General features: G+C 38.6%; 3 protein-coding genes across 3 annotated transcripts; all 3 read right to left on the reverse strand.

Moving 5' to 3' along the window:
• Positions 1-20,596: 20,596 nt before the first annotated feature.
• LOC145796975 (uncharacterized) lies at positions 20,597-22,136 on the reverse strand. The gene is made up of 5 exons (XM_082882828.1): positions 21,999-22,136; positions 21,649-21,870; positions 21,469-21,561; positions 21,260-21,367; positions 20,597-21,171 (listed from the first exon to the last, which is right to left on the reverse strand). Exons 2-5 carry the CDS (start codon positions 21,856-21,858, stop codon positions 20,728-20,730), a joined length of 855 nt encoding a protein of 284 aa, XP_082738954.1. The 5' UTR covers positions 21,859-21,870; positions 21,999-22,136; the 3' UTR covers positions 20,597-20,727.
• Positions 21,926-41,429, reverse strand: LOC145797825 (uncharacterized). Its single transcript, XM_082885252.1, has 5 exons — positions 41,292-41,429; positions 40,428-40,658; positions 29,452-29,735; positions 28,732-28,900; positions 21,926-22,185 (listed from the first exon to the last, which is right to left on the reverse strand). The coding sequence occupies exons 3-5, from the start codon at positions 29,725-29,727 to the stop codon at positions 21,926-21,928; spliced, it is 705 nt and encodes a 234-aa protein (XP_082741378.1). The 5' UTR covers positions 29,728-29,735; positions 40,428-40,658; positions 41,292-41,429.
• LOC114297230 (uncharacterized) lies at positions 29,736-33,496 on the reverse strand. The gene is made up of 6 exons (XM_082885253.1): positions 31,290-33,496; positions 31,103-31,182; positions 30,899-31,052; positions 30,712-30,799; positions 29,986-30,606; positions 29,736-29,852 (listed from the first exon to the last, which is right to left on the reverse strand). The coding sequence occupies exons 1-6, from the start codon at positions 33,494-33,496 to the stop codon at positions 29,736-29,738; spliced, it is 3,267 nt and encodes a 1,088-aa protein (XP_082741379.1).
• Positions 41,430-72,089: the final 30,660 nt, after the last annotated feature.

Here is a 72,089-nt window from a genome sequence, read left to right on the forward strand (position 1 = left end):
GCTACTTGTGGTCGTTAATCAACAATATCATGGATTCGATGTCAAACTGATCAATTCCGAGACAAAGGCTTGGTGAAAGAGACACGGATTGTTGAATACAATTTTACAGAGGTTGGGTAAATTGCTTAGTGTATTTGTGTTCTTTCTTTCTTCATAGTGGATTGTTTTGTGGCGTTTCTCCCGCGATTTTTTTATCACAATTGGAGGTGCTCCAACTGTGGTTTTTTCCACGTAAAAATCATTTGTGTCGATTTATTATTTGTGAAATAACAATCTAGATCACTTCGTACGTGGTAGATAATTTTGATTGTTAGTTTTAATTGTTTGGGAATTATTGCAATTAAATCTATTACAAATCACGAATCACATAGCTTTTCATGTTGAAAATGGGTAAGAAATTAAAAAACAAGAGGGGTAGCTCATCCAAAATCACTCTTAAAGAATTTCATTCTGGCTTGGTGAAAAAGAAATCGGGCCGTAATAATTTAAATCAAGCCAATCATAAAAACTAGAATAATGTATGCTATATGCAAAGTCAATTAGAACTTGAGTTTGAACATGATGATTTTGACATTAAAGCGACTATTGTGAGTCCCCTGAAGCTTACAATGCAATGGTGGTTCTAATGTTTGCCATGGCTCTTATTCAAAACAAGGCCTGGGCAAAACAACCATCCCTGAGCCAATGGGGGACACTGAGACAGTAACAAAGGGAAGTACCCCAATCACATATATACAGGACTACAATGAGACAAAAGGGCATGCTCAGGTTTGAATGTCACGTGTAGAAGGTTTGGTGGATGCAGCTTCTGTGGACTCATCTGATCAGACTGAAGCAGAAATGGTCCAAAGCCATAGATCCAATGGATTGGGTAAGTCTTCTTCCTGTAATGTTATCTCTATGCCTTGGAGTGGTTTATTTAAATCTAAGAGTGCTAAGAAGAAAGTAGTTAAAAGTCGCAAGAGATACTCGATGGGTTATGAGAACGATCAATCTCAAATCCCATTAGAAATCTCTAAGATTTGATTTAAGCAAAGGGAACATGCCCTCGTTGGTTATTTTATTAATAGAAAATTGTCTTTCTCCCAAGGGAAGACTTGGGCCCACAAGTTGTGAAAAAAAAATCATGAAGAGGTTGTAACCTTAGATAATGGCTACTTTGTATTCAAGATTAAAAATGAAGAAGCATTAAAGTCCATTCTTGATGAGGGGCCATATTATATTGGGAACAAATTGATTGTTATCAAGAAATGGCGCCTCGATATGACCCTTACTAAAAATGTCTTCTCAAGTGTGCCAATATGGGTAAAATTTTTCAATGTGCCACTTAAACTTTGGACTGAGAAGGGATTGAGTTACATAGCAAGTTTTATTGGTAATCCGTTGTACCTTGATGAATTTACTCAAAACCATAGCCAATTAGCATTTCCTAGAATTTGAATTGAGATATAAGCTACTAAGGAGATTCCACCCTCCTTTGTTGTAAGCTTAGGATATGGAGAACTGTTCGCAATCAAAGTGGAAGTTCCTTGGAAACCCCAAGTGTGAGGAGAATGGAAAATATTTGGTCATGCTACAAGTTTGTGTCTAAGTAAATCGACAACTCAAGCTCCTATTAAACTCAAACAAGAGTAGAAGGCCAAAGAAGTAGCTGAGATGAAGGAGGGAGGCAAGCCAAATGAATGGGTTGAAGTGAAAACGAAAAAACACAAGGACGTTGTTGATGCTCCCATAGTTAACTTTATTCCTACACCTCCTCTATCTTCATCGAATGGGTTCGATATTCTCAATACTTATGTAGCCAATCAGGAGGTTTCTTTTTGCGGGAATCTTAAGAGTGTGCTTAATCCTAATGAAGATATTTCAAATGTAGAGGCTTCAAAGGAAGAGAAAGAAATTGTCAAAGATGCAGGTAATATAAATAGGTTAGCCCCTAGATGATCTTCAAGTCCCAAAGGAGCTCCTTAATCACTTTCAGATGGAACATTGTTGTTCCATGGACAAACCCATCTTCAAAAATGGAAAACAAGAAAAAGCTTCTTGAGAGAATCGCCAATCTTAAACTTGCTCAAGAGTTTAACCTCTCTATTAAGTCTAAGAAATCAGCTTATAAGACTCTTTTGAAATCGTAGGTGTGTCCGTTGATTTTTGCTTGGCCTAGCTTTGGTTTCTTGTTGTATGTTAATTTACTTGTTAAGTTTTGTGTAGAAGTTAGACTTGTTTTTTCCCTCATCGAAGGGTGTGTTACCTCTACACGTGTAATGAGTCTCACTGCAATATTTTTTATAAGTATATAACTTATGACTTACCTATAAAAAATAAATAAATAAATAACAAATGAAACATGAGTACATTCATTGATTTTTAATATAGTAATAGGCTCTTGCACACATCAACAAGAACTGACATCGATGCTTCCATGCATTTAGATATTTAAATAAAATAAAAAAACATGCATCTTGTTCCGACAAGTTACTAAAAGAAGACAAGATGCCCTTATTTTTACATAAACTTAAGCCTCGTTTGGGAATAGGTTATTTTAGTAACTTTTTAGCTTTTTGACTAAAATATGAGGTAAAAAAAACTTGTATGTTTGGAATGACTTTTTGATTTTTTACAGAAAAGATGTGCAAAAAGTAGGGAGAAAATGAGATCTTTAACTTTTTGGTATACGTTATAGACTTTTTGGTCTTTTTAGTAAATTTTTGACTTTTAGGTTAAAACTATTACTTCCCAAACAAGGCCTTAATCTTAATAAAAAAAGATCTTGTTGTTGTAGTTGCAGGTCCATCCTTGAGTACTTGTCTTACACTCAGTTTGATTTGGTAGAAAATATTTTTTTATAGAAAATGTTTCCTATATTTAGTTGTAATATTGAAGTTAATGCACTAATAGTTGCATTAGTGGTAGTAACGGTGGTGGTGGCAATGGGGTGGAGAAGGAGGTAGTGGCGGCAATGGTGGCGATGGTGGTGGCGGCAATGTGGTGGTATTAGTAAAAGTTTAGTTTGGAAAACGTTTTCCACTTTTTAAAAGTGTAAAACATTTTCTGTTCAAATAAGCTTATTTTCCGTTGATCATGAAAAATATTTTCCATTGACTTTTGTTTTTCATTATACTAAATACTAGAAAATGAGAAAATTATTTTTTGAAAAGCGTTTTCTGCCGAAACAAACCGAGCAATAATTAAGAAGACAGAGTTGCAGAACCTAAACACGATTAGGGCCATCAAATTGGGCAGAGTAGGAATTGTGAGTGAGAGAGTAATAAAACCTCACTGTTTCACCTTCCCCGACTACATTTGTCTCTGCAAAGGCAATCCATTCACGCAGTGTCAAGAACTTTCTTTGATCAACCCTCATTCTCATCTGAATGTTCAAATATCTTCCAGATGGATCCCATACATCCATGATGGCATTGTTGTTCTCATCGGGTAAATAAGTTGTCATGTTCAGTATCTCCAAGGTGTAGGTAATATCTGTGCAGGAGAGCACCTTCTCAAGCAATAATATTCCATATCCATTCTTGAATTAATTCTCCAACGCCTAAACAAATTAAAGAATGCGATGAATTAAATGTATAAGGGAAGAATAACTTAAATTAATCCAAAATGAAAAGAAAAGAAACTATACAATAATAAACAAAAATGAAATGATAGTCATCAGGCACATGCGATATCACAAACCAATGATACATAGGGAAAAAATAATAATAGCAATTAATGATTAGATCAGTGTTTTAAAAATTGGACCAGTGAACGAACCGAAAAAGTGATCGGGTGGACAGGTCACCGATTCAACCGTCGGGTTAAACCGGAATCGAACCGTGATGTTAGAAATATATTAAAATTATATTTAAATAAAAATATAAGTAATAAAATTATAAATTAAAAAAAAAATTTAAAATACTAAATTATCTTAAATATTTCTCGTAAAATTCTTTTACTAAAAAATATAATAATATATTTTAAAATATTATTAATTTTAATTTTGGAATAGAAAACCAAATATTTAATTTTCCCTCCAGGATTTTAATTCAAATAATTTGATTGAAATAAGAGAAAAATTTTAGAGGGATATCAAAATTTCAAGTCTCCCTGCAATAAATTTGATTGAATCCTACATAGATTTTTTGAGTTTTTTGGGAAGAATTTTTTTTTTATAAATAGGTAGAGACTTTCATAATAATTTCAAGCTCTCAATGGGATTTCACACAAGAGGAGACCTTTGAAAGAAAGTTTATAATGAAAATTTTCTTATATATATTATATACATACAATAAGAAAGAAAGAAAAGAAAGAAAGAAAGGATTAAAAAAAAAGTTTGAAAATATCAAAAAAAAATTCAAAATTTTTAATTTCTTTAACCTGACCGATGCGCTTGACCCGTCCGGGTCAACCTGGTCCGGCGGTCCAACCACAAGTTTTTCTAGTTCTCTCTGAATAGGCTGATTTTTAGGTTGCAATGGTTTAGAAGGTATATCCGACCAGAACCCCGATCGGTCGGTGGTTTAACCAGTCAAACAGACCGATCTAGTCCGCTTTTGAAAACCATGGTGTAGGTACCCCATTTTGACTGGCCCTATGACTTGAGCGCTTTCTTTTGATTACCCGATGATGAAAACAAGAATGTGTTTCTCACAATGTTCTCAGCAAGAAAGATGGAATTTTTACTTCATTTCCAACCCTAAGCCCATTTTGGCCAAGTGTTCGAGACCCGTTCAAAACTCTCTTTTGAAACTTTCTTTCCGCACTTCGTACCAAATATTTCCATAATGTTTTGAGGGTCACTTGTAAACTTCAAAATGAAAAAATTTTCTCAGAAAATAAAGCAAAGAACAGTGTGAAAATAGGAGGAAAGGACAAATTCTGTCAAAAAATCCTGTTTCATGCAAATTAGTCATGCCTTGGCCATTGTTTTGGTCGGACGGCCAATTTATTGGCTAGACGGCCAACTTTTCGGGCAGCTGGCTAAATAATTGGCCAGCTAGCCAAGGTTTTGGCCGGCCGGCTAGTTTTCCCAAAAACAAAGCAGTTTCGGCAAAATTCTTCCTAGAAGGGTGTGGAACATGCTATTCCAGATATTTCTTAATGCAGTCATACACAGGATACACACCTCCTCACCCTTCATTATCTTCCTTTGGCCTCCATTGTCAAAAGAGCACTTACCCCAAAAGGAGCATCCAATACAGCCATCCTTGTCACTCCATCATCCTTACCTTCCACCTTATCCCCTCCCACCTACTTGATTGAGCCTTGCAGGGTGTATATCTACTCATCTCTCATTGTCAAGAGAACTGGCCGTCCTTGGCCTTCGTTATTTTATCGCCTTTTTTTTTCAACCTTGTCCCCAACCACCTTCTCTACTAAGCATTCTTATATTGCTTATATGAAGGTGGTCAGATTGTTAGGAGAACATGATTGATTTCAGAAAAGAAAGTTAGAGAGAAAAGAAGAGAAGTTTAAGTTTTGAACCAAAACTTCTTATTTTTAAGTATACACAACCATGCCCTGATATTCCATCCTTGATACGTCAAAACCATCCCAAAACCTCTGATATTGCCAACCCTTAGAAGGCTTGATCAGAAAAGAGTTAGTGTTTTTAAAATTGAGGAAAACAAAGAGCTTCCCATACATATTCTGTTAAATACCCAAAAATACCATTCATACAAGAATTTCGAATTTTCAAAATGAGAACTAAGAAATGCAGTTCCTAAACTTGAGGATGATCAAAAGGAAGTTTGGACATCAAATCACTTCCTTGTAAAGTGAATTTTGCACACTTTTATTTTCTTTTACTTTCTTTCTTATTTTGAGCTTTTTGCTTTCAGTTCATTTCATATTATAAGCTTGTTATACTCTAACAGGGAGTGGTTATTTAAGCCACCCATGTATTCCCTACTTGTTTTTATCTTTGGTGCCTGAAAAGTAGAAAACAAAGTTTTGGCCTGGCCTTATTGGCCGGTCGGCAAACTTTTTAGCTGGCCAGCTCATCTTCTAGCCGTCTGGCCAACCTCTTCTGGACAGAACCTAACAACGTCCCAACGTTGAGCAGAATAGTCTCCGACAGTCTCTGAAGCCACCCTAAAGCTTCTGTTTTTCTGTTTTTCTTTTAATTTCAAAAGAGATTTGTAAGGATATATATATATATATATATATTTGTAATATTTTCTTTCTTTTCCCCTTATTCGGATTTGTAATATTTAAATGTTGTAATAATTCTCCGCCCCGCTTCTTTCTACCCCTTTCTTTACTTGATTTCCATATTTGTACATATGTACTATATTTTATTTATCATCATATCCATACTTTACATCCATGTTTCATGCATCGTGATTCGGCTAAATTTGCATTTGTGAGTTTAATCGATTATTACGTGATTTTGTGCGCAATTTTATGTTCTTGATATGAATCACGTGTCATATTTTAGAAGCCGAATAACAAGTTGCATATCGTTAATGAATTGCATTAGAATCTTTTAAATAGGATTTTGCATGTTTTGCTAACCTTATTTTATAATTGTTTGCAAGATGCAGGTAAATATGTAAACTTTTATGCTTTAACACCCCTTTTGTGTGTATTTTGCTTACTATGTTTAGCATCCTACTATACGATTATGTGCTTATTTGATATAACTCTATGAATCCCAATGGATGGAGGTCGTGTTGTTCAATTTGGAACAAAATTGATTTTCATGTCGCAAACTCAAGTTTCTATCGAGTTGCTTAAAATGCTTTCAAAACTACATGGGACCGAATTGTTCCAAAATAAATGACACAATTTGTACTTGTTTGCTTCACATAGTAAGTTTAACATTTATTAAATAACTGGAATATGAACATATAAAGTAAATAAATTCATATCATGGTTTAGTAGAGGCCAATCTTTGATCAGGTGAGTGGGGGTGCTCAATTAATGACCTTCCCCACTCACACCTAAGATTCTGAGCCAAGTAACTTTGGTTATCATGAACAGTGGCCTTAACACGAGTCACAAGTTTTCTAATTTCCCAAAAATATTAGGTGGTGACTCTAGGATTTGGTGATGTAGTCCATTTCTGGCAAAGATTTTTGCAATAAAGTAATTTTCTATAAAAGTTTCCAAAATTTGGACTCTCATCTACGTTTCATATTGTACTCGTGAGACTAGATCGAAGATACCAAGGGTCCGAACTGTTAACGCGCACCGGGTACCCTCCGGGCATGTTATAGTTTCTGGTGACACTGCTGGGGATATTTTGAAACCTTAACTAGAACTCCATGATATGAATTTTATTTTCAATTATATGTTTATTGCATTTCATGCATTGGTGCACCTATTGTCCTGGACGGCTATTTGGCTTCGGGCGGATAGATGAACATGAGCTCTAATATGGTGGGAGCGTAAGCCTTGGAATCAGGTTCACCATGTACCGTTTGATCCATTGGATTGAGTAGATATATCAGTGCCTTGCTGAGGTACCCCTTTTGACCAAGACTAAACTAGTACATATGGTGAGCTTTAGCAACTTCCAAATTAGCACAAGATGCTACCCCGTGCTAAGATATATGATGCCATTTGTTTGAATAGTGAAACCCTAGATCATGTCAAATCTAGGACAGGACAACCCTACCCTTCATAGGGGTGTTTGTTCTCTTTCCTGCCATGTGCAATGTATGGGATCTGACGTTCTCCAAATTTTGAATAGTGGTTCAGGCATTTCATTTTGAGGGGTTGAATTCAGTGTTTCAACATGTTGTATAATGATCAATTGAGCCGAAATGATGATGAAGGTCTGATTGAGGGTTCCATTGTTTTTGCTAAGTAGTTGTGCACTATAGCTTCAGAACGGATTAATATCCCTCAGGTTCTTTGGACTTGCGCTGGTAAACTCTATAGTTTCTTTGCCACTGATTACACATAGAATAAGAGCAAAAGCTTCATCAACTGTCCAAAATACCCCTTCTTAACCAAAATCAGTAATGGCTCAAATCTCTGAAAATATAGTAGACATGTTTTTCACTCTTCAACAAAGCATGGATATTATTACCAATATGATTACCACCCACAGTGATGTTCTAGAAGAATTGCGATGTCCATCTGGGGCATCCAGTACCCAACCACCTCCGGTGATTCATGCAATCCCAACTCCACCACCACCAGCTAGGAGCTTTCGGAGCCCATTTTACCAGAAGACCTATGGGTTCTTGTGCAATCGTCGGGACGACCATTTCCCCTTCCACAGCTAGTAGGAGGGATTTTTACCTTGGAAACAACTGAGTTCGATCTGACTATGTTGAAATTGGCCAAGTTGGAAAAATTGTTGAAAAGGTCACAAGGAATTAATTCGGTCCCAGACATTAAAAACGAGTATGCTGAAACAGCTATAAAGTTGCCCGAACGATTTAAGATGCCACATATTGATAGATTTGATGGATCTAGTAACCCAATGGTGCACATCCACCTATTCGCTGATGTTTTAAAGCTTATAGGTTTGACTCATCCGCAAAAACTCTCTTTGTTTAGACAGACTTTGTCAGGTGTGGCTGTCATCTAGTATGCCAAGTTAGAGGACTCGGTGAAACAAATTTGTAAAGAACTAGCCGAGACCTTTATCACCCAGTATGCCTATAACTCTTAGATTGAAGTGACCACCTAGAAGGTAGAGGTAACCAGCCAAGAGTCGAATGAAAATTTTGTAGCCTTTATCACCAGATGAAGGGCCAAAACGGCAATGATAACCAACAGACCGCAAAACAAAGATCAAATTCGCATGGTGGTAAGAAATTTGCATGGCAAACTGATGCAAAAAAATGATAGTCCTCCTATTATTCACTTTTAAAGAAGCACATGAAATGGGAGTCCAGATAAAAGATGCCATGAAATAAGAAATCATTGTCAATGACAAAGAACCTATACGAAAAACCTTCGGGCGCAATTCCAATGCTACTACAAGTAGTAACACAGCTGTAAAGCCCTCTGAAGTCAACTTAGTCATTGCTACCACCAAAATGGTTGATCATTTTGCTTATAATGATCCACAAATAGCAAACCTAGCCCGAACCCCAACCAGAACATTCACCCCTCTCTATATGTCCCTCTCTAAAGTTGTGACGGTCTTGATAGAAAAGGGACATCTCAAGCTTCTTGACCCTCGACCTCTTCCCGATCCTCTCCTAGCCAAACACGACCCTACCAAACATTGTGCCTTCCACCAAACCCGAACATGACACTAATCATTGCTGTCATCTCCATCATGAGATTCAAGATCTCATTGACAACAGTCATAGCTCTCCCACAACCACCAAAACCCAATGTCACCACTAATCCAATACCACCCCATGATAAAATCCAACCGCTCCCTCGCCTCAACTTCATACATACACTACCACCTACCTTTAGCCCTAACATATACATTACGCCTTCCTATCTACCCAAACCTGAGGTATACATTCTGAGAGCATTGATCTGTGCATGATAGATGCATCTCCAACCCAGCCAAAACTTGAAAGCCCTATGGTGGTAGTGGCAGAAACCGAAAAGAAAATAGTTAAAGTGTTTGTGATTGAGACTATGAAGTTACCAGAGGAAGGATACGATCCTAGTAAGTATATCATACCCATTGGTCAGGAGAAGCCTGAGGTTGTTCAGCTTGACTCATTTTCTATCAATGTTGTCAAAGAAGATAAACATGAATAGGGGTTAGATGACTTAGCCGACCTAGAGGAGGACTTGACCAATTTTCAGTTCTTTGAAGAATTAAACCTTGGGAATGTACAGATAGGATGGTGTGATTCGAGAAATTCCAATGTCGATCATGGTTGGTCAAGCAGTAAAGAAGTGTCTAGTTGGGAAACTAAGAGAAAAAAGGATGAACCAAAAATCAACACCGGAAAAGTTGAAGATAGTAGTGAAAGAAAGGATTCTAAAAAAGAAACAAAGGAATCAAAAAGCTGACCAGAGTATAATGTGGGATTGACTCGAGCAGAGCCTGATAATTGCCTTTTGGTCAGCGAATTTGAATGGTGGAATAATGAAGACCTGTAACTCGCTCACACTAGCAATGAATGGGGAAACAATGTGCTTGACGGGACTTGGTACTCGGAAGAAATTGATCATCTTATTAGGAGTGGGTGGTACTTCAAGCCTCCAAATCTAGACTAAGGAGAGTTATCAGGAAAAGACAAAGAAGATGAAGAAAAAGAGAAAGAGGCAGAAAAAGACCTAGTTCTAAAGCAGCTGAAAAAGATCCAGGCGAACATCTCCATCTGGGGGCTTCTCACGACTTCTTAAGAACACCGACATAGGATGTTGTCAGCCTTAATCAAGTCTAAATTGTCAATTGACACAACACCAAAACAACTGGTGTTGCTAATCACTCCGAAAGAAATAGTTCCCGTAATGGCTTTGTCTAACAAAGAGCTACCACCGGAAGGATCAAGACACAATAAGCCTCGACATGTGTCACTAGAGTGTAGGAAGAAATCGATCCCAATCGTTCTGATTGACACCAGATCAGCCATCAATCTCTGTCCTTCGTGCAATACTTATGCGATAGGGCTAAAGTCGGCAGATTTCACGCCCACTGCTCAGTTGATCTAGGATTATGATAATACTAGTTGAGAGGTTATCGGGATAGTCAAAGTGCAAATAACAGTGGGCCCATCTAAGCACGAAGTTGAATTGCATGTCATGGATGTTCCTACAACATTCAACTTGTTGTTGGGAAGGCCCTTGCTTCATCAGATGAAAGTAGTATCATCACCGATGCATCAACTAATAAAATACCCATATGACGGAGGAATTTCCATCATTTTTTAGAATTTATCCATTCAACCTCCTCCGGAAGTCGTAACGACATTACTAGAAATACAGCATGGAGAAGAGGATTTGTTCTTCTCAGGTTTTACATTGGCAGAAGCCCAGCTGGTTTAGATGATCGTGGCAGAGGGCGAACAGATGTACATCAGTGCCCAATCAATCTATTTCAAGAGTACGCTGGGGCATATTACTGGAATGAGATTGAGGAAAAACGATAGAAAATGCATCGCCACAACAAATGCCCTATAAGCCGCATGCATTTGGATTAGGGTATGCACCTACAAAAGAAGACTAGAAAATAAAGGGTGAAGAGATAAAAGAAAGGATCAAGGCAAAGAGAGTCGGACAGCGGTTTAAGTTGGTCCATAAGCCAATTCATGGAACTTTGAATGGTGCTTTGTCCGTGAAGGAAAGGATTTCCCTTTCTGTGGGTTTCTTGAGCCATGAATCAACTATGTGGAAAAGAAAAGGTATCTCAGCTTTGAGATCTTTTGTGATCATTAACTCTTCGATAGTGATGAAGAGCGGGCAGATCCAAGCATTGACATCGGTCAAGGTAGTGATGTCGGTTCAGAAAGTAGCATAGATGATGTCCTGGGTTTAACACTGGCTTTTCTACTAAAAGGGTCAATAATCGGAGATGAACCAACAAACTTGGGGGATATAACCATTTCTGTGATTGGGAATGGATCACCCGCTGCTTGCTCAAGCTTTATCATGGATGGAATGGATGGCACGTATGCAAACTGAAGTTTTGAAAAAAGTTTTTTAAGTTATGAGTCGATTGTTGCGTCTGATTTTATGGAATCAAGTCTGTCTGTAATGCCAGACTTCGGTATTTATGAAGGTAATAGCCCAAACACCACTATCCCGTCCGTGTCTTCTATTTGTTTTTCTTTTGAGTCTGTTATAACCATTGAGCCTGAGGCTGTGAATGAAGATAATGTGATTTTCGCTTACTTATCTATGTTTATAGTTCATAACATTGACCAAAATTTTGATGAAAATGAGAGGAAGAAATTCCTCAGGTTTTGAAAAATCTAATTGAATGGGAGGAAGAGAGGCGTGCTAAGCCATTAATAGATGAGATTTTTTTAGAAAATGTGGGAACTAAGAAAGATCCTCGCTTGGTCCATATTGGTTCCACTTTATCTTCGGAGGAACACGAGCACTTAATTGCTTTATTAAAAGAATTCAAAAATATTTTTGTGTGGTCCTACGAAGATATGCGTGGAATCAATCCTAAGATTGTACAGCATAGGATCCCTCTTAACCTTGAGGCTCGACCCATTATGCGATAGCTTCGTAGAGCTCATCTGGATTGGGCACTGAAAATCAAAGAGGAGGTTACCAAACAAATCGATGTCGAATTCTTGTTGGTATCAGAATATCCAACTTCGTTAGCTAATATTGTGCTAGTTCCTAAGAAAGATAATAGAATCAGAGTTTGTGTTGACTTCCAGGATTTTAACAAAGGTAGTCTAAAGGATGATTTTCCACTGCTAGATATTGACGAGATGGTGGACTTCACGGCGGGGCATGCATTGCTATCATTCATGGATGGTTTCTCCAGGTATAATCAAATTTTTATGGCTCTAGAGGATAGGGAGAAGACTACCTTTACCACTCCATAAGGGACATACTGCTATAGAGTTATGCAATTCGGACTGAAGAATGCTAGGATTACATATCAGAGAGCGGCAACCACAATGTTGGATGACATGATCCGTAAGCAGATCGAGGTATATGTGGATGATATGATCGTCAAGTCCAAAGAGTGAGAGGGCCATTATGTTGCACTAAAGAGGTTCTTTGAAAGGATTAAGGAGTATAAGTTAAGGTTGAATCCACATAAATGCACATTTGGGGTGACTTGTGGCAAGATATTGGGTTTACTGATTACCCAATAGGGAATTAAAGTTGATCCGTCAAAAATCAAGGTCATCTTAGAAATGTCGCCACCAATAACTAAAAAGGAGGTGCGAGGCTTTCTGGGAAAGTGCAATTCATAAGAAGGTTTATTTCGAAATTAACCTTGACTCGTTGGTCTCCTGAAGAAAGGAAAAAAGTTTCAATTGGAAGATCGATGCCAGTTTGTGTTTGAGCAAGTCAAGCAGTACCTCCAGAATCCACCTGTGTTATCACCACCCGAGCCGAGAAAACCATTGATGCTTGCATAAGAATCGGACTAGAAAGTGGAGAAGGCCATTTACTACTTGAGCAAATAGATGTTGGAATACGAGACCCGTTATACTCCCTTGGAAAAGGCTTGTCTAGCTTTGGTTTAGGCTATTAAAAAGTTGATGCGCTGCTTGTTAGCGCACTCAGTAATTCTGGTTTCAGGATTAGACCCCATCAGATATGTCTTTGAGAAACCAACACTTACCGGTAAGCAAGCTCGTTGGTTGCTTATGCTTTCAGAATTCGACCTCAAGTTTGTCACTCACAAATCTATCAAAGGAAGGGTCGTAGTGGAATTCTTGGCTGATCACCTGATTGGTAGAGAAGATGATGTGGAGTACTCATTTTTGGATGAAAAAGTCATGCAATTGGAAAAGAGTACTTAGAAGTTGTACTTTGATGGAGCGTCCAATCAATTTAGCAATGGGATAGGCATGTTGCTGATAGCGCCAGATGATTCTAATATCCCTTTAACCTTCAAACTCCAATTCAAAGTGTCCAATAATCAAACCAAGTACGAAGCATGTATCGCCGGATTGGAAGTAGCCCTAGAACTAGGGGCAATATGGTTAGATGTGATCGGGGATTCGAATATGGTCACCTCTCAAGCCAATGGAGAGTGAAAAGTTAAAGAGGAGAAAATGAAAGTCTATCATCAAACCTTGGACATGTTGATTTTGACGATCGAAAGATTAACATTTACACACTTGGTTAGAGAGAACAATCGATTTGTTAATGCATTGGCAACCCTAGCCTCAAATATAGATATATTAGTTGGGGTCAAGATATGTCCAATCCTTATAGAATATGAGTTGATAGCCATGACAGAGGAAGAAATGCATGATGAAAATCCCTGGTATTTTGATAATTAGAACATTTTGGAAAGAAGCACGTACCCGCAAGGGGCAAATGCCAAGGACAAAAGGGGGATACGGCGTCTGGCTGCTTAGTTCATTATCTACGAAAATAAGATTTACAATAAATGACATTTGGGAATGTACAAGTTGTGTGTAGAAGACGAAGAGGCAAAGCGCATCATGGAAGCTATCCATGGGGAATAATGTGGGGCATGCATGAATGGTATAATGCTGGGCAGAAAGATCCTTAGACAAGGATAGTATTGGCTAACTATGGAAAGTGATTGTATTAGTTTTGTTCGGCGATGCCACAAGTGTCAAATTCATGCTAACCATATGAATATATCGCCATCAAAACTCTAAAATATGACCTCACCATGGCCTTTCTCAATTTGGGGCATAGATGTCATCAGAGCAATCACACCGAAAGGTTCAAACGGGCATGAATTCATCCTAGTTGACAGTGATTATTTTACCAAGTGGGTAGAAGTGCAGTCATATGCAGTATTGAAAGCATCACATATGGCCAAATTCTCAAAACAACGTCATCTGTAGATATGGGGCACCAAAGGAAATAGTTTCAGACAAAGGTTCTCACTTCAAAGGATTGCTTGAGAAATATAATGTGGCACTTCACAAGTCATCAACATACAGGCCACAAACCAATGGAGTTGTTGAAGTTGCAAATAAGAACGTCAAAACCATTTTGTGTAAAATGGTGGAGACCTATAGAGATTGGCCCGATAAACTGCCATTTGCGCTTTGGGGATACAAGACATCCATCCAAACGTCTACTTGGGCAGCCCCCTACTCTTTGATATATGGAATGGATGATGTTTTGCCAATTGAGATAGAGTTGCCCCCATTCAGGATTATGGCAGAATGTCAGATAGCCAAAGCTGACTGGCAACAGAACCGATTTGAGGAGTTGATGCTATTTAATAAGTGGAGATTGAAAGTGTTATACCACATCTAGTGGTATCAACACAAGATTGCTAGAGCATTCAACAAGAAGGTCAGTTCTAAGAATTAAAGCAAAGGAGACTTAGTGTCACAACCCAAACCCACCCCTATAGGTTTAGCATCGTAACCGACTAGTAATCCTGGGATTACCTAAGGTCTCTGACTTGAAAATCATATAAGAGAGGGGCTGCGGAAGCAAATATATAAAATACATCTTTCATTGAGCTATGTAGACATACATGAAACAGTTAATTTAAAACTTTATAGATATATATATATATATATATATCGTCACATCCACATAAGTCATGTAACACTGTATAGGTATTATCAAAAGGGACTTAACCCAGTGTACGGATGAACAAAACAAAACAAAAACATGCTTAACATGATTCACAAAACTTGACTTCTTCAAATAAGAACCTCCCCGGGAGGCACGGTGGCTGGTTGACCCAAACTTTCCAGGCAGTAGCTTAGGCTTATAAATAGTGAGCGGAAGCCCAGTGAATAATAACAGAGTAAAAGGTTAAATGAATGATGTCCCATATCAGATTTAGAAAGCATAAACATATTCATATCCTTATTCAGAGTTTAGAAACATGTACTTATTCAGTTTCACAGAGCATCTTACGTGGTATACCCATTAGCACTAACAGATTAGATACAGAGCATGAAGGGTCATACTTGACTAGTTCCATAACGGTACTGGGAACAAATAACATACTTATGCTATGGTATTGTTACCCCCGAGCGAGGGCCATGAGACCACGGTATTATTGCCCCCGGGCAAGGGCCATAAGAGCATGGTATTATCACCCCCGGGCAAAGGCCTTGTGCTCATAGGCCTCGGTATTGTTTCCCCCGGGCTAGGGCCTTGTGCTAAGGATGCCACGAGTACTTGTAAAAAAATTGGACAATCATTCATTGTACAAAATATAATGTTTCATAAAACACATCTTATTTCATTATACAGAAAATAAATAAAGTTGAACATAACTTTACTATGAACGCCGAATAATTATGTGTTGAGGAAGGCCAGGGATGAAGACATCTGGCCAAAGTCGATTTGGCTATAATCTAAGGTTGAGTGTAGTCGTCCATATGAAGCGCCGAGTGGGAACCAGCATGCAATCAGAAGGCCGAATAGGCCATCATGTATGAGGTGGGGCCCACCCATGGGCCCAAAGGGTAATATGAAAAGAGGGACGTCAAAGAAAGAAAGGTATGTGAGAATAGAAGTACACTAGAGAGGATACTAACTTGTCCATCGGAGTGCTAATTCTAGCACCCCCTAACCGGAGTGTTCATCCATTTTCTGGTAGCAACCAGAGGATCAAGAACGTCTGACTGGATTTTGAAGTATTTCTAAATCCAGTTCTCCACATTTACTAATTTATTACTCACAAATGGCTCCAGAAGCTGATAGACAGAATAGACAAATCAAATGGCTTACGGTGCGTGACCTACACAAATATAACTGATACACATATTGAAACACACACTCGGATAGTACTTAACTTATTTCATTTAGTTCTTAATGTGTTTCTAGTCCTTATCTTCATTATTATGTCTTAATCATGGCCTAGGAATGCGTAGGATGAAATGAGGGTGCCAAAATATTCAACAATTGGTCATATTTGCTGAAAACAGGATCCTCGCTCGAACATAGCTTCCTTCGCTCGACAGAGGGTCAAAAATAACGGTGGTCACTTAAGCGCAACATCCGTCATTCGAGCGGTCTGTAAACTCTACAAAAGCACTGGTTGCTTGTTTTTTCCGCTCCATGCACACTTGACGGTCGCTCGAGTGTGAGACTAAGGTCTTCGAAGCAACTCTAGTTGCTCGAGCGGTCCATAAAACTTGTAAACTTCTAGGAGCATGCATTTCACACTTGAGCCAACTTTTGGTCGCTTGACCGGAAGTACAAAACAAAGGGTGGTTGCTCAAGCGCAAGATATGTCGCTTGAGTGAAAAAACAAAATTCTGGAATTTCCCAATTTGTTTCCCAGCTTCAAAACTCAAATTCAAACCAACAAATCATGTTCTTTTGGGCCAAAATCTTAAGGAAACATGTGTAACCTTGGAAAACATTGGGCATTCAGAATCATTTCACAAAATCAAAGCCCAAAAGCATGCCAATTATTCAAAATCAAACTTAAAACTTTGAAACCACAACATGCATGCAATGGTATGGACTCCAACTGTCATGACCCGAGCCCGCTCCTCCGGATTAAGGTCATAACCGGCCAATAATCATGAGATTACCTGTGGCCTCAAACGTGATTAAACTTGTTTTAATAAAAATAAAGGGGCCAAACGGAAGCAAACTCAAATATTTTTTCCAATGAGCTATGCTTACATGGCATAGTAAACTTATTTCAAAAGCATTTCATAATAACCCACATATACAAACAGAGTTAACATCTCATATACATCCACGAACTTTTAGGTATACAGTCAGCCAAACAAAAACTTATAGACATATGTGATCCAACGGGTTCACCAAAATAGTATAAGAGTAAACAAAAGAACCAAAAAGACAAAAACAAAATCTCGTACGTGAGACATTCGGGCTGACTCCTTAAAAACTTGACTTCCTCTCATGATCTTCACCGATGCTGGGTTTAGACATCTCTTTGCTCATCTACATATACATGAATGAGAGTGAGTGAAAACCCAGTGAATAATATCAAATAAGGAAGTTACATGAATGAAGATTCGTAACAGTCATATCAGGCATATTAAACGGCCGTAGGCCCATTCGCTCATGTCAAACGGCCTTTGGCCCAATCATTTATATCAAATGGCCTTTGGCCCAATCATTCATGTCAAAAGACCTTTGGCCCAATCATTTATGTCAAACGGCCTTTGGCCCAGCCATCTATATCAAACGACCTTTAGCCCAATCATTTATATCAAACGGCCTTTGGCCCAATTATGTATATTAAACGGCCTTTGGCCCAATCATTCATGTCAAACGGTCTTTGGCCTAATTATCTATATCAAATGGCCTTTGGCCCAATCGTGCGTATCAAACAGCGTTTGGGCCAATTATTCTTGCCAAACATATCAGGCGGCCTCAGGCCGATTGCAAAACTTTGTCAGACTCATCAAAATATTCAATTATATCAAATGGATATCCGATACAAATTAACAAATCCATAAACTCAGATAGAAGTAAGCATCTAGAAGGTAGCATACTTCTATACATTCTTACTAAGAAATTACTCACTGTGTTCTGCAAATAGATTTGTCCTTGCACTACAACAAGTTGGGCCTTGAGTGACGAAATTTTTTTGTCTTCAAAGAGCTAGTTTCGTCACTATAGATATTTGTGAGGAAATATTTTCGTCACCGGTTTCGTCACTGAATGTTTGTCACTAAAAACCAACGTGACGAAAAATAATTTCGTCACCAATGAAATTACTTCAGCGACGAAATTTTTTGTCACCAATAAAACAACATTTTGTCACAAAAAATTCTCATTTTCGTCACCAAATAGTTTTTCAATACCATATTTATAACTTTAGTTGACGAATAAATTTGTCACGCATGTTGATCATTGATGAGGAAATAATTTCGTCACAATAAGATGTAAAGATGACGAAATTTTTCGTCTTCAAAAGTCATAATTTTGTCACCAATAAAACAATATTTTGTTGCCAAAAATTCTCATTTTCGTCACCAAATAGTTATTCAGTACCATATTTATAACTTTAGTTGACGAATAAATTTGTCACGCATGTTGATCATTGATGAGGAAATAATTTCGTCACAATAAGATGTAAAGGTGACGAAATTTTTCGTCTTCAAAAGTCATAATTTTGTCACCAATAAAACAACATTTTGTTGCCAAAAATTCTCATTTTCGTCACCAAATAATTATTCAGTACCATATTTATAATTTTAGTTGACGAATAAATTTGTCACGCATGTTGATCATTGATGAGGAAATAATTTCGTCACAATAAGATGTAAAGGTGACGAAATTTTTCGTCTTCAAAAGTCACACATGGATGACGAAATATATTTCGTCACAAATATATATATACGTGACAAAATTTTTAGTCACCAAACAACAAAATAATAAAAACTTTCATATATAAATTTCAGTAAATTTTGTCACCAAAAAAGTTTATTAGTGACGAATAATCACTTTGTCATAATAACAAGTACAAATGACGAAACAAATTCATCACTAAACTTGTTCCATATTTCATATTCAATTTAAATTGTTATTTCACAAATATCCCTGCTCATATCCTAATAGCCTTTTAATTGTACTACGAAATCCACTAGCTATTATACAGCACTCCAAAAAAAAATTCACTAAACAATTTATTTTATAAATCAAAATATATCCATCAAACAACCTTAATAATAATCCATTAAGTATCACAAAAAAATCATCAAAGTAAATCCCAAAATAAACTAACGTGGAGTCCACCAAAAAAAATCAACACTCAATCTTAATTTGCAACTACAACTAAGCTTCAGTTTAGGAAAAAAATTCAACAGCTGATCTTCATTTGCAAGTATGCTTCTGAACGTCATCAAAACCAATCTACAAAAAAAATAAACAAGGCAAACATTAGCATAGAATGTATATATATAAAGTTTATTATAATAGCAAAGTTTTATTATAAACTTAAAGCCAAATATCAGAAACTTAACAAATATACAGAACTGTTCTCAAGATCACAAGCTTGAAGTTATTTGAATAGAAATTAACAGAGATTAACTAAAAAGATGAATACCATGCTCATTCCCACCCATGGGCTTTGCAATGATCACCTTAACATGGCAATTCACTGTATCCCTAGAATTATGCTCGAATCAAAAACTGGCTGTCACCCACGGACAGCAGCCAAACCAGTTATAACACTACAACATCTCATGGTAAGAACCAAAGCATGCAGTCAATGAGAATGGGAAGGAACAAATATTGTGGCTGCTGCACAAATGGGATTTAAAAAAATTTTGAAGAGAGAGAGAGAGAGAGCAACAACCTACAATGCAAAAAATGGAAAACTGGACCATTAGCTTGGTGAGTTGTGACAGCAATGACCAAAATGGATGTAGATAATAAGCTTATTATTTTTAACATTAGCATTAAAAGGCCACGCACAAAACCTAAAATCAGCTCCCTTCTAAATTTAGAAAATAATACACACTGCTATACGTATTATTTTGTTTTAACATTGATTGCTTCCTTTTTTTTTTTTTTTTTTTTTTGATCAACAAAAACTTTATTGATGAAAGAACCTTACAAGAAGGAGAAAATACATCAATAAAGGGGACAAGAAAGGACAGGGGAGAGGGGGATGATGCACAGCACCAAAACCAAACTGTTGGTGACGGACCAACAAGAACACAAAAAACACAACAGACAGCAGGATAAAATGCACACAGCAAGCTACCCATCCCAGCAAAGGTATATAGAAAATATACATCACCAGGCCTACAATTAGATTCACATCCAAAACTGAAGCAAAACTAAAGCAAAATTACCCAGACCAGCTGCCCAGCAGATCTGTCCACTCACACAGCATAGAGATACAACCAGCAAAGCAGAATGATACCAACAGCAAAGCATACAGATACCAACAGCAGAGCATACAGATACTTGTGACATAGGCTATACAGATACCAACATCCACAGATAGAAACACACCTAACAGCAGGCTATTATCTGACTTAGTTTTGTCTCTACTTTGGTTCGTGTGTATTTTAACTAGGGTCATGCTAAGTAAGAATTTTGATAATGAATCTATTTTCATTAAATACATCTTCAAACTTGTTAAATCTTAGTTAATAAGTAGTCAAACTATTGTACTTTAACTAGTATATACTAACCAACATGAGAAAAATAAAATGATAAAGCGAGCGAGACTTACCAAAAAGGCGACGTACGAGTTCATGGGATACCTCATCCTCTAAATTGTCCATTGAAACCTTGCTTCTTAAGAAACTCCATGATGCTTGATGTGATCTCAAAATGCTCGTCAATCGACCCATTCATCTTCCCTATCTCTTTATTTTGTGCTTGAATTTCCTCTCTTTGTACTTGAATTTCATGTTTCTGTGCTGTAATTTCCTCTTTATGTGACTGAATTTCCTCTTTTTGTGACTGAATTTCCTCTTTTTGTGACTGAATTTGCTCCTTTTGCTCTTGTATTTCCATCTCTAGACGCCTCACATAGTCACTGTCAGTCGAAGCACTGGTAGTCCTGACAGAGAAGGAACGCCTCAACCTGAGTCCTTTAACATATCCCGACCTTGGCTTTAGCACCTTCACAGATAGCTCCTCTGGAGTAATTGGAACCACACCAGGTCGGGAGCAATGTTCAGCTTGGATCTTTATCATATTATCCTGTCATTTAAAAAAAAATAATTAGAAAAATGAATAAAGATACAATTAAAATTGCAATCATCCTAATACAAAAGGTAAATATACATACATAATTCTCTTCGCACTCCGGAGAAATCCACTGCTTTGTGACATCATTAAAGTGTGTAGATTTGTAAACACATGGCAACTCTGGCAGTTGGCCCCCATTTGCAATTGTCTGATTTTTTTTGTTCAACTAGTAAGTTAAATAAGAATGATGGTAGTAGAATCATCTTTAAAAAAAAAAAAAAACCGAAAAAAAAATTAAAGAAGACCCACCGCCTCGTGTACCCTAACTGGGAGAGATTTTGACCCACACCTATGCTTCGTCTTCAATTGATTTCTATTGTCAATGTTAGCATTTGATTGCTTCTACAAGGAGGAAGTTCCAATAGAAAAATATATATATTAGGAAGACAAGGTAATTGTCAACAATAAATAAACATAAGAAAAGTTTACCAGCCAATTGGCATCATTCCACTTCTTGTCAATCAAGTTTTTCCATTTCTCGAGGTCACATTCAGGCGGTGGGTGGCTTCTAGCATACTCCTCTCCCTTAGCACTTTTAAGGTTCAGGTATTTTTTTCGTAGTCTGTAGGTGTAGCTGCTCAAGCTCCGTCCACACTTTGTTGCCACCGCTTTGCTAACATTTGTGGAGTCACCTTCCATGTCAAATTGATCCTAGCAACAGCCACAAATCTTGTAAGTCATAATTAATTATATTACATTAATTCAATCAATTATGTAAAACTTTTACCATTAGACGTTGAAACATAGGTGCCGTAACTTCTTCGTTGACATGTTTCCACCTGCGAATGCTAAAGTCTGGCAAGTGTGTTCGGACCTCAACACCAATTTTGGAGACTAATTGAGAGGCATGATCCCCCACTGGTGCACGATACTCCTGTGGTATAGGAACTTTGAGCTTTCCATCTTTTTGAACCATTGCTTGAACCTTCAACCCGCGTGTCAAGCCACGAGGGTGTCTAGTAGGCACTGTTTTAAAGACATAACATTGACTGGTTAGCAATTAATTAAAGCGAAATCATAAAAGCAATATAAGTAACTTTTTTTACACATTGAACGGTTCTACACAAATACAAGAAAAAGATTGCTAAGTTTGCATTAAAGATAATGTGCTTCTTAGGTACGTAGAGATGAGAGGTTGCCTTCAGCTTTGAGGCAGCTCCCTGTTCCTGGTTCTCAAGCCTCAGCAGATGAGCAAATAAAACTGTATCAGATGGCAAGTGGGGTTTTGAAGAGAAAGGAGCCTGATGGTGGGTGGGATGGAGATAGGATTAGCTACAAACAACCCTCATGGCAGTAGGACTACAGGGTTATGGAAAAATTTGTCAATCTTTTAAGGCCTGGTGAGCCATCTATTCAAACTTCTGTTACAGTAATTGAACTTTGATGCTGATGTAGTTTCACATTATGTATATATAGGATGCACTCCAAAATCTTGTGAAAGTGAATCAATAAAAAGATACACAAATACAAATACAAGAAAAAGATTGCTAAGTTTGCATTAAAGATAATGTGCTTCTTAGGTACGTAGAGATGAGAGGTTGCCTTCAGCTTTGAGGCAGCTCCCCGTTCCGGGTTCTCAAGCCTCAGCAGATGAGCAAATAAAACTGTATCAGATGGCAAGTGGGGTTTTAAAGAGAAAGGAGCCTGATGGTGGGTGGGATGGAGATAGGATTAGCTACAAACAACCCTCATGGCAGTAGGACTACAGGGGTATGGAAAAATTTGACAATCTTTTAAGGCCTGGTGAGCCATCTATTCAAACTTCTGTTACAGTAATTGAACTTTGATGCTGATGTAGTTTCACATTATGTATATATAGGATGCACTCCAAAATCTTGTGAAAGTGAATCAATAAAAAGATACACAAATACAAATACAAGAAAAAGATTGCTAAGTTTGCATTAAAGATAATGTGCTTCTTAGGTACGTAGTTTACCTTTTGCTCATCTCTTAAAATTTCCATTTATGCAGATGGAAAATACATAAAATGAAGAAATATTATGTTCAAGACACAGTAGCTGTAAATAAACTAAGTATGACAATAATGATTTGGTACAACAAAAAGAAAATACACCTTAAAAACACAATTAGTACTTCTCATCAAACCTCTCCACATAAAAAAAGAGGCTCATGGTTAAGTAGGTGTATTCTCAGAACAGTTTCAGAACAGTAGCATCCCCCATTAACTCCATATCACAAAATCATCCAACTAGACAAATAAGCAGCCACTCACATAAATAGCCAACTGATGGTGCTAAGCAAACAACTAAACATAGCTTCTGTTAATGGACACCAACTAAACAATACTGATAGAGCATTCATCCTCCATTACTGAGAATCATCAAGCCACACAGTAGTATAGATCAACAAACAGCAATAATAAACAACACCAAGACAGAGCAGCAATAGTAGGTCTTATCAAAAGCAAAACAGAACAGCCCCATGCTACCATAGACTCCACCCATCTCAGCAACAATCCATATCAGCAGCAAAGGAGACTTGAACACCTCTATTTAAATGTTGTCACTAATAAATTTTTATTTATTAACAGATTACAAAAATATGTTCTATAAAGATGCTTTGAGATATATAAAATTATCAATAATTAAATGAAACTATGATCGTTTGTGAAGATCATGAAGATCATTGTTGAATGTTTTAAATGAATGTTTAAGCCTTGATGTTCTTTAATATATTCTTCCTATCTATTTGGGGTGCATAGGCACTAATTACATTAATTATACTTTCTCCATTACAAGTTTAATTAGCATTATTATGTCTCCTATTTTTGTTATCTGTTTAGTTTCTTGTAAACATGCTATATTAATTTTCCTTCTAATCATAGTATCTACTAATACCAGTCTTACTTGTTAGTGTACAAACATACCAAGTTGCCAATTTAAACCAACAACTCTGGTCTAACTTCTTTACCCACGGTCGTCTAGGAAAGTGCAGGGACCCTTCCCAATTTTTCATTACACCTGATCACCGACGCAATGCCCCTTGCCCATTTTTTTGAAGTGTCTGAGCAGGTGCAGGTCATTGCTTACAGAGAATGCCCCTATCCCTAATGCAAGAACACCCTAGCCCTTACAAACATGAAATATATCCTTAGAAGCCTAAGGCAGGGGCCATTGCTTAGAGAAAAAGAAACAAAATATTAAATGAAATAATTGCTCTCTCAATTCAAGAGATCAACAGTTGTCTCCATATTTAAAGCGGGAAAAGATGTCTTTCTGGTTGAAGAAGAAATTGGAGAGAGAGAGAGAGAGGTAGGACCATATTCTTCTGCAGTTTCAGATAATCAAAGATTATTAGAAATATGTATGCAATACGACACAACGGACTCCAAATTCTGAAAATCTTTACTCTGAAATATGGAGTGGAATTCTTGAAATTGACATGAATAACTGTTTTCAAAGAAAGTATCATTGGCTTGATTTTTACTTGATCCTTAATTTGAAATGGGCATCCATATTCCATCAAAACAAAGTCCGCCAATACTACCATGCTTAACTGCACAAACTCTAACTAAAATATTTATCCTAACCATCAAGTTGTGCCAAAAACATGAATAACCCTTCCAGCACCAAAATGGAACTCAATTTCTGTACAACAGAACTCAATTCCATTTTGTATAAATAAACATTGTAATTTTGCATTATTCTGATAATTGAGTCTCAATTATCCAATAATGGGTATATCTATACTTAGTTACTTAATTTTGCATTATTCTGATAATTGAGCTAACGATGAGATTAATAATGGAGCTAACGATGTATCTGCTTAGTGCATCTGCTTAGCTTACAATTAATCAAAACGTAAATGGGTATATTCAGAATTTTCTAAAAAACAAGAACAACAATTGAAATTATAATAACACCAGGAATTCAATGTTACGTATGAGATGACAAAAGCAAATTAGATGAAATAAAAGGAAAATTAACAAACCAAACATAAAGATCTTCTCTATCAATTACAGTGAAGTAAATGGAATTGAGATCTGAATCAGAAAAGGGGAATTGGGTCTCTTATAGCAGAGGAAGATTAGACTGACCATTTTGCGCCAAGGAGGCCCATCACGGATCCCGTTTCGATAATTCGAACCGTTCAATGTGTTTCGATGTCGGGAGCAAGCTTTTTAATAGTTCCTATATTTTCAATTAAATCAGTATCATCAACTAGTCTCCTTCTCTGTTTAAGGTTCAGGTTTTTTTGTTTTTTTATTTTTCCCCTAGTTCAATAAATTCTTGCACTTTCAGCAAAAGTAGATAACAATCTGTTTCATTAAACATAACCTGCAATGGCAACAACAATGGCAATGGATTGGATGCCACATCTTTATCACAACCTGTTTTGAGTTTCCAGAACGTCCGGAAGGACTTCTACCACTCCTAGCCATAATCTGTTGCTTTCAATCCTCTACCACTGTTATTTTTTCTGTTTTTGTTTTTATTTTTGTTTTTGTTGTTTTTTCAAATTTGTAGGAACCAAATAGAGAAAGAAGCAACTACCTAACTTAGTCGTAATACTCAATTGTGGTCTATATTTGTTCTTCTTTATACTAAAATTATTTTACTCATTTCTCATGAATTTCCAAACACTGCTACAGACATGACCATAGACCATAACCAAAATAATAGAGATTTGCCCAAAATTTAATGAGCCCAAATGAAGCTAGGAAAATAGGATTTTGATGGAACAAGTAATAGAGATATTTGCTAGAAAAAATAAGTTGTTGATTTGAGGAATAAAAAAAAAATAGCTTTTTTCTGCAGTAAATTTTTCTGATGAAAAACAGAGCTACTACTCTTGCTAGTTAGATACATAAGTAACGTATTTATTTCATAGAATTTTGAGATATATTAATAATGTAATTGTGGGAATTTTCTACTGCAATAATAATTTTTTTTGTACTTCCTATGTTAGGAATTTGTGCCATTTAACTCGTACAAATCTTTAACATAGTTCTTTTGCCTTTAATGTGAATAAGAAAAAAGGAAAAAGAAAAATGAGGCTTTGTTTTTGTCCTTTGAATAGCAATCTAGGAAGCACGAAGACAACAACAAAGTAATTAAAAAATAAGGTTCTATTAAGGTGAAGTGCTTGCCCACATGGCTTTAATGTGATACAATAAGTTTTTGTTTAATTGTAGTGATAGACTTTTTCATGCCATTGTGAGTCACAATATATCTGCTTAGTGAACTCATAAAACATGATTATAGTAAAGATTTTAAAGGGAACATGATTTGTTTAATTCAACTATTTTATTTTCTTAAATTCTAGAGCTTTGTTTTTCTCAATAAGGAATTCAATGACAGCCATGACTACTTAATCATTGTTTCTCAAACTAACTTAACAAAGAGGGTCTTAAAAATGCTTTCTTCTGCAGTCCTGATTTAGGTAGGCAGTTTTTATTTTTATTGCAGTTATGAAATTAGCTCAAAGGTTGAAATTTTAGCTTTGGATTTTTTAGGAAATCACATTATCATGTTGTTTTCCAAGCAAGACAGTTTTTCATGTGTCTTAATGGGAACATGGCCACCGGGCCCGATGGCCACCCGGCTAGTTTCTTTAAGAGTTCCTGGGAGGTTTTGGGTAAAAATATTGTTGAGGCTATTAAATCTTTTTTTTACTTCTGGTGAACTTCTTAAGGAGGCTAACAGGACCTTGATTGCTTTGGTCCTTAAGGTTGATGAAAGTAGGAAGAAAGAGAGAGGAAATCTTTCAAAGATATATCTTTATTATTAGTTGCACACCACATCAACATTACACGAGTTCATTTATATACACACATATATGATTTGCTGTAACTAACTAACTAAGATTAACTAACTAAGTTTGTTACAGATCAGTTACAGAATCTATTGAGAATCAGTTGGAATCTGTTGAGAATCAGTTGTAGATTTGTTATATACAAATGATCTCATGTACACAGACTAGATGCTTGTATTGGTCTCTCATCATGAACACCAATAGTTGACTTGCAACTATCATACACACCAGAGTGAGCAGATCAATATGCACCTGCAGTAGCTGAAGATATAGCAGAGGCATCAGATGTAGTAGGTGCAGCTGATATAGATGCAGCTAATATAGATGTTGATGAAGCTAGATGATCAACTGAAGCTGGATGAACTTGAGCTAATGTTGATGAAGCTGGATGATCAACTGAAGCTGAAGCTTTATCAGGCCCCTTCAAGCTGAAAGGTGGGAGACCAACTAAAAGCTTGGATTGAAGAAAAAGAAAACGAGACACAGGAAGAGATTTGGTAAAAATATATGACACTTGATCAGAAGAAGACACATGACGAATAAGAAGTTGCTTAGCTAAAACTTTTTTCGCACACAAAATGATAATCGATCTCGATATGCTTTGTCCGAGCATGAAACACAAGATTAGCAGCAAGAGAAAGAGCAGACAAGTTATCACACCAAAGCACAGGAACAGAAGAATGGCATATATGCATATCTTTAAGAAGCATGTGAAGCCAAGCAACTTCAGCACTTGCAAGAGCCATAGCCCTGTATTCGGCTTCAGTAGAAGATATAGCAAAGGCATCAAATGTAGTAGGTGCAGCTGATATAGATGTTGATGAAGCTAGATGATCAACTGAAGATGGATAAAATTGAGCTGATGTTGATGAAGCTAGATGATCAACTGAAGCTGAAGCTTTATCAAAGGTTCCTAACCCTAGCAAGGTAGGGAACTACCGTCCTAAATAATAAAACTTGTGTCGACCTAGTGAGACTTGTGGGTTGAGTGATGTTGAGCATATAAATATTTTTTTTTCTAATGTTTGTTATACAAATTGGCAAGCTGATACATATTATGAGGAAATTTTTTGTTTGGTGGGTTGAGATGAATGTGAGCATATATTTTCTTGAGTGTTTTATGTGTGATTTGAGAGTGTGGATTGAGTGGCTAAGGACTATACTGTGTGTTTGTTCTCAACGTATTTTGTTCTTTCCTTTTGGTCCTAACTGATGGTTGTTATACTACTTAAAATGGGTCTCTCATGTGTTTAACACCCCCATAGCTCTCGTTATGTGGTGGTTGAACATATGTAATCCTATGTTTGAGTTGGTGTATCTGCTGCTTGGGTTTGCTGAAACTGGGTAGTGGTTGGTTCTAGTATACCTACTGCTATTATTGGGGTTCTATGCACCTTTAGCTGAGCTATACTGTAGGGCATGATGCAACTGTGCTATGGTCTAAAATCTGGGACTATTATAGTGAGCTATTTAGGCAAATGATTACCAAGTTCCCAAATAATTTCTCCTTCTTCAATGTTTTTGTTCAAAGAACTAGGAATGCTTGAAAACTAAGAGCATCTCCAATAGAGATGTTAACTTTGTGTGTTATATGACAAAAAATTACGAGTGAGACCAAAACTAAAATAAAAAATAAAAAAATCAATCCCTATGAAACAAATTGCTTGAAATTTTTTGCACCATAGAATTATATTAAAACAGAGAATTTGTTTAGCTTAGTAAAATTCAGTATCTTACCGACACTAGATTGGGGGGCTGCCTCCCTCGGTGCCTCCATATCGACATCAAGTGGCTGTGAGTGTTGGGTATCCACATTGTCATGTAAATCCCCATTTGGAACAACAATTGCCTCGTGCGAAGGTTGAAGAGATGACTGCGCCAATCGTTTTGGTGGCATTGGTAAGCCCTAAAAAACATAATACAAAAGCATAAACAATAAATACATAAAAATGGATAAGTAAAGATATGTATATGGAAACCCATCAAGGCCACTGTTGATATTTGTAATCTGATCCAGTCCACTCCTTTTCTTCCCAAGACTGGTCCTGACAAGTGGTTGCTTTGAATATTTTTAAAATGGTCAGGTAAAGGGTGTTGTCACTCAAAAACCTGTAGGCAAGTTGAGTGGTTGAGTGGTTGTGAGCTACCAGTAGTTCTAATATCTGTAATTGGTTTTTCCTAATTGTGTGCTTTGCAAGTTGTCAATCTGGTGTTTCCAACATGGTCAAATTATGTCTTATTTCGTTATACATTTGTGTTCCAGCTAACTTACTCCTACAGTTTGTTTTGGTATGCATATTGTTGTATGTAGGATGTATATTTTCTAGTTTTATTTTATGACTTATTCATCCAATAAAGTATACGGAAATATATAGATAGTATTAACAAAGCATCGTTAACAAATACATAGCTATCGGTGACATAATAAAAAAAAATGAATGGGCATACATATAGTACCTCATCGTCAACACTTTCAAAGGACTCAGCATCAGTGTCATCCTCATGATCTGACGGTATGTAGTCATCATCATCTACCCTAATTTTCTTTCCCTTTTGATGAACACGATTGGGCTGAGTAGAACCCATCAAAGAAGTTGCTATACGCTTCAATTGTAGAGCATCCATTTTCTTATTATTCTTCTTGATTGTCTTATATCTTTCCATTTCGTACTCTGTTCGCTTCTGTTTCGCTAGAAAACCTGGTTTGATCCATTGTTTCTCCCCTTTGGCCATTTGGTTAACTAAAAAGCATAAATTGATATCAAACATGAAATATAAAGCATAATTTTACTTGAAGAGACGCAACAAAATATATCATAACCATGTAATGCATTAAAAACATATGTCCATATAGAAACCTAAAAACAACAAAAACTACATATCATAATCCATATCAGGTTCCATATCAAGATCCATATCATCATCAAGTACGCCAAGTTCTTCATCTTCTTCATCATCTCTACCATCTCTCTTTGTTTTATTTGAAATAACCTCAGCTTCAATATCATCCCTATGAAATCGAATAATATCTTCAATGTTGATCGGGACAACTGAGTTAATGTTTTCTTGTTGGAATGCATCATTAAATTCTGGTTGATCTGGTGGTTCTCCATCACCAACCTCTGGCACATCAAACACACCTCTATGTTGGACCCGTTGCACGACTTGCCAAGGTTGCCCCCATTTGGTGTCATTCAGGTAGAACACTAGCTTAGCTTGACTAGGCAAGATAAAAGGGTCAGATTGATACCATCGGCTTGTGACATCGATGCTTGTGCAATATGTGTCAGCTCGTACTGTTCTACTTCTACCAGTGTTACTGGTGTTGTACCATTCACATTGAAACAAAACAACTTTATTTTGGCACATGTACTCAAATTCCCATATATTGCACAAGTGACCGTAGAATTCGTGCATCTCTCCCTTGTAGTCCCCTTCGGTAAGCACACCACTGTTTTGACTCTTACGACGATTGTCTAATTCCTTCGTGTGGAATCTGACACCATTGATTATACAACCCGAGTACTCTTTCACTAGCAAATTAGGACCATTCGCTAAGGACCACAATTCTTCGGTTGCTTCTGGTGCCTCATCAACTCTCAATCTATTTATCTACATCCACATGCAATGTGCAACACTTGAATTATGTTAGTAATGTTTGTATTTTATGCAAGCCTAATAGTGTTTGGCCAATTGTGAATATTAAAAATGACTTACATATTCTTTGAACCACTTTGGAAATTCCTTCTGTTGTATCTGAGTTATATCTTGTCCACTGGGAATTTGTAACAAATTCTTGTGTTCCCTACTCAAATAGTTTTGGTTAATGTGTGAAATACTACTATTATTAATGACTAATAACATGATAATTGTTAAAATATATATAATTATAAGAAACACGTACTGAAGATACTTCTCTATCTCAGGGCTATTGTATAATAAGAACCAATGAGCACTATCACGAAGTTCCTGTGACATCTCAACATGCTTTCTGATTTGGCCAATAGGACGAGCAGTTTCGGTGAATATTATCAAACCTTCACGACGGACTCCATAATCTTCATTTCGTGCATCTCGATTATGCACGGTTTAAATCCCTTCAAGATACATTGAGCAAAAAGTAATGCACTCCTTGACAATGTAAGCCTCTGCAATAGAACCTTCTGGTCAAGCTCGATTGGTGACAAACTTTTTCAAAGATCCGAGAAACCTTGAAGAGATAACCAATTAGGAGTATGGTTAGGCACACAACATAATCTATACCTTTCATTTGAAAGTACAATTTTAGAAATTACCTTTCAATCGGGTACATCCACCGATATTGCACAGGTCCTCCGAGAATAGTCTCACGTGGCAAGTGAATGGCCAAATGAACCATCACATCGAAGAAGGCTGGAGGAAAGATCTTTTCAAACTTACATAGTATGAGTACTATACGTTCCTCTAATTTCTCCATTTCACTTCGTTTCAGTGTCCTTGAGCATAGATCTTGGAAGAAGCTACCTAACTCAAAAAGTGTTGTACTGATCTCTTTATCTACGTAACCACGCATCCCAATAGGAAGAATCCGTTGTATAAGTACATGGCAGTCGTGGCTTTTCAATCCTGTTAATCTACCATTTTTTGCATTTACTGATCTCGAAATGTTTGCCGCGTACCCATCTGGATACTTGACTGATTTCAAGAATTCAAAGAAACCCTCTCTCTCTTTAGGGGTTAATGAGAAGCTGGCTCGCGGCTTCACATATGATCCATCGGGATTTGTTGTCAGCCACAATTCTTTCCTCATATTCATGTCTTCTAAATCCATTCGTGCCTTATCTGTATCCTTGTTCTTTCCATCAATTCCCAACATCGTTCCAAAAACATTTTCACTAAAGTTCTTCACCACATGCATGACATCAATGTTGTGTCGAAGCCTCCTTTTCTTCCAATACGGTAGCTCATACAAGATGCTTACCTTTGTCCAATTTGGGTTCTGACGAGGTCTTTTCTTGTTGCTTGGATGTTTTCCATATGTGACACCCGTCACGCTGCCCAATTGTTCTTCAATCTTTTCTATCGGTATCACCAAAGATCTCTTCCGTTTTTCATGCTTGCCATTATATGCTCTACTCTTTCGCCTTTCTGGGTGGTCATCAGGCAAGTAGCATCGATGGTTACTGTACGCAGTCTTACTTCGTAAAGATTCAAAATATGGTTCATCATTGCATGTGTAACAAGAGTAATGACCCTTTGTTCTCCATCCAAAAATGTCACCAAATGCGGGCCAATCATGTATCGTCCACAGCAAAGCTGCACGCATGCAGAAAGTCTCACCAGTCGAGGCATCATAGGTTAATGTACCATTTTTCCATAATTCATTCAACTCTTCCACTAATGGTCTCATGTAGACATCAATATCAATTCCTGGTTGTGATTCACCAGGAATAAGTAATGACAACATGAAAAATGGGTCCTTCATAGCCAACCACGGTGGCAAGTTGTACGGAATGAGTACGACAGGCCACAAACTATATGAGTTATTCATATTTCCGAAAGGGTTGAAACCATCAGTAGCCAACCCTAGCCTCACATTCCGAGGCTCCAAGGCAAATTCAGGATGTTGTGTATCGAATTCCTTCCACTCATCACTATCTACAGGATGCCTCAATACACCGTCATCTAGACGTTTTTCCTTGAACCATTTCATATCCTCGGCTCTCTTCCTCGACATGTACAACCTTTTCAATCTCGGTGTTAACGGGAAGTATCGAAGAACCTTACGAGAGATCTTCTTACCTCTACCATGATTTGTCTTGTATCTAGAAGCCTTACAATTTGGACATTTATCCAATGTTGCATTCTCCTTCCAAAAGAGCACACAATCGTTTACACAAGCATCAATGAGCTCGTATGACAAACCCAATTCAGGTACTATTTTTTTAGCTTCATAAGTTGACTTTGGAACCAAATTATCCTTCGGTAAAAGTTTTGTTAAAAACTCTAGCATCATGTCAACTGACTTATTACTCCAATGGTTTGTTACCTTCATATTAAGTATCTCGATGACAAATTTTAACAAAGTGTAATTTGTGCAACCTGGGTACACCTCACGTTTGGCATCATTCAATAATTTATCAAAAGTGCGAACCTCCTCCTCTTGAGTTGTATTAGTTGATTCCCCTCTTATTCGATCTTCCACTAAGGCATCAATACCTCCCAAAACCTCATTGCCCTCAACGGGTATATCATGATGATAAGCCTCGTTTGATTCACGGGGTTCCCCATGCACGTGCCAGATAGTGTAAGTTGGAATAATCCCATGTTGCAGCAAATGAATTTGAACAATTTGAAATTTTTGACGAACAACATTCACACACTTTCGACAAGGGCACAAAATTTTACCATCTCGATCGATAACCGCCATTGCAAAACGGAGAAATGATATTACCCCATCATTATATGCCCGACTTATCCTTCCATCAACTGTGCTACCTAATGCAATCCAACTCTTGTCCATGTCTGACTATGCCGAGTTAATTAAAGTTAGGTGAATAGGACAAATTTTATATAGAAAAATATATATATATATTTCAATTAAAAAAAATTTCAAGTCCAATGATTATACTGAGTTATATAAATTACAACCACACATAAATCAAGTGAGAAAATAGCCAAAGCAATTTAGCGTAAACAGAAGAAGTATTCACAACCAAAACATAAACCACAGCAAAATAACCATCAATAAGAAGACAAATATCATAAGTTAGAGAAAATTTAACCAATAAAACAGTGAGCAAAGAGTAAAAAGCAGATAACATGGCACAGAAAGAAAACCCACAATATGCCACATTGAGTTTCTGAAGCAGTCAATTTAAGTACTCAAATATCCAAATGCAAAATGATATGATTGAACTACACGTATTTGGAAAAATATATATATGCCCCGAATACCAGAATTGACAAATCTATCAACTAAATTGGGATATTGAAAAAATAAGACATTGGGAAACAATAACTATTCTGGCTCACATTTCACTCGGTAAACAAAATGTGATTAAATTTTGTAGAGGAACTTAATAATGTACTTGAGGAGCTAGTAAAAGTAATTCAAAACATAATTACCAAATAAAGTATATAGCGTAACTTTAAACTTAATCTCACCTATTTTTTCAGCAAAAATTAAGATTTATTGATGTAAAAGAAAAGGTTATAAAAGTACACCGCAAATACAAAATGAAACTTAAAGCTGTTTTGGGAATAAATTAAAAAATATTACAAAAATAGTCAACTCTTTTCTTTCCGTTTTTATATGTTTTCTTATAAAAAAAAAAATCAAAAATCAACTTTTCAAAACAACCCTTAATATGATTAACATTCACATTTCATTTAATTTTTGAATAAATTTTTCAAGCTTTGTAATGTTGTTATAAATGAGAATTAGTATATAGAATTAGATACAAACATGGGGTCATTTTAGGGCTACTTAGAGCTGACTCTCTTATATGTTTCATATGGGATTTTAGGAAACAAATATTGTAAACTAATCAACTCAACATTTATATGCTGAGAAAGTAAAGCCTAATGAGTAAATGTGGAGACCTGATTAGCATTATTACCTTTATTCTTAAACATAAACAACCCCACAGAATAAGAATTTCGACATGCACATTCTCTAGAGTTGAGCTTAATGAGTAAATGGACTAGCTAATGCCACAACAAAGCAACTTAACATGCCATAAGGACTTACTAATTAGGTCCCCCACGGTAGATAATTAATAAATACTTATGGTAGTGATTTTAGCAACATAAGTACTAAACCCACCAAATAGTTTTCTAAGTAGGTAATAAGACTCTCAATGGTGTAGCTAGAAGAGTCCATGTGAGGCTAAGTAGCTAGAAACCCTTAACCAAACACAATACCATACCATAGGATGATAGGAGAGTTACATTCTAGAGCTGACAGATGCAAAGCCTAAATAGGCTGTGACTTATTACCCTTAATTTGCAGTTACCACTGATTTTTTGTTTTTTTTTTTCACCTGCAGATTGATGCAGAAAAGCCTGTAGAAGAGGTTTTTGAAGCCGTGAAATCAGTTTTCACCCCATTGCATGAGAAGGTAAAGCACCGTAGTAATGCTCCATGGAATATAAGTCGCTATAGGGACCGTTGGTTTCTATGGAGAATAAAGTCTAGGCAAGTGGTGTATCAGTGCTGTAAGCGTACATAGTCCTGATAATTATGATATGCTTCTGTAATTTTAGGAGTTGAAAATGCTTAATGTTGTGTATTCTGTAACAGAAAATGTGCAAGTGATTTTTATGTTTTTGATAGCTAGGGTTGTATCTTAACGTGGTGAAAATAAAGTCTGAAGGGATGTTTGCCAATAATTTTGACTTCAGGAATTAATTGAAGTGTGTTGTAGATGAGTCAACAATGAATTCAAGGGGGGGGAAAAGAAATGCATGCAACACTTCTAAATATGTGCAATCAAACAGGGGAAACATGGATTATGTTCAATTAAACAAAGAAGCAACTTTGGGGCATTTTAGATTTCATCGACTTTTCCTACATTTGCGCTAGCATTCATATGAGACCACCCTTCGTTTGAGGTGAAAATAATTCTTTGGTCAATTTGCACCATGCTATTTCCATTTTGGAATGAGCATATATGGCAAATTAGTAGAAAATTCATTTGGCATCACATGCAGATTTTCTTTTGGTGGGAGCCTGTTGCTCCAAGTAGACTTTTTTTTTTCTTTTCTTTTCTTTTGGTCTAAAATCTGGAAATGACTCAGTTGTATGATGATGCGGCATACCATGACTGGTAACTGCAAATTACCTTAAGGTCCTTGGGGATAATTCTTGTAGATAAATGCTCGAAACTTGTTATCTAACCCATTGATCACCCATTTTAATGTCCTTAAAATGCTCTTTAAACCTTATACGGCATGGCTGATGGTGGTGTTGCAGGTTGCCTAGGTGTTGCTACCCTACCTGAGATATCAAACCAGATCTAAATTGAGGTAAAAAATGATCAATAGGTTTGTGAAATCTGTTTAATTTTTTCATTACAACATTGTTTGTCTTGTTAATATTTGAAATTTTTGAATGTTTGGAAGTATTTTCTCTTGCACTTGTAAGGATTACTGTTGTTGAAACTTTGAACATGAACACTAGCTTTTCTCGAGTTCTTTCAAAATATTATCATTCTAGCTATTATTTTATGGTAGACAATTTTAAATGTTTGAACTGTTATTGGCAGCCCTTATTTTAACTTATTATGTGCTAGTCCTAGTAGACACATTTGAAATGCAGTGGTAGATATATTTTGTTATTTAACCACCCTTCCTGGGCCAAAATTGCATAAAAGATTCTGTTAGTAAAACCTATAAAACATTCCTTTTTTTTTTTTTTTTTTTGTGAAAGGGGGTGGTGATAACATATTCCTTATGCTAGGAGCATTACTGTTTTGCTAAACTACTTTTCTGCATGGTGAAGTATTAAAGACTCACTTGAATTATTCAGAAATCATAATGCAAGGTTTCATCATCTTAAAATTTAGGGTTATTTACACGAAGACCCCCTAAACTATTGAGAAGTATTATTTTGACCCCCTAAACTATAAAAGTATACAAATGTACCCCCGAAACTATTGACGTGTTTCACTTTGACACCATCCGTTACTGCATTGACATTTTTTAGATGAAACTTCTCAATTTTTCTCATTTTTCTGTTTTGTTATTGTTTTTCTCAAAAAAAAAAGTCAATATATATAGGACACGACACTCCTAGATTCTTAGCAACAAAAACAAAGAGCATAGATCTTTTTAAGCTGCTAATTGGGAGATCCACACCCACTGAAATGAAGTAAAGACCAATTACATGAGTGACGGAGAATGAAAGCATACATGTCACCAATGCTTTTCTAGAAATGGTATAAATTTTTGATAGAAATCGACTCCTCCTACTTCATTATCACCCATTCTTCTAGTGAACTCAACTGGCCTCACCACTCGTTGAGGTGGGTGGGCAACAATAGGCAATGCTGTCTGAATCTTGTATGCTTGGACCTATGACTCTTGCAGGTCTCCTTAGGCTGTGGGTGCTTGTTGGTTGGAGCTGCTACTTATTTCCTGCAATGAGCTTCTTTGCAGGTCCTGCTGGCACCTCTTCAGGGATGCCAAAGCAGCAGCCAAAAGCAACACCACAGCAACCAAACAGCAGGCCAAACCAACCATAGCAGCAGCCAAGCAACCCCACCAAAGACAGGACATCCAAAAATAAGTATAAGGACCAACTAAAGACCTATTTTCCTACATCCAACTGTTAGCACATCCAGGAAATCAAGGCAAATGGGCAGCAGTAATCACAAGAGGCCTTCTAGTGCTTGTCTTTTACAGAGTTCAAAAGTGTCCACATGTCACAATTTCATGCTCCTAATATGAAAGCATGCTAGCAAAATAGTGCAAGAATTTTAGTATTGAGACTCCCATCTTTCTCTTCTTAAATACATCTCATACAAGTCCCTATTCCTTTACTTCTAGGTTGAACAACGAATTACTCATAATTCCAAAGGGAGATGAGAAATAATAAACACTGATCTTATAAATTCCTCTTCCCTACATGTCCTCTTTACGAGGATTTTAGAGGATAATGGGGCTATCACAAACTATCCTCATCCTAGTTTGGTATTAGTCTACTACACAAACAACAATAAATCTTAATCTAAATGGAGAGGTTTTGGGAAAAGAAAAGTTCAATTAGACTGTTTACCACAATGCATATAGACACCTTTCTATTCCAAATAAAGCAACATGGACACAAAGAGATATTAATACAGGACAATGAGAGTCAACTTTGAGATTCTAAATTGGTGGGACAGAAGTAATAAAAATGTGTTCACATCAAACAACCTAACAAGGGACCTCAACTGTATCCTTAGGTTATGATCTTTAAATTACTTAAGCACACTTTAACGCACAATCATGAAGTACAGATAGAGACCACAGTTCAAGTTCAGAAGAATCAGAACCCAAATGCATACTTTCAAGGAAATTAAAATGCATACATTAGCGACTAGGCAATCAGACACCTTTTTCATAATTTTGCTTGACAAGTAAAAAATTTATTGACAAAAAAGAATCCACCTTAAAAGGTGTGAACCCTGTACACTCAAAGGTCAAAACTTTACATCAAGAGCCATGTATAGATCTGCAATGAAATTTAAATATAAAAAATATAAAATTAAAAAAAAAAAGTTAATATATATAGGACACGACACTCCTAGATTCTTAGCAACAAAAACAAAGAGCATAGATCTTTTTAAGCTGCTAATTGGGAGATCCACACCCACTGAAATGAAGTAAAGACCAATTACATGAGTGACGGAGAATGAAAGCATACATGTCACCAATGCTTTTCTAGAAATGGTATAAATTTTTGATAGAAATCGACTCCTCCTACTTCATTATCACCCATTCTTCTAGTGAACTCAACTGGCCTCACCGCTCGTTGAGGTGGGTGGGCAACAATAGGCAATATTGTCTGAATCTTGTATGCTTGGACTTACGACTCTTGCAAGTCTCCTTAGGCTGTGGGTGCTTGTTGGTTGGAGCTGCTACGTATTTCCTGTAATGAGCTTCTTTGCAGGTCCTGCTGGCACCTCTTCAGGGATGCCAAAGCAGCAGCCAAAAGCAACACCACAGCAGCCAAACAGCAGGCCTAACCAACCATAGCAGCAGCCAAGCAACCCCGCCAAAGACAGGACATCCAAAAATAAGTATAAGGACCAACTAAAGACCTATTTTCCTACATCCAGCAGTTAGCACATCCAGGAAATCAAGGCAAATGGGTAGCAGCAAACAAGCAGCTTGAACTAGCAGTGCCATGGACATGGATTACCTACTAGAAGATGGGCTATGAACATGCCTAACAGAAGCAGAAATTAAAAAACTAAATCCATGTGCAGCTCACATGCATTCATGGGTTCTTATATGGTTGGAACTTGAAGCACACAACAATAAAGGTTCAATTATCACTGATATATTATAGTTGACATACTCCCCTCCCCCCTCCCCCCCTCCCCTTTTTTTTTCTTTCTTCTTTATTTTCCTAAGAAAATGTTCCACTCCCCCCCCCCCCTTTTTTTTCTTTCTTTCTTTCTTTCTTCTTTATTTTCCTGTGAAAATGTTCTAACACAATCCAAAGTATTGACAAATAAACAGTACATCATTTAGAGTGCTAGCCTAGCATTATCACCTAATAAAGCCATTATATATATATATATATATATATATATATTTATGACCAATGTCCGGACTAGTTTACGCGCACCTCAAATAATATCATGAGAAGTACCTAACTTGAGCTAATCACATTGTGGTTGTAGAATTTGGTTCTTATCAGTTGTGTAGAACATGCTCGGATCCTCTAGAGTCTACACTCTGCAATTTCCGTGGAGTAGTTCAAAACAACATCATTCCACTTCAACGGCAAAAAAGAAAAAAGAGGAGATAGAGAAAGACCAAGAAGAAAATGAGCAGAGATAAAGACTGGAGAAAGCTCTGCATTCAAACTGAAATGAATCTCTCAAACTTATCCTAAAGAAACATATAAATCATGGAATGGGTACAAAACAACACATTATTCAGTTATTTATTTTTATTTTTAAATTTTTCAATCATTCCAAGCATGTACAAGGATCAGGCATGTACAAGGATGATAAATTTAATTTCAATCTATATTTGTTTCAACAGACAAATAGAACACATTTGAAGATTTTCCTAGTTTACAACACCACAAATATACAGTCTAACTCTACCAACAGAAACCAAAAAATGTCTTGGTGAAGAAGCTTTATACAGTTTAGTTGAAGAAATTTCATGTAATTATTAGAATAAAAACATTAGACAGATCACACAAGCTTTTATTAAACTCAAGTTAGAAAATATAAGTTCCCAACACAAATTCTTTTAACATTGCTCCATTATGTTATCTGGGAATGAGAAGCAGAAACTTATTGGTCTATAATCAATAATCCTCTTGGGCTCTTTAAATGATGACATGGGACAATTCCACTGAATAACGATGAAATTTCTTTTTGAATGGGTACAGATTTCAATGGTCTAACTCAATAAGCTCAAACCAGAAACTGTAAACTTATACCTTGTATTTCTTTTATTGAATGCTGTTTGACTGATGAGAAAATTGAAGAAAAGAAGAATTGGTCTTCCATGACTATAAATTAGGCACACGAAGTTACATGGTCTTCCATGGATTATTTACATGGATTAAATACAGCATTAATTCTGAAAATTAATTTCAAAAATTAGGGAAAACATTAATTTTGAAAATTAGGGAAAACATTAATTTTGAAAATTAGGGAAAACAAAGATAGAAAAATAGAGAAATTAAGTGAGAGAGGGAGAGAGAGAAAGAGGACCCATACCTGATGGAAGAGAACACAAAGCAGTAAAGGAGAACAGGGACTTTGGCAGCGGCGTTGGAGAAGAACGCACTGAAGGGGCGCCGGAGAAGAACACACTGAAGGGACTTGTGTTTTGAGAGGGAGAGGGAGAGAGGGGAGAGATACAGATTGAAAACTGATTCGTCAATAAACAAAACACTCAGCCCTTGTGTTTTGTTTTGAGAGGGAGACACAGATAGAGATATACGAAAACTGATCACAAAAAAAAAAAAAAAAAGAAAGAAAGAAAGAAAGGAGGGAAAAATAATTTAGGAAAACTGATCCCAAAAAAAAAAAAAAAAAAAGGTAGGGAAAAATAATAGATTATTTTTTTTCATTATTACTTAATATGTCAAAATTCTTCTTTCAAAATTAGTGACAAAACAATTTTCTCACTAAAAGGCCTAAAAATATTAAAAAATACTAGTGATAAAAATACATTTCTCACCAAATGGTCTTAAAATATTTAAAATCAATTTTTTCAAAAAAAAAAAAAATAGATTATTAGTGACGCAAATATATTACTCATTAATAAGTTTTTAATTGTTAAAAAAAAAAATCTCACCAAAAGTTTCAAAATTCTAACACCATCAAAAAAAATTAGTGCAAAAAATTTAGGTGACGAAACTTTTTTTTTCTCACCTAAAAGTAAGTATTTATTGACGGAAATAAATTTCGTCACCTATTATTTTTATATTTTTATTATACGTGACAAAATTTATAATTCCTCATGGATTATTCTTATTTAGTGACGAAATTTGTTTTCTTTACTAATTTTCGTCACCATACCAATACAGAGAATAAGAGAAAGAGACACTACAAAAAGAGCAAAGAGAAATCACGTACCAAATCACCGAGTGAAGAAGATGTGGCGGTTACCGACAAGGCTACTAGTGGCGGCGACGATCGGCAAGGCTAATAGAAGCGACAATGGTGATCGGCGTGGTGGAGGAGCAAGAGGTAAGACAAATAAATACCCTATTTTGAGAGAGAGAGAGAGAGATAGAGATGATAAACAGAAAAGGGGTAAAAAAAATTAATACCCTATGTCTTTTTAATTGCCCCTCAATATATCAAAAATTTCCCACCAAAATTGGTGACAATATTATTTCCTCACTAAAAGATATCAAAAATATTAAAATGTTTTGGTGACGAAAATATATTCCTCACAAATAATTTTATAATTAGTGACAAATTTTTTTCTCACCAAAAGTCCCAAAATTTTGGCTCCACCAAAAAAAAGTAGCGGGAAAATTTTTGGTGACGAAACTTAATTTTTCCTCACTTAAAATGAAGTATTTATTGACGAAAATAAATTTTGTCACCTATCATTTTCATTTTTTATTATATGTGACAAAATTTATAAATTCCTCACGAATTATTTTTATTTAGTGACGAATCTGATTTTCTTCACTAGTTTTCGTCACCATAGGTTACTTTTGTTGTAGTGTTGTGCTTGACCCTGCACATTACATAACATATTAGGTCACAAATGATTCAATCCGTTCTTAATTTTATCTACTTCTCTTAGGATGCTTTCTTATCCTTTTAACTCATTTATAATGTTCAATGCATGCCTAAGAGTGCCTAAAAATAAAAGAAAACGAAAAAAAGGAACATAAAACAACCTTTCAAAATTTCTGAAATAGGGCTCTCCGCTCGAGCGTAGCTTTGGTCGCTCGAGTGGACCCTTTCGGTCTGCAAAAGTTCTGGTTGCTTGTAATTTACGCTTGAGCGAGACTTTTGATGCTCGAGTGAGGAGTCATGCAAAGCAAGGTACGCTCGAGCACAGATTCGGCCACTCGAGCCACCATGCTATTTCTACAAAACTTCTAGGATCTACAATTTCACGCTCAAGCGAGGTTTTTCTCGCTCGAGCAAACAGGACAAATTCTGGGTTTTCCAGAATTCTGTTTGAAGCTCAAAGTTGATATTCAAAGGTCCAAAGCTCATGTTTTTGGTAAAAAAAACATGGGAACACATTACAAAACATGAGAACATAAGCAACATGAGACCAATTGTGCAAAATCATGGTCCATTTCCAAAATCATTCCCAATTCCCTTCATTAATTTCAAAACTCATGCATTCAACCTCATACAAACTTTATATCTTCATCAATCATGCATGCATGTTAACTTTTGACTCTAATTCTATTTCAAATGGCACAAATGATGTTCATGCTCATGAAGCTTAACAAAACCATGCTTGCATGTATGATCTAGTACTCAATTTCTCATATTTAACACGTTACATGCCTGATTATGCAATTTCATGGCAACTCCCTACATGCATGGTTATATTGATTTGAAAATCATCGTCATCAACTCAATTCTTACTCTTGGTTACATAACATGCTAGAATTCATGCAATTATGAACTTAAATTCATAATGTTTAGTTCAATTACTCATCTAGGAGCTCCAATCTCCCAATTCCTAGCTAGTTCTTTAGCCTAGCCTTCCAAATCCTCTAGGTTTGAGACAATTTTACAATTTTTCCTCTTCATCTCTCATTAGAATCGGCCCTCTCTGTCTCTCTAGAGTGTACATCTAGAATTTTGAGCTTACAAAATAGTGAGCTTAAGTGTAAATAGGCCATATTTATACACTTGCTTAATCAACTTGTATTAAGGCTAATTAATTCAGCTTAAATTAATCAATTTAATCTAATTATTTTGCTCCAAATCAATTTCCAATTAAATTTCGTCGTAAGCTCTAAAAATCAAGCTAATCATAAAAACACAGTCAATTCTACTTTCTGACACTTCTACGGCCTTCAATTAAATTTGTATAGCAAAGAATCCAATAGATTTTCCTACGGTGAACAGATAGAAATTTAGAAACACATATAGTCATATAAATGGCTCTCGAAATCATATTAGGCACATAATTACAATCATAATTAAGATTGATTAACATAACATGGGACAGGGCTATCACAATCTTTCCCCTTTAGGAAGTTTGGTCCTCCAAACTTATTTTACCTCTGTCCGGAAATAAATGTGGGTAGCGAAGTCACATATCATCCTCTTTCTCCCATGTGGCATCCTTCCCATCTTTCACCATCGGGATAGACTTGCTCCTCAACTGTTTCACTTGCCGGTCAATGATCCGTTTTGGCCATTCTTCGTATTCCATATTCTCATCTAGAGTTATCTGGTGGTAGTCAATCACATGAAACAGATCTCGAAGATAACCCCTCAACATTGATACACGGAACACATTATGTATTTGCTCAAATCCCGGTGGTAAGGCAACTTTGTAAGCAACTGGACCAAGTTTTTCTAGAATTTGAAATGGTCCAATGTAATGCGGTGACAATTTACCTTTTTTACCAAATCTCGGTTGGCCTTTCATCGGAATCACATGAATAAATATATGGTCGCCAACCTCACACTCAAGAGGTCTTCTTCGAACATCTGCATAATTCTTTTGCCGACTCCATGCTATCTTGAGTCTTTGTTAGATGATTTTAATCTTCTCTGAAGTGTCTTGCATAATTTCGGGTCCAAGTAAGGCCCTATCTCCAACTTCAGTCCAGCAAATTTGCGATCTACACTTTCTGCCATACAAACCTTTGTATGGTGCCATACTAATGCTGGAGTGGAAGCTGTTATTGTATGCAAATTCTGCTAATGTCAAATAATCCTACCAACTCCCTTGGACATCCAAGGCAGACATCCTTAGCATGTCCTCTAAAGTCTGAATGGTCCGTTCTGATTGACCGTCCGTCTGTGGGTGGAATGCGGTACTAAATCTCAGCTCTGTTCCCATAGCTCTTTCCAAACTTTTCCACATTCTAGATACAAATTTCGGATCTTTGTCTGAGACAATAGATACCAAAACCCCATATAAATGAACAATCTCATCAACATATATAGTGGCCAATCCATAAGCATCAAAAGTTGTCTTCACAGGCAAAAAATGCACAGATTTAGTCAATCTATCGATTACAACCCAAATAGAATCCATACCTCTAGGAGTTCGAGGTAGGCCAATAATGAAATCCCTGGTCACATGTTCCCACTTCCATTCTGGAATAAGAAAAGGTTGAAGCAGACCGCCTAGTTTCTGATGTTCAGCTTTTACTTACTGATATTGAAGGCACTTGGACACATACTCTGCGATTTCCTTCTTCATTTTGGGCCACCAATAGCTTTGCTTTAGATCCCGATACATTTTATTGTTGCCCAGATGCATGGCAAACACCGACTTCTGATCTTAATCTAGGATTCTTTTCTTTAGTTCAGGAATGTTCGGGACACACATTCAAGTTTGAAATCTCAATACTTCACAATCAATGGTGAATTTTGCTTTCAGTTTCATTTCAAACTCATAAATTATTGTTTTGAGGGTCTTTTCTTCTCGTTGCCTTTGTTTGATTTCAGTAATTATTGTTGGCTCGACGGAAATGGCTGCCATCAACCCAGCTTGTTCCTATAACATAACTTTGATTTCAACTTTCTCAAAGTCTTGCAAGATTTGTTTATGTTCCGTGAGAAGGCAAGCTAGGTTCCCCGTTGATTTTCTGCTTAGTGCATCAACAACTGTATTGGCCTTTCCTGGGTCGTACTAAATCTGAAGGTCGTAATCTTTTATCAGTTCAAGCCATCTTCTTTGCCATATGTTCAACTCTTTTTGAGTAGAGAAGTACTTCAAACTTTTGTGATCTGTATAGACTTCGCATTTTGCCCCATACAAGTAGTGCCGCCAAATTTTTGAAGCAAACACAGCTGCGGCTAACTCCAAATCATGTGTTGGGTAGTTCTTTTCATGCGGTCTTAGTTGTCGAGAGGCATAGGCAATCACCCTTCCATTCTGCATTAGTACACAACCCAGACCTTTATAAGAAGCATCACTATATATCACAAAGTTTTCCATACCTGAGGGCAACGTCAAAACTGACGCGGTGGTTAGCCTTGTTTTCAGTTCTTGAAAGGCAGACTCTCTTTCATCAATGCATTCAAATGATTGTCCCTTCCGTGTGAGTTGAGTAAGTGGTACGGCTATTTTCAAAAAATCTTTCACAAACCATTTGTAGTACTCGGCCAGTCCCATGAAATTGTGGACCTTTGTTACATTCGTCAAGGTAGACCAGTTCATAATTGCTTCTATCTTCTGCGGGTCTACTGAAATCCCCTCCTTGTTGATGACATGCCTTAAGAAAATAACTTCATCCAGCCAAAACTCACATTTCTTTAATTTAGCAATAATTTCTTATCTCGAAGTGTTTGTAAGACAGTTCTTAGAAGGTGTTCATGTTCAAGTCTACTCTTTGAATTTATCAAAATATCATCAATAAAGACTGCGACAAATTCATCGAGGTAAGGTTTAAAAATTTTGTTCATAAGGTCCATAAATGCTTCAGGGGCATTAGTTATTCCAAACGGCATAACAAGGAATTCATAATGACCGTACCTCATTCTGAATGCAGCTTTCTCAATATCTTCTGCCTTTACCTTCAACTGGTGGTACCCGGATCTCAAATCAATTTTAGAAAAATACTTGTGAGTCCTATAACTGATCAAACAAGTCGTCAATACGAGGTAAAGGATATTTATTCTTTATCATTACCTTATTCAATTCACGGTAGTCAATACACAAGCGCAAGGTTCCATCTTTCTTTTTCACAAATAATACCGGTGCACCCCATGGTGAAGTACTCAGTCGAATAAACCCTTTGTCAAGTAAGTCTTGCAATTGTTCTTTTAGTTCTTTCATTTCAAAAGTAGCCATTCTGTAAGGGGTTTTTGAAATAGGCTAGGTGTTTGGCACAACATCAATAGTAAACTCTATTTCCCTGTCAACCAATTCCCCTGGCAATTCATCTGGAAACACATTTGAAAACTCTCTAACAACAGGAATACTGTTCAATTCAACATCCACAGATTGTTTAGACAATACACAACACAAGTAGCCTTGGCACCCTTTTCTGATCAATTTATATACTTTCATTGCAAATATCAAATAAGGTGGTGGCACTACCCCATTACCCACAAACACGATTTCTTCATGTCTCGGTGGTCTAAATACGACCTGTTTCATCACACAATCAATGGTAGCACAGTATTTAGATAGCCAATCCATGCTTAGGATTACAACAAAATGTCTAAAGTTCAAGGGTAACAAATCTGCATACAAGGTAGCGTCTCCAATACGCATATCATGAAATCAACACACAGATGTACACAACACAGATTCCCCGGATGGAGCAAATACACATAACAAATATGGCAATGATTCTAGAGGTCTACCCAATCTGGATACAAATGCATAAGTCATAAAGGAATGTGTTGATCCAGAGTCAATTAACACAAAAGCATCCTGATTACATATAGAAATAATACCAGAGACGACGGCTTCTACGTTTCGTGTATCGCCCGGAACAAGTGTAAAGACTCTCTCCTGCCTCACAGTGTCTTTGGTGGTGTTAGGCCTCATAGTGTTCCTCGGTTTTGGGATTGATGCAGTTGAACTAGCCGCTAACTTCCCACTGTTTTGTTTACAATCCCTGACCATATGCCTTGTTTTACCACATTTAAAGTAGGCCCCTGAAAAACGATAACAAACGCCACGATGTCTTTTACTACAAATGTTACGCATTGCAGATATGTCTCAGGAAGAATTAGAAGTACTTGAGGAGCCTGTATTTCGTTTCTTTGAAACCTTTTTCTTTGAGAAAAAACATTGCCTTTTACTTTTCCAATCAGACGCTGATTTGCTCTGTCTGGCTAGATTAGTTTCTGGTATTATGGGCCGATCCAATACATCAATGTAAGTTTCTAGCTTTAGTACATTCACCTTATCTATGATATCATCTCGAAGGCCTCCCTCAAAATGTCTCACTTTCTTATAGTTGGTATCAATCATGTGTGGTTCAAATCTGGCCAATTCAGTAAACTTGGCCTCGTATTTTGCTACTGACATGTTGTTTTGCTTGAGTTCCATAAACTCTGACACTTTCCTATTCCGGACACATTGTGGTACACATTTGTCGTAGAAAATTTCCAAGAATTGTGTCCAGCCAATATCTTTATTACTCTCACGGATCAACATCCACCACATCCTTGCTTCATCTTCTAATGTGAAGGTGGCTAGCATTACTTTCTATGTTTCTAGACAAGGAAACACTTCAAACAGCTTTTCCATGCCAAAGACCCACGCTTCAGCCTTCAACGGATCCAATCCCCCATGAAACTGTGGCGGTTTCATCTTCTTAAACTCTTTAGTAAGAGCAATTGTCCGGTTATCATTTTGAAGGTCTTGCACAGGCGGTTCTGAAAATGGAGGTGGAGGGTGTGGCTCTTGCCAATTTTGTTTCCACTGTTGTTGTCGTCTCAATGTTTCTGCCATTTCCTGAATCAATCTTTCTATCATATCCATTCTGGCAGTAGAGGACTCCTCTAATTCATCACCTCTTATTCTCACCATTAACTGATTAAACTTGCATTATTCTTTATACAGAAATACTCACAAGTACGCATATACAAAAGAGCATACATATTCAAATAATTCACAATGCAAGTATCACAAAATATATAGCACATAGTCATTCATTTCAAAACATTTAAGCATATTCTTGATGTCTTCAAGTTCATACTTATCACATGAATGCATCCTAGATCTTTTCTAGATACTTATTGCTCATTAGGACAAGTGTGTAAGTTATCAACTCGTGCTCTGATACCACGCAGTCATGACCCGAACCAGCCCCTATGGATTAAGGTCATAACCCGCCAATAATCATAAGATTACCTGCAGCCTCGAACTTGACTAAATTTGTTTCAATAGAAATAAAGGGGCCAAACGGAAGTAGACTCAAATATTTTGTCCAATAAGCTATGCTTACATAGCATAGTAAACTTATTTCAAAACATTTCATAATAACCCAAACATACAAATAGAGTTAACATCTCATATACATCCAGGAACTTTCAGGTATATAGTCAGCCAAACAAAAACTTATACACATAGGTGATCCAACGTGTTCACCAAAATAGTATAAGAGTAAACAAAAGAACAAAAGGACAAAAACAAAGTCTCATACGTGAGTCATTTGGGCTGACTCCTCAAAAACTTGACTTCCTCTTATGATCTTTACCGAGGCTGGGTTTGGACATCTCTTTGCTTACCTACATACACATGAATGAGAGTGAGCAAAAACCCAGTGAATAATATCAAATAAGGAAGTTACATGAATGAAGATTCGTAACAGCCATATCAGGCATATCAAACAGCCTTTGGCCCAGTCGCTCACGTCAAACAGCCTTTGGCCTAATCATTCATGCCACACAGCCTTTGGCCCAATCATTCATGTCAAACGACCTTTGGCCCAGTGATCTATATCAAATGGCCTTTGGCCCAATTATCTATATCAAACGGCCTTTGGCCCAATTATCTATATCAAACAGCCTTTGGGCCAATCATTCATGTCAAATGGTCTTTGGCCCAATCATCTATATCAAATGGCCTTTGGCCCAATCATTCGTATCAAATGGCCTTTGGCCCAATTAGTCATGTCAAACGTATCAGACGGCCTCAGGCCCATTGCATAATAAATATTCATAAACTCAGACAAAAGTAAGCATCTAAAAGGTAGCATACTTCTATATATTCTTACTAAGATATTACTCACAGTTTTTTGCCGGTGGATTTGTCCTTGCGCTTGACCCTACATATTACATAACACGTTGGGTCACAAACGATTCAATCCATTCTTAATTTTATCTACTTCTCTTAGGCCTCTTTCTTATCCTTTTAACTCATTTATAATGTTCAACGCATGCCTAAGAGTGCTTATAAATGAAAGACAACGGAGAAAGGAACATAAAATAACCTTTTCAAATTTCTGAAACAGGGTTCTCCACTCGAGCGAACCCTTTTGGTCTGCAAAAGTTCTGGTTGCTTCTAATTTACGCTCGAGCGAGACTTTTGACACTCGAGCGATGAGTCATGCAAAGTAGGGTACGCTCAAGCGTAGATTCGGCTGCTCAAGCCACCGTGCTATTTCTGCAAAACTTCTGGGAGCTACAATTTCACACTCGAGCGAGGCTTTTCTCGCTCGAGCGGACAAGTCGAATTCTGAGTTTTCCAAAATTCAGTTTGAAGCTCAAACTTGATATTCAAAGGTCCAAAGCTCGTGTTTTTGGCACAAAAACATGGGAACATATTACATAACATGAGAACATAAGCAATGCGAGGCCAATTGTTCAAAATCATGGTCCATTTCCAAAATCATTCCCAATTCCCTTCATTAATTTCAAAGCTCATGCATTCAACCCCATACAAACTTTATATCTTCATCAATTATGCATGCATGTTAGCTTTTAACTCTAATTCTATTTCAAATGGCACAAATGATGTTCATACTCATGGAGCTTAACAAAACCATGCTTGCATGTATGATCTAATGCTCAATTTCTCATATTTAACATGTTACATGCTTGATTATGCAATTTCATGGCAACTCCCCACATGCATGGTTATATTGATTTGAAAATCATTATGATCAACTCAATTCTTGTTCTTGGTTACATAACATGCTAGAATTCATGCAATTATGTGCTTAAATTCATAATGTTGAGTTCAATTACTCACCTAGGAGTTCCAATCTCCCAATTCGTAGCTAGTTCTTTGAGCCTAGCCTTCCAAATCCTCTAGGTTTGAGACAATTCTACAATTTTTCCTCTTCCTCTCTCACTAGAACCGGCCTTCCCTCTCTCCAGAGTGTATATCCAGAATTTTAAGCTCACAAAATGGTGAGCTTAAGTGTAAATAGGCCATATATATAGACTTGCTTAATCAACTTGTATTAAGGCTAATTAATTGAGCTTAAATTAATCAATTTAATCTGATTATTTTGATCCAAATCAATTTCCAATTAATTTCACTGTAGGCTCTAAAAATCATGCTAATCGTAAAAACACAATTCATTCTACTTTATGACGCTTCTACGGCCTTCAATTAAATTTTTATAGCAAGAATCAAGCAGATTTTCTATGGTGAACAGATAGAAATTTAGAAACACATATAGTCATATAAATGGCACTCAAAATCATATTAGGCATATAATTACAATCATAATTAAAGATTGATTAACATAACCCAGGACAGGGTTATCACACCAACCTTCTAAAACATGATCAAATGAGGTGTTTAACTCAAAGACATGTTGAATTCTTAGAACATGACCAAAATAAGGACATGCAAGAGGGAAATTCTTTGAAATCAACTTCTCAATGCCATAAACTATGCATGCATGGTTTGAGTTAATTCTAGCTTAATTCTCATGTCAATCCAACTCTTCCACTTGAATTCTTACATCAACTAACTCAATTACACAACTAACGGTTTGATTTCTTACTTTAAGTACTCAATTATGGTTTATGCAAGGATGGTTTGAGCTCACAAGTCAATTCTTTAATTTCACTTCCAAGTCTCTTCAATTCTCAAGCTGAGATGTGAAGTCCTTAATCTCCTCTTCTCTCTTACATCTAGTAGGCTCAAAAGGTTGAAGATGAGATGAATCTAAGCGGTGTATAGGCCTTGTTTAGGCATAATTAGGGAATTTAATTAATTAGGCTTACCACTACACAAATAAGCATTAATTATTCTAATTATTTTCGTTCCAAATCTAATTTCAATTAAACCTACCAAAAAATTCTAAAAATTCTAAATAACACGAAAACCATGTCAATTTCGTGATCGGATGTTGATAAGGCCTTCAATTCACAAAACATATCAGAAACGCAAACAAATATTTCTATGACAGACAGATATAAATGCAAATAACATATAACACTTGCCATTAACACGGAACTTCATCTTAATTACTTAGTCAGCATTCTTAATCATGGTTTTACAGTTAATCACAGGTCGGGGTTATTACACTTAGTGTTTAAAGACAATCGAGCCCTTATCCACGATTCTAGGAGAAAGTTCATACCCAATTGGACAGGTCGTTACATCATTCAATCAATCTGGTTAGAAGGAGTAGTTATTCTAATGGACTTAGAAGGATTGGAATTTTCGCAACCAATCAACATGGACAAATTGAAGAAGTACTACCCTTGAGAGGCTCGCTGGGTGCAAACCTAGAAGGACAACTCAAGAAAAAGTTAGAGCATAAAAAATGAAAAATAAAAAAAAAAATTAAGAGAGCTCACAAGGTTGAAGACCCGAAAAGGTGGCCTGGCAAAAATTAGAGCACAAAAGGAGAGCATTAATACCTGAGTAAACCTTAACCATGAACTACGTGAGGCCTGGTTTCCATCTTTGGGATACGTAGGCAACTTCATTCTGAAGTTCGGTCACAACCTTGAAATCACCCGATTGCTCTTGTCCATGTTTAATGCGTTTATCTCTGTCCAATGCAATTATCTTATTCCTTCTTCATGGGATCATTTGATTAGAAATTATACATCTCGAGGACTGATTTCATGTTTGTCAGGTAAGGACTGTTTGCAAAAATAGTCTTTGTTGCATTTTAATGGAATTAACTGATTTCCTTGAAAATTACCTTGTTTTTGCAAAACTCAAAACATGTTTTGGACCATAAAAGGAAAATTTCGGTACTCATAACTTTTATTACATTGTTTCAAAATAGAGGATGGAATAAGTACGCTAATCTATCTCCCATTTTGATTACAACCTTGATTTAGATAACTGAAAAGCATCAAAGCAATGAACTAGGGGCATAGTCGAGTCAGATCTTCTGTCTCTTATTTGCACTCCTAGAGATCTCCTATATCTTCCTTACATTGTCAGAGGTCTTCGTCATCGGGACAACGCCAGCTTGTGTCTCTTCCTTCAGCCAGAGCAGATATTCATCGGATAGGGCATGAGTGAAATTGTCAACAGGAGCCAAAAATTCTCTCATCCTCCAAACAGGTGTATAACGTGAGAGATGTGCAGCCTAAAATGGAAATAAAGCAAGGAACTTAACTTCACCAACAGGACGAGTTTGATCATGATTGTCATCTAAACCTAAATGAGAAGTAAACGACACAGTGGGTCAAGCTAATTAGCTGCACACCTAGCCGAAGAAACATGCTATAATACATTGGGGTCAAGTTAAACTAGGGGCATTGCCAAGCAATGTCAACTACAGACCTATGATGCATCCAGTTGTACCATACTTCCTCTGAGGGAAAACTCACTAGTTAGGAGCGAGAAGAAATACTAGGTACAAGGAGCCACTACTTCCAACTTGTCCATCAACCATATCTGGGGAGGGATTAAAAGACAGGGAGATTATAGAAAAAAGAGGAGTATATTGAGAGAAAAGTGAGCAAAGGGTGATAGAAGTGTAAAAAAAAGTGTCGAGTGCCAGAGTGATATAAGCATCAAAAAATGAGAAAATGGTGCGAAACAGTACTTTTAGAAGTAGTGGACTTCCTGTAAAGCGGAAGATTTCCCATTGATGGAATATGTCCAAGCCCGTCAAAGTCTCGGCTAATGCCAAGCCATTACAGCAATGACCTTCCCTAATACGTTGAGTTATGTCAACCAATTTGATGCTAGCTTCAAGGCCACCAGGAACAAGTAAGAAATGTGCCATAAGACATAGACAGAGAATGTGTTGTCAATGCCAACACCAAAGAGGATAATTTCTATCACCACTTCTGAAAATCGGGAATCAAGGAAAAAACATCAACTTTGCTGGCATAAGCTAGAGACCGAGCTTTATTTAATTCCAGACCACACATTTGAGCAAGGGCCTGTGCATAGCCAAAATTCAATTGGGGCAAAATTTCTTCATCTCGAGAAAGCTCCATTAGTGCTCGGAATTCTTCAATAGTCGGACATAACTCTTGTGTCCCAAAGCAGAATACATCAGTGATCGGATTTCAACAACGAGCAACTGTACGAAGAAACGGAAGTTGAAGTGGGGCACGATTTAAGGAAAAAAGTGCATTTAGGCCAAATCCAGTGAAATTCACTTTATCTGCACCGTTTAGAGTGGCCATCCAATCATTAAGCATAATGAGGGAATTCTCTATTTTCAAGAGCAAAATATTTATCTCCTGTGGCATTACAGCATGGAAGGATCACTTTTTATAGAAGATGGTGGCTTGGAAGTGCATGGTTACTATCTCTAGCTATGTCACATTACCTATCCAGCTGGCCGGCTAACTTTTTATGTCAACCGACTAACTTTTCTACCGACCAGCCACTTCTCATTCTCATAATTTTGCCGGCTATTAATCAAATCAGCTGGCTGGCTAATTAATTGGCCGGCCAATTAATTAGCCAACTAGCCAAGTTTTTCTCTGCCCAGATTTGAAAACTGCAAGAAGAGGGAAGGATCAACGGTTTGTTTGTTCCAATTAATTAGCCAACCAGCCAAGTTTTTCTCTACCCAGATTTGAAAACTGCAAGAAGAGGGAAGGATCAACGGTTTGTTTGTTATTGTCTTGTTTTGAGTCTTTTCTATTCTAACAAATGTATTTTGATATATTTAATCTATTTATATTTTTTTTTTCTATTATTGAGTTGTATCTTGAATTTTGGATAGTTGAAAGCTCAATGACCAATCCAGAACTTATTAAAAATCAATCATTCTTAGTTTCAAATTCACAAACTAAATGTTTTACTGCTCATATGCCATGCCATTTACACCACGATGTCCAAAATGAAAATTTCTTTTATTCAAATGGAGGGTCGAAACTTTCCGATTACAGGCTTGAAAACAAAATAAAAACATAAAAAGAAAAAGAAAAAACATCTAAAGCTTTAGTGCTCAATTCCTAAGCAAAATGCAAGGGAAAAGAAAAAAGAGATTGCAAGCATGGTTCTCAATTTATGGTGACTTGTGGCTGACATCTTAGCTTCACCATTCACTTCCATTGCCAGCTATCTCGGTCCATCATCACTTTTGGGAAGCCTTCGAAAACTCTGCCTCGAGAATGGAGAGTTGAACCTCACTTGTCCTGTTCTGCAACCGATTGGAGACCGTAGTCACCGTCTCCACACAAGACTTCAGTGTACAGTGATTAGCATCAATGTCAGACTGCGCTGCCATTGTTTACTAGTCTGACATCATAGGGAAACTGAGACACAGGGGCAGGGGCACTCTATTGAGGCTTATAGGAGCCAGTGTCAGCATTCTTAATTGAATAAGTGTTAAGGTTTGGAAAAAGAGAAAGAGGATGGAAAGAAGGAGCCATATCAGAAATGAAGAACTTTAGGCTATGGTAGAGGGTGCTTTTTTGCAACTTTTCTTCTTTTCTCTGTCTTTCTCGCAAGCTCGGTTCAAGAAAAGAATGGAAAAGAAGAAAAAAAAAAAAAAAAAAAAGCCAAAAGAATAGTGGATTGCCGAGGCAATCATTGAAAACCGCGGTTGATCCAGCTGATGTCGGTCAAGCGCACCGTGATTGTTGAAATCACGCACCAAACACAACGCTCGGCGAAGACGAACAAGGCAGAGAGAGAAAGAGACAAAAATAGAGGAAGAGTGTATAGATGTATATATTTCATATGTATATATCTAAGTATCTGTATTCATGTGCTAATGTATCCGTATGGTTGTTTCCATATATAATATAACATGTATATGTATCCGTATTTTGTATATCATCCGTACATATATGTATATGTATTCATATTTTGTATATCGTTCATATGTATATGTATCCATATTTTGTATATCGTCTGTACGTATATGTATATGTGTCGATATATCGTCTGTACATATATGTATATGTCTCCATGTTTTGTATATCGTCTGTACATATTTGTATACCGCCCGTATGTATATATATGTATTGGGTTTGTATATCTATAAATACGTTATTGATATATGTTTGTATAAGTATAATCCATTTTCTATATATATTATGTTGTCTCCTGTATCGTATATATTTTATGTTGGCCACACCATTTAGGATTCGAGATAAGTATATGCACATGCATCATGTAATTTGCTCATTCATGTGCATAAAAAGAAGAGGCAATATATATATCATCATAAGGTTTGAAGTCATTCATTTACATAATAATAATAATAATAATAATAATAATAATAATAATAATAATAATAATAATAATAAATAATTAAAAAAAAAGAGAAAAATACATTTAAAAAAAAGAGAAGGAAAAAGAAAAGAAAAGTACATCATAAAAAATAAAAAATAAAAGAAAGAAATCAACGACAAGTCCTGTTCGTCCTTGTAGACACCCCATTTTTGACTGACCTTAAGACTCAGACGTCATCATTTGTGCACCTGATGATTGTGCATGTTTGTGCTCGTTTTGAGTGCCTAAAGGTCTCGGCCGAGCGCCTTGTCTTTGAGCCTCTAAACTCTCTGTGTTTTGGCCTTGTTTTTGGGCCAAACCTTAGTGCCCCTTTGCCTAGAGGGAGGAAGGGCCTTGTCGGCCACTTTTGGCCCTTGTCGGCCACTTTTTCCTCTTATCGGCCACCTTGGGTGGCTGGTTGGCTAGGGAAGGTGGCCGGTCGGCCACCTAGAGTGGTCGACGGCCATTTTTCTCCTTTTTCAGATATTTTGTGTGCCAGCTGTTGGTCACTGAAGCCATCCTCCATACACGTGTATGGAGGGATGGAAACAAGCTTTTGGCTTGTTTTTCTATATAAAGGGAGGTCCCTCCCCATTTTGGGGGTTCAGAAATTTTGGAAGCAAAATTTTCATTCTCTCTCTCTAGAATTCTCTCTCTCTATATATATATATATATAGATATATTGTGTTTGAACTTGAGCTTTCTCTATAATTTTGCAAAGAGACCCTTAACCAAACACCTTCACCTTGGAGCTGAGGTCCCCTGAAGATTGGTTTCAGGTCTTAAACTTGATTTTGGCTCAGATCTTAGCTGTTTGCCGTTGTCCTTCAAGGGTAAGGCCTTACCCCCCTTTTAAGCTTTGTTTCATTTACTTGTTTGGCCACTTTTGCAAGCTATTTTTGGCCAAGTTTTCAACTCTAAAACCTCTATTTTTAAGGTCTAAAAATAGTGGTTTAAGACCTTTTTGGAGTTAGGGGTAGTCCACCCTCTTTTATAGCTTGTTTGCTAAGCTTTGTGCCATCCTTTAAAGCTTTTAAAACAACCTTGTTTTGGCCTTTTAACCACTAAACTCCAAGGGAATTTCAGTTGTAGAAAGTTGGTTTTGAGGTCCCAAATAGGAGGGGGTGGCCTCCTCTCCTTGTGTTTTGTTCGCATGTGTTGATGGCCTAATAAGTGAGCTTCTATTTATACCTTTTTGAAGCTTAGTTCAAGCATTTTTTAGGCTTTATTTTGACCTACTTTAACTCTGTTTTTGGCTGGTTGGGTCAATTCTTGCTTTCTTTTTGTACTTGTAGTGCAATCATGCTTACAAGCCTTGAATCCCTAATGAGTTAGTTTATCATTCTAGCTTGTGTTAGCTTAACTCCAGCACATTTTTGCTACTAATTTGCTATGCTTTAGCTCTGTTTTGGGTGGTCTTGGTCATATATGCTTTGCTTTGTATAGCTGTAGTGTAGTTGGCCTTTACTAGCTTTGTGTTTTAGGCCCTCTAGCATGCCTTATTTGTGATGTTTGCATGGTATGGCATCATTTAGCCTGTGATTTCAGAGCATATACCTCTATCACACTCTCACATATATCGCTCTTTAATTGCTTTTGAGAGTTGTGCCTTATGCCTTGCTTGCGAGCCAACATGTGCGCATGATCTTCTACTCTTTTGTGCCTTAATTTCAACATATTTAGGCCACTGATTTGGCATGTTTTAGGTCTGTCCATAGCTGGCTTGGTTGTTTGAGCTTGATATTGCATGCTTCTAGTGTAATACACTTCACTAGCTTTGATGCCTTTGGCTATTAACATGTTGTGCATATGTTGATTGCATGATTTAGCATCTTTAGCATGCCATTTCAGCACTGAAAAGTCTGCCACCTCCCTCCATTTTTCACTTTTTAATTCGCTTTTCAAAGTGCTCTTGAGCCTCTTGTTGGCTTGAGTGTGAAGTTGAGGTTCTCATGCCCAATGGTTTTAACGCTTTCTTGGGGGGTTTTTTACTACCAATAGCATGAGACCTATTTCGTGCTCAAAACACTTGTGGCTTAGACCATCTCTCCAATTAGAGGACTTTTCACATTGGGCTTAACCAGTTAAAGGACTAATTGGTAAGCTAAGATGTGTAAACAAGAAATGGACCAAGTAAAACATGTGCAAGATAAGCATTTGTGTTGCATTGCATGTGCTTAGATCAGATGTTAATCCAAACACAAGAAATGTGGGACGTTTCATACTCGAAGTGATGAAACGTGTCACATTTCTTGGTCGCCAACACCCTTTATCATGCATGATGGGGTGGAGGCTCTTTCTGTATTGTTTGTGAATTCACTAAGCTTGTACAAGTTTGGTTTTTGGGCCATCATGCAATGAGATGCTTGGTTGGTGGCTTGAGAGCCGAGTGCCACACTCCTTTGAGCTTGAGACATGATGAAGAGAGTGGCAGTACACAAATTTCCTTGCAAATACATTGTCTTGGCTCTATTGTTCTCTGTTGCAGCAAAACCAGCATTTTGGGAAAGGAGGTAGCCGACCGGCCAGTTGCACTAGCCAACCGGCCAGTTGAAGTGGCTGGCACCCACTTTGGGTGGTCGACCAGCCACCAGTCCATTTTGGTGCAAAAATGTTCCTGTTTTAAGGCAAAGGCAGTCTGAAGTTGGTACCATGTTCAAAAAACAGAGGCGAGTGCAAACAGAGACAACCGACAGTAAGGCGATGGATTTCCGGGATGATGCCAACCAAGCATGCATGTCTCCCTCGCCCACGAGGCCATTTCACTGCTTATGATTAGTTTGTGTAATTAATCATTTAATTTGTTTTGTAATATCTTAATTAGCTTAGCGTAGCTAGTTATTCAACTAAGTTGTAATAATTAATTAGCTAGCATAGTTAATTAGTTGGTTTGTAATATTTTGCTTAGCTTAGCGTAGCTAGTTAGCTTATTTATTCGAACCCTCCTTTGAGAGGGCACAATGTTGTAATAAGTGTGCGTGTGTGTGTGCATGTCTTCCAACCCCACTTCTTTCTCCCTTTTACTTATCAACTTTTGATGGATAGTTTAGGGCATATCTCGATTAGCATACCTTATGCTCGCATGCGTGCATCATTCATTTGTCTTGCATGCACCGAGGCTCGGTACATTATTCAAACCGCATCGTATTTCAATACTTCTTTGAGTGCGTGTATCAAATTGTTGCATTCATATGCCACCTTAGATAGCCGAGCCTATTTAGTTGCATTATTGCATGTGTTGCATTAGGCATCTAAACGTAGTTAGGATCATGCATATTTTTAACTAGCTTTTGTTTTGGCTCGGAGTACACTGTAAGTGTTCACTTTAGCATACTTGCATGAGTGTGAGTGTTGCCATGTTTAGCATGCTTGCCATGAGGCTATTTGTTTAACTCCTAAATTGCATGAATGCCGGTGGGTGAAAGTTTTATTGCTTGAATTGGGACAATTCATCAAATGTGAGTTTTAAGTCCACTTTGCGAAGTGGCAAATCATCATGTTTTAAGCCCACTTGAGGGTGGCAAATCTGCGCTTTAGCTCACTTGAGGGTGGCACTTTCAAACCATTTTCAAAAACAAACATGAGATGTTTTGTTCAAATTCCCGCGATTTAGTCTATACTTGTATGTTGTGCACCTCACATTGTAAGTTAGATAATAATCAGAATAGGAACACATGTATTTATAAAACAACATGGCATGCTTATTAGAGGCTGATCCTTTGATCGGGCGAGTGAGGGTGCTCATTTCAGGACCTTCCCCTCTCATATCCAAGTTCCCGATCCGAACCAACTTTGGTGATGACGGACACATGGCCTTTGGCACGAGTTAGGGTTTCCTAAATTTTTCCAAAAATAAAATATTTAGGTGGCGACTCTGTAATCTGGCAAAACAGTCCAATTTTGGCATTATTTGATTCAAAATCGATTTTCCAAAATGATTTGCCGGATTGGACGCTTTGGTGTTTATCAATCTCACATTGCACTTTGTGAGATTGGATTCAGAACCGTGACAAGAGTCCAAACAGTAGTAAGACCAATTCGCGCCTCTCCGAAAGGGTGCGTACGAAGAAAGTCAAGTCCACAGTTTCTGGCGACTCTGCTGGGGATTTAGAGAACTTAACTCGAACGCATGATATGTTGTTTTATTTACACTTATGTGTTTCTTTGCATTTCATTTTCATTGGTGCGCCTATGTCAGAGTGTTTGCCATCTACTATTCCAGAGCGGTTTGCCGGAGACTTGCTTGGAAAAGCTTGCCATAAGGCTGACTAGTTACGGGCTCTGCCACAATGGGAACACAAACCTTGGATCTGGATCACCGCTGTACCGTTTGATCCTCCTTTCACTTCTCGATGTTAGGAGCGAGAGGTATATTAGGTGGTCTTGCTGAGGAACCCTTTTTGACCATTTGACCTAGTTGCATATCGGAAACCTTAGGGACTGTTCCAAACTAGGCCAGGTTGCTCACCCGAATCCAGGATTGTTTGAAACCGCATGCGTGCGTAGTGAAACCCTAGATCCTGACAGAACTAGGACAGGGAAACCCTACCCCACAATAGGGGTGTTTCGGCTCTTACTTTGCTTGATATGTGCTGTTAGGGTGTGTCTCAACAGGAATGTATGCATCAGTTGCAAGTCTGGGTATCAATCTGAGGACATCAGTGTTTGAGGGTATCAGTTTTGTGGCAGAAAATTTGGGGGGTAGAAATCAGTGTTTGAGTACAGAGTATCCAGCTTATGAGTTCAATTGTGTGTTGTCTTTATCTAAGCCGAGGTGTTGTGCGTTTTTCTGATTTTTTTTTTCTTTTGCTTTATTTTCTGTTTTGCAAGGCAGCATTTTCATCATTGCTTCCGATGATGCAGTTACCCCCCAAGCACTCTGGACCAGAGTAAGAAGGCTTTATCGATCTGGGGATCTTGTGAGTGGACAACCAGCGTTTGTTTCACTTCCCTCGGTTACAAGGCAGAGGAGAGTTCGGCATAATTAACCAGTTCGTCAGTCAGCTGTGCTCGGTGAAAACCAGTTTTCTGCTTCCACTTCCGAGTGTACACTGGGTCAGATAAATCAGTATTTCTCAGTCAGTATGGAAGAAATGATGCGTCAACTCCAGCAGTCTATCGAGGCCAAGCAGCGGGATATTGCTCGCCAAGCGAAGGTCACCGCTCGTCAAACAGAGGTTGTAGCCCAGCAGGCTAAGGTAATTGCCAGGCTGCAACAGCAATAGTATCAGCAACCATAACAAACAGCGGCGTCTGCTTCGCACCCACCCCCACCTAGGGTTCCGATACCTGGGGATACAACAACTGTCCACAAAAATATCGACATCCCAACAGGGCCAGTCCCACCTCAAACCTCCAAAGCACTGGCTTACCCAACGGACAAGCCGTTCGAATTTGAGGTCGACCCAACCGCTTTGAAAGTGAGCAAGCTTGAGAAGTTGTTCAAGCGAGCTCAGGGAGTTAACTTGATCCCAGACATAGAGGACAGCTACACAGATTCAGCGGTGACATTGCCGAACAGATTTAAAATGCCTCACATAAACCGCTTCAACGGCTCGGGCGATCCTATGGTCCATTTGAGGCTGTTTTCAGATATTCTGCGCCTGATGGGCTTAACTAGAATGCAGAAGCTATCTCATTTTGGTCAGGCCCTGTCAGGTATTGCGGCCATCTGGTATGCCAAATTGGAGGATTCAGTAAAGAGGAATTGGGAGGAGATGGCCGAGGCCTTCATTGCCTAATATTCATACAATACTAAAATCGAGGTCACAACTCGTGATCTCGAGGCAACCAGGCAAGAACCGAATGAGGGCTTCTCTGACTTTGTTATGCGGTGGCGGGCCAAGGCCTCCATGATGACCACCAGGCCAGCCGAGAAAGACCAGATAAGGATGGTCGTCCAGAATCTGCAACCGTAGCTGCTGCAGAAGATGATTGTCTTACCCCTCCCCACCTTTGCTGATCTTCACGAGATTGGGGTACAGATAGAAGATGCTATGAAACAAGGTCTGATTGACAAAGAGAAAGAGCAGTCCAAGAGGGTGTTTACCTGCAGTTCGAATGCAGCTACAAGTAGCAATGCAACCGCAAGGACTTCTGACGTTGGAATGGTTACCATCGCACCAAAAATAGCCACACCCTTTACCGGTTCATCTGGAGCCACCCCACCACCTGCAAAGTACCCACCTCAAAGCCAGAAGACATTCACCCTACTTTATATGTCTTAGTCTGCGGCCTTGAGGGTCCTAATTAGAAAAGGGCATCTGAAGCCCCTGGAACCCCGTCCATTGCCAAATCCCCTCCCTCCTACACACAACCCAGCCAAGTATTGTGCCTTCCATCAGCAGCATGGACATGCTACTGACCAGTGCTTCAGATTACGTCATGAGATTCAAGATCTCATTGACAATAAAGTGATAGCGCCTCCTGAGAAGCCAAATGTCACTACAAACCCCCTCCCACCACATAACCAACCTCCTCCCCCACCCAGGAAAGTAAGCCTGATCCAAACAATGGCCGTCCCGTACGACCCCAGCATATACATCACTCCCTCCCACCTGCCTAAGCCGGCGTTATTCATTACAGAATGCACAGACTTATGCATGATGAGCACGTCAATATCCCAGCCTGAACCCATGGTGGTGGCTATGATAGAAGAAGGAACGCCTAAGGGCTCTGCAAGCTTAATTAAGGAAGCATACAATCCTTGCCGTTTTATTACACCAGCCGATGGTAGAATTACTGGGGGAAACTGAGGTGAATGTAGTCCAGGAAGATGGGCCAAGTCAGGGGCTGGATGATTTAGCAGAGCTTGAAGAGGACATTACTAATCTGCAGTTCTTTGATGAGCAGGATCTGGGGGATGTGAGCATCAACTGGTTTGACTTGAATGGATCAACAGACAACATAGGGTGTCTTAATGATGAGCCAGATATTGATGAGGGGTCTCAGCCGAAACAAGGACAGTCAGAAACAGGAACGTCTGCAGTGGCTAGAACGGTCGATGATAAAGGGGAGTTGCCGGAGAGCACCGGTACGAAGAATTTTGCTCGGGAATTGAGCAGCATTTGTACAGCTGACACAGAATAAGAGGCCGCACTGAAGCGGTTTGAACAAGAGAGGATCGACACTGATCAGAGGGCTAGAAAAGCCAAGGCCCCTACGGGGACAGAATGTCCTGTGAGCACGGAAACAACTACAGCGGAACCAGACAGTTGTTTGTCGATGGCCGAAGGGATGTAGTGGGAAGACGATGATTTGCGTCTAGCCCATACTGATGAAGACAGGGATAGAGTCTCCCGGATGATAGGTGGTACACTGAAGAAGTCAACCACATGACTTAAAGTGGGCGGTATTTCAAAACCCCACACTTGGACCAACCAGAGGCATCCGGAAAAGACAAGGAGACAGAAAAGCAAAAGGACAAACTGTTAGAGGAGGAAGCTGTACTAAAGCAGCTGAAAAAAATTCAAGCAAACATCTCCATCTGGGGACTGCTCATGGCCTCGTGGGTGCATAAACAAGCTGTCTTATCGGCAATGGACAAGGCTAAGCTTTCTATTGATACAACCCCCGAACAGTTGGTGGGACTGGTGTTCCCAGGTGGCGCTTCACCGACTTTAACCTTCACAAACAAAGAATTTCCGCCTGAGGGCTCCGAGCACAACAACCCATTATATATCTCTGTGGAGTGTAAGGATAAGTGGATACCAGTTGTCTTAGTTAATACGGGATTTGCCATAAATGTGTGTCCGTTGTGTACAGCCTATGCTATTGGGTTGAAGCCCTCAGATTTTGTACCAATAGCCTAGGTAATTCGGGCTTATGACAATACCAGTCGGGAAGTGATGGGGACAGTGCGGATCAAAAATCAGGTTGGCCCGGCCGAACAAGACATCGAATTTCATGTTCTGGATGTTCCGGCCACCTTCAACTTGCTCCTTGGACGGCTGTGGCTACACCAAACAAGAGCTGTCTCTTCCACTTTACACCAAATGCTGAAATACCCCCATGGGAAGGCGGTAGCAATTGTTTTTAGGAACTCTTCCATACATCTGCCACCAGAGGTTACTACACCAATCTTGGAGATTGCACACGGCAATGAGGATGTCTTCCTGCCTGGGTTCACCTTGGTTGAGGCTCGGGTAGTACAAGATCTTCTAGATGTTGATAAGGGACTGTATGTCAGTGCGCAATCGGTTTACCTCATGAACAAGCTTCAACCTGTGCCTGAGATGGGATTGTGAAGAAGTGGCCGGAAGGGCATTGCTGAATTGGTTGAAGTGCCACACAATCCCCATACCTTTGGTCTAGGTTATACACCTACCAAAGAGGATTGGGTAAGAAAAGGAAAGAAGATGGCTGGAAGAGCCAAGGCTAAACAAGCTGGGAAGCACTATGAGTTAGTGCATAGACCTATCCAATGAACCCTAAACGGACACTTTGTCCGGAAGGGGGAAGATTTCCCATTTTGAGGCTTTCCAGAGCCATGGTTGAATTCAAAGAGGCGGCGTTTGTTGGGTTTTGAGATCTTTTTTGACTTACAGTTGCTAGGGGATGAAGTTGCCGAAGAGCAGACTGACCCACCGGCTGTGGCTGAACAATGCAATGAGGATGAGTCCAGTGGTACAAATTTTGAGATGGGAGCAGCGCTGGCTTGTCTCCTCTCGGATCCTCAAATTATGCCAGAGTGCTCGAGGGTTGATTTCTCAGTTTCCGTGATTGGAGATAACTCGGCTATGGGCCCTTCTTCTGGCATTCTGGATGCATCTATCGCACCCTCCCTCATCTGGCAATACGAGGAAGGCTTGTTGTCTAGCAGTTCTGGGTCAGGTAGTGAACCGGAATCTGATTCCACAGAGTCTGTGGAGTCATAATCAGATTCCAGTTCTTCTGAGTCAGAGTCTAGTATTCCTGGGGGTGAAAACCCGGATGCCGTTGTGCTGTCCAGGTCGTCCTTTTCATTTTCTTTTGAGTCGGTTGTAATTGAAGAATCAGACAAACTGGAAGTTATTAATGAGAATGGTACCGCTGTGGCATTGAAGTACTTTTCTGTGCCACTCATTTATTGCATTAATCAGGACTTTCAAAACTTTGATGAAAACGACGAGAAAGAAATTTCTCCGATTTTGAAACATTTGATTGATCGAGTGTAGGAGAGGTTTGTAAAACCTTTGGTTGATGAAATCACCTAAATTAATGTTGGTACTGAGAAGGATCCGCGTCTGGTCCAGATCAGATCCACGTTGTCTTCGGAGGAACACGGGCGCTTAGTCGCTTTATTAAAACATTTCAAAGATGTTTTCGAGTGGTCCTATGAAGACATGCCTGGAATCGATCCTGAGATTGTACAGCACCGGATCCCTCTTGACCCTGAGGCCCGACCTGTTAAGTAGAACCTTCGGAGAATACGCTCAGACTGGGCTCTAAAAATCAAGGAAGAGGTCACCAAGCAGATTGATGCAGGGTTCCTATTAGTATCTGAATATCCTACTTGGTTGGCCAATATTGTTCTAGTGCCGAAGAAAGACGACAAAATTTGGGTCTGTGTGGACTTTAGGTATCTGAACAAATCCAGTCCGAAGGAAAAATTTCCTCTGCCGCATATCGACGAATTGGTGGACTTCACCGCTGGACATGCGCTGCTCTCGTTTATGGATGGTTTTCCAGCTATAACCAGATTTTGATGGCACCCAAAGAAAGGGAGAAAACTGCCTTCACTACCACGTGGGGAACCTACTGGTATAGGGTGATGCCATTCAGTTTGAAGAATACCGGGGCTACTTATCAACGGGCTGCAACCACGATCTAACAAGATATGATCCACAAAGAGGTTGAGGTGTACGTGGATGACATGATTGTTAAATCCAAGGAAAGAGAGGGCCACTACACTGTCTAGAAGAAATTTTTCCAATAGATCAGAGAGTATCGGTTGCGACTGAATCCTCATAAATGTACTTTTGGTGTCACAGCAAGAAAAATGTTGGGGTTCTTGATCACACAAAGGGGCATCGAGGTCGATCCTTCCAAGATTAAGGCCATCTGAGAAATGCCACCACCAAGGACTGAAAAGGAGGTGCAAGGCTTTCTGGGTAAAGTGCAATTCATAAGACGGTTTATTGCAAAATTAACCTTGACTTGTGAACCACTATTTGGTCTCCTGAAGAAAGGAAATAAATTCTAATGGGATGACCGATGCCAAGTTGCTTTTCAGCAAATCAAGCAGTATCTACAGAACCCACCCGTGTTGTCACTGCTAGAGCCGGAGAAACCGTTGATATTGTATATGTCAGTAACCGACACGGCAATGGGCTGCATGCTTGCGCAGGAATCTGAGGATAAAGTAAAGAAGGCTATCTATTACCTGAGCAAGAAGATGTTGGAATATGAGACCCGTTACACTCCGCTTGAGAGGGCTTGTTTGGCCTTGGTATGGGCTACCAGGAAGTTGAGGCACTACCTGTTAGCTAACTCTGTAATACTGGTTTCGAGATTAGTTCGCATCAAATATCTCTTCGAGAAACTAGCACTTATAGGTAGGCTAGCCTGTTGGTTGCTTCTTCTCTCTGAATTCGATTTGAAGTACATGACTCGCAAGTCTGTGAAAGGGAGAGCGGTAGTGGAGTTCCTAGCTGATCACCCAGAGGGGGAAGATGAAGCAATAGAATATCTGTTCCCAGATGAGGCCATTCTTCAAGTTGAAGAAGAAATTTGGACTATGTACTTTGACGGAGTGTCAAACCAATACGAGTATAGGATAGGGGTGTTGCTGATAGTGCCCGACAATTCCCACATACCCTTAGCCTTCAAACTCCGATTCAAGGTATCAAACAACGAAGCAGAGTACGAGGCATGTATCGCTGGCTTGGAAGCTGCCCTGGAACTAGGAGCAAAACGGTTGGACGTCATTGGAGACTCGAACCTGGTTGTCTCTAGTGAAAGGAGATTGGAAGGTTAAGGAAGAAATTATGAAAATCCATCACCAAACCCTGGACGTTCTAATTCCCAGGTTTGAGAAGTTAACTTTCACCCATCTGTTAAGAGAGAGCAACAGCTTCGCTGATGCTTTATCAACTCTATCTTCCATGATAGACATCCCTTTGGGAGTCCTGATGCATCCAATCATTATTGAACAGAGGCATGTGTCGGCCTATGAGTTGATCGCAGCCATAGATGAAGTACAAGATCAGAACCCCTGGTATCATGACATCTGGAACTTCTTGGAAAAGGAGGCTTATCCACCAAGGTCAAATGCCAAAGATAAGAGTGCAATATGAAGAATGGCTGCTCAGTTCATCATCTACGGGGGTAAATTGTACAAACGGGGCTCTCTTGGGATGCATAAACTGTGTGTTGATACTGAGGAATCTAAGCGCCTACTGGGGGCCATCCATGAGAAGAGTGCGAAGCGCACATGAGCAAGGTGATGCTAGCTCAGAAGATTCTCAGATAGTATTACTACTAGTCAACCATGGAGGAGGATTGTATTGGCTTTGTTCAGTGATGCCACAAATGCCAGATCTATGCAAATTACATGAACATTCCGCCGTCGAAGCTGTACAACATGACTTCGCCATGGCCATTTTCAGTGTGGGGGATTGATGTGATTAAGGCAGTTACTCCGAAGGGGTCAAACAGGCATGAGTACATTCTGGTGGCGATAAACTACTTTACAAAGTTGGTTGAGGCCCAATCTTATGCGGTGCTGAGAGCATCACATGTTGCTAAGTTCATCAGGAACAACATCATCTGTCGCTATGGGGTCCCGAATGAGATTATTTCGGATAATGGTTCCCACTTCAAGAAGGAAGTGATCGACTTGTTGGAGAAGTACAACATGGCTTTTCATAAGTCATCCGCATATCGGCTGCAAACCAACGGAGTTGTTGAAGCCGCCAACAAGAACATCAAGCACATTCTATAGAAGATAGTGGAAACCTATAAGGACTCGCCAGATAAGCTGCCATTTGCTCTTTGGGGCTACAGAACATCGATTCGAACATCTACTGGGGCAACTCCGTATTCTCTAGTTTATGGGTGGAGGTTGTTCTGCCAATCAAAGTTGAAGTTCCATCGCTGCGAGTGATGGCCGAGTGCCAAATAGCAGAAGCAGATTGACAGCAGAGTAGGTTTGAGGAACTTATGTTGTTCGACAGAAGAAGGCTGAAAGCACTGTACCATATTCAAGGTTATCAGCGCAGAATTGCTAGGGCTTTCAACAAGAAAGTTAAGTTCATGAATTTAAAAGAAGGGGATTTGGTGCTCAAAGAGAACCAAGCTCCCATCCACGACCCTAGGGTCAAGTTCATACCCAATTAGATTGGTCCTTACATTATCAAGTCTATTTGGTCAGGTGGAGCTGTCACTCTAATGGATTTAGATGGCCTTGAGTTCTCCCAACCTATCAACATGGACAAGTTGAAGAAATACTATCCCTAAGTGGCTCGCTAGGCCGAAAACCTGAAAGGGTGACCTAGGCAAAAGTTAGAGCACAAAAAATTTGAAATAAGAAAAACTGAGCTCGCAAGGTTGAAAACCCAGAAAGGGCGGCATTGGCAAAAGTTAGACCGCAAAAGGAGAGTGTTAAAACCCGAGTGAACCCGAACCGAACTACGTAAGGCTTGATTCCTATCTTCGGGATAAGTAGGCAACTTCATTCTGAAGTCCAGACATAAACACCTCCACATCAACGGTGTCCATGTGATTGTCTTGGCCATCTTTGTCTATTCCACATCTAAGAGTTCAGTTGTGACTTTCGCTATCAGAGTTGGCTACAGTGCAGTGCAGTGCTATTCAAACAAGGGACAACTTTCCAGTTGTCAAATTTGGGGTTGCGCATTTCAGTGATAGATCTCAGGCGTGTCCAGTTGTGATCCATATCGAAAATGGTTTTGAAAAGTTTTAATAAAAGTTGATTTTGTTCAAATTAATCTTTTTACAACTTAGACCATTTTTGGACCAAATGGAAAATTTTCAGTACCCACAACCTTCAATTTCATTGATTTCAATACAAAGTTCTCCGACTCTCGATACAAATTGAAGTTGCTTTTTATTACATTCAAAAAGAAAACTTGAAAGTACAGGTGAAAGCAATAAACTTGGCACATAGTCAGGTGTTCCTGCGTCACCTCCCAGAGCTTGTGGAAGCTTCAGATGCCAAAGTAGGCCCAGTTTGTGCCTCATCTTGAAGCCAAGCTATGCATTCGCCAGAAAGGGCATAACCAAAAGTGGGAGCGGGGGCCAGAAGTTCTCTCATCCTCCATGCAGTGGGATGTCGATCCAGCTGTGGGCCTCGGATCGAATATGAAGCTGGGTACTCTATCCCCTCTTCCGGGCAAGTCTGGTCATGTCTGAACTAACGCTGGAATCGGAATGGAAAATACAAGACGCAGTGCATCAAGCCAACCAACTGAATGCCAGGCTGCCGGGACATGCTGTAGCTTATCTCAGGTAGATCAAACCAGGGGCACCGCCAAGCGATGTTAACAGCAGACCTACTGCACATCCAGTGGCACCACCATCCCTCATTCGAAAAGTCAACTAGACGAGGGCGAAAGAAATAGCCGCGCGCTGAATACATAGGACAATAGTCCACTACTTTCAACTTATCCATCAGCCATACCTAGGGAGGGATGAAAAATAAGAGAGATTAAAGAATATAGAGGCCTGCGTGGAGAGAAAAAGTGAGAAAAGGGTTTTGAGAGAAAAACAAAGCCTGAGGGTTGAGTGATGTGAGAAACACATGTGAGAAGGGTGGGAAATATTACCTGCAACAGTAGTGGACTTCCTGCCAACTTGGTCGTCTCCTGGCGGTGGAAAGCATCCAAGCCCATCAAAATCTCGGCTAGTGTCATGCCAATACAGCTCTTGCCCTCTTTCAAGCCTTGGGCAACTTCAATCAAGCGAATGTTGGACCCTCCAAAGCCAGGGCCAATTAGAAAATGGGCCAACAAACACAAGCAGAGGGCATGTTGCCGAAAACTTTGCCAAAAGTGGTCACCGCGGTCACCGGCGTCAGAAAATTTTCAGTACCCACAACCTTCAATTTCATTGATTTCAATACAGAGTTCTCCGACTCTCGATACAAATTGAAGTTGCTTTTTATTACATTCAAAAAGAAAACTTGAAAGTACAGGTGAAAGCAATAAACTTGGCACATAGTCAGGTGTTCCTGCGTCACCTCCCAGAGCTTGTGGAAGCTTCAGATGCCAAAGTAGGCCCAGTTTGTGCCTCATCTTGAAGCCAAGCTATGCATTCGCCAGAAAGGGCACAACTGAAAGTGGGAGTGGGGGCCAGAAGTTCTCTCATCCTCCATGCAGTGGGATGTCGACCCAGCTGTGGGCCTCGGATCGAATATGAAGCTGGGTAATCTATCCCCTCTTCCGGGCAAGTCTGGTCATGTCTGAACTGACGCTGGAATCGGAATGGAAAATACAAGACGCAGTGCATCAAGCCAACCAACTGAATGCCGGGCTACCGGGACATGCTGTAGCTTATCTCAGGTAGATCAAACCAGGGGCACCGCCAAGCGATGTTAACAGCAGACCTGCTGCACATCCAGTGGCACCACCATTCCTCATTCGAAAAGTCAACTAGACGAGGGCGAAAGAAATAGCCGCATGCTGAATACGGAAGACAATAGTCCACTACTTTCAACTTATCCATCAGCCATACCTGGGGAGGGATGAAAAATAAGAGAGATTAAAGAATATAGAGGCTTGCGTGGAGGGAAAAAGTGAGAAAAGGGTTTTGAGAGAAAAATAGAGCCTGAGGGCTGAGTGATGTGAGAAACACATGTGAGAAGGGTAGGAAATATTACCTGCAACAGTAGTGGACTTCCTGCCAACTTGGTCGTCTCCTGGTGATGGAAAGCATCCAAGCCCATCAAAGTCTCAGCTAGTGTCATGCCAATACAGCTCTTGCCCTCTTTCAAGCCTTGGGCAACTTCAATCAAGCAAATGTTGGACCCTCCAAAGCCAGGGCCAAGTACAAAATGGGCCAACAAACACAAGCAGAGGGCATGTTGCCGAAATCTTTGCCAAAAGTGGTCACCGCGGTCACCGGCGTCAGAAAACCGATGAATGAGGTTGGGGATGTCTAACTCCTCATTGTGAATCAAAGATCGGGCATCATGCAAAGTGAGCCCGCACATCCTTCCTAAAGCTTGGATGTGGCCAAAATGAGATCGGGACAGAATCTCTTCGTCTCGCCGGGATTCCATCAAAGCCTAGAATTCTTCGATTGTGGGGCATATCTCTTGTCCCCCAAAGCTAAATACGTGCGTTACTGGATTCCAACATCTAGTCGCAGCATGGAGGAACGAAAAACACAGCGGGGTACGACTCAGCGAGAATAGTGCGTTTATCTCGAAACTTGAAAATTTAACTTTTCCAAGCTATCCAAATTCGTAATCTAATCAAAGAGTTTTTCGGTGAAGAATGGTTCCATTTTGGGGCAAAAATAGAGCTGAAATGAAGAAACCACGAGGCTGATCCTTTTGTAGAAGATAAGGTATTGAGTGGAGGACAGGTGGTAGCAATCTGGGGATTTTCAAAATTTTTGGCCGACCGGCCAGTTTAAGTAGCCAACCGGCCACCTTTACTATCCGACCGGCCACTTCAAGTGGTCGACAATGATCATAAGTGGTCGACAATGAGCCTAAGTGGCCGACAGCCACTTCTTGTCTCCAGTAGAGAACCTTTAGCCTTCTAGTGTGCTGAGGATGCTGAAAACCTGAGTTTGATTCTACTTCGAATACGCCTAGCTGTTCTGTTTAACAGTTGTATTTATTTATCGAGTTGTTGCAATTTGCTTATTGAGTTTGTTGCAATTTGTTTATCGAGTTGTTACACTTTGCTTATCGAGTTTGTTGTAATTCATTTATCGTGTTGTCGTTGTTTTACTTATCGAGTTGTTCTTTAAGTTGTATTATTTTGTTTGTTATGTTTGTTGTGTCGGTTCACTACCTGACTTTGCAATGTACAAATGTTTAATTTTCATCAATCTCATTTTTGTGTAAAATGGTGCGATGCAATGCTCAGAATATAAAATACAACACTTTTTCGATCAAAAAAGTTGTTTTCCATTCCAATCATGGTTTCTTTTTACAAAGCGTACAAGTTTTAAAGAAAATAAAACTGCGCAAGTCTATACAATGTGCCAATACTACCAGCAAAAAAGAGAAACAAAGCAAAAAAGCATCTGGATCGGTGCCTCCCGTCTCAGGATCGAGAGGCTTTCTTCGTCCTCTTCCTCGGCTATGCGGACTCTAGCTATCACCGTCGGCGCTGCTGTCTGAATCTGATCCAGAGCCGGAACCAAAGCCGCCTCCGCTCCCATCCTCGGAGCCCTCCTCAGTGTCGACGCCATCCTCAGAACCAGAGTCGGTGCCCTCGCCTCTGTCCTCAGATGACTCTGACTGGGAACTCACTGGCTGCTCGTCCTCACTAGTCTTGTCATCCTCATCATGCACGGCAGGCTCTCGACGCGTCCCTCAACTGTGAGCCCGAATCTCTCTCCCTGAGAAGGCTCTAATGGTCCTGTCTGATGGGGTGTGACCGGGAAAGGCAGTTTGAATACATTAGCTACAATATATGTATCAGATGCAAGTATGGTGTGCAAAGCAAGTACAT

Source organism: Camellia sinensis, chromosome 8 (genome assembly GCF_055761805.1).
Source record: "Camellia sinensis isolate YWXY chromosome 8, ASM5576180v1, whole genome shotgun sequence".
NCBI lineage: Eukaryota > Viridiplantae > Streptophyta > Magnoliopsida > Ericales > Theaceae > Camellia > Camellia sinensis.

Excerpts from the sequence above, each read along its gene's own strand:
- LOC145796975 (XM_082882828.1), bottom strand. The coding sequence starts at position 21,858 with ATGGAAGGTGACTCCACAAATGTTAGCAAAGCGGTGGCAACAAAGTGT. Across the intron at positions 21,562-21,648 it reads GGAATGATGCCAATTGGCTG|AAGCAATCAAATGCTAACAT; the intron begins GTAAACTTTTCT and ends TCCTCCTTGTAG. Across the intron at positions 21,368-21,468 it reads CAGTTAGGGTACACGAGGCG|ACAATTGCAAATGGGGGCCA; the intron begins GTGGGTCTTCTT and ends AAAAAAAATCAG.
- LOC114297230 (XM_082885253.1), bottom strand. The coding sequence starts at position 33,496 with ATGGACAAGAGTTGGATTGCATTAGGTAGCACAGTTGATGGAAGGATA. Across the intron at positions 31,053-31,102 it reads TGCATTACTTTTTGCTCAAT|ATTATGGAGTCCGTCGTGAA; the intron begins GTATCTTGAAGG and ends CACGAAATGAAG. Across the intron at positions 30,800-30,898 it reads GAGATAGAGAAGTATCTTCA|GGAACACAAGAATTTGTTAC; the intron begins GTACGTGTTTCT and ends CTATTTGAGTAG.
- LOC145797825 (XM_082885252.1), bottom strand. The coding sequence starts at position 29,727 with ATGGCCAAAGGGGAGAAACAATGGATCAAACCAGGTTTTCTAGCGAAA. Across the intron at positions 28,901-29,451 it reads TTGAAAGTGTTGACGATGAG|GGCTTACCAATGCCACCAAA; the intron begins GTACTATATGTA and ends TATGTTTTTTAG. Across the intron at positions 22,186-28,731 it reads AGCCCCCCAATCTAGTGTCG|TGCCTACTAGACACCCTCGT; the intron begins GTAAGATACTGA and ends TCTTTAAAACAG.